Below are 71,531 nucleotides of genomic sequence, written 5' to 3'. Positions count from 1 at the left end.
CTCTCTTGATTTTGTGCTGCATACTGGTTCCTTTTGGCGTGTCAGCACTCCTGAAGCCAACGTGCTGCAGCACACGCACACGGTGCAGGAAGCACACAAGCTGGAGAACATGACCGCATGGATGGCCACCAGCTCTGCAGGCAGCACCCATCCTCTGCCTGCACCCTTCTCATCCTCAGGCAGCCATGCCAGGCCCTTGGGTCATGACTACAGGGTTGAACCTAAAACACCTTGTCCCAAGACGCTTGATGTTTGTTCTCATTTGGTTCTTCACCCTTCTGGAGGAGGAAGCAGGTGTGTCCCTTTTTTTCCTGGAATCAGGTCAGTTCATAGGGTATGGGGGTTAGACCCAGAGCTGTATTCAGAAGTCCTTGCCAGCTTTCCCTGGATGATTTCCAGATCCATCTGTCCTGTTGGTCTGATCATACAGAGTCCAGAAGCCCCAGGCAGGTGATGATGGCAGCCACAGAAAGGCTGGACAGCCACAGGGAACTTACAATGCCATTACATTGTTCTTGTTTTCCCAGAAATTCCCTGTAGCAGCTACACTGCCCTTTTCTTTCAAGGTCATATGCCTGGATTGCCCAGGCAGAGAGCTGTCAGTTTTTATCTGGAGTCTGATCTGAAGGGACAGGATGGAACATGTCTTTCTGAGGGTTTTGTGTTTTCTTGGGCAAAATGCTGCTAGTGCAACACACATTAATTTGGAGGTTTCCAATACTATGCAAGCAGCTTTTCTAATGCTGCTTGTCTTCCATTGCTGTCTCCATCCCAGGGTGTTTAGACCTGGCTTACTATTATGTCCCAGCTCCAGAGCATCTGGTAGTGGGTGACTCGAGGCACAAGCTCACCAGTCCTGTGCTCTTGATGGCTCCCTGGGGAGAGGGGGCTGCAGAGCAGCTGGCTCTGCGGACTCCTCTCTGCTGATGGCCTGTGCAAGTGAGGAAAATAAGTAGAGAGCTATGAATTCTCTTCTCCCCTGTTGGGGATGAAGCATGGTTTACCTGACAATGAGTGGCTTGTTTCCTGGCTCAGCACCCCAAGGAGAAACCTTCTGTCTAAAATTAGCCTTCTGCATATGCATGTATACATATGCACATGTGCACATATGCACACACTGGGCTGGGTGCCAGCCTACCAAACCTGTGTGGGACGACAGGCATGGGCACAAACTGGTACAGCCACTGCCCGAGAGGGGCCAATGGAAAGAGTGTCTGTCAGCTCGGAGAACATGTCTCGGCCACACATTCCCTCTCCCTCTTTGCCCCTCTTTGTCACTTTTTGTGCTAAGAGAGGCTAGAAACAAGCCACAGCGGCTTGTGGGACAGCAGTAGAAAAGCTGCGTGCAGCATGGTCATGCCTCAGATGCTGTGGATGTACAGGGAAGGGAGCAAGGGTATTCTAGACCCAGGGCAGACCTTGAGGACAACCTCGAGAAGTGGTGTAGATGCACCCAACAGGTCCACAGCAGTGTCTCTGCTGTAAGCCTCACACTTTCTTATTTTGTCCCAAAATAGTGTGGTTTGCCTCTGCAGGTCACTGATGACTAATATTTTTTAAAGATCTGGTGAAAGAGATATTTGTTTGCCCCAGCTTTGAAAAAGTTTAAGCTGGAAGTTGGGCTAGGGTAGCAGTCTGGTGAGCCTGTGAAGACTTTCCTTGGTTGAGGCAGAAACATATTCTGGCACAGAAAATTTAGGCCATCTGTAAAAGCATATTTCAGACAGAAATCCATACTGACCATTGAAGATGCAGTTTAGCCTAGAGGCTTAATTCACAGAAGGCTTCATTTAGCGCCATTGGTTTTTATTTCAGTTGTGTGCTATTTTATTAAGAATTTACTGTTGGAATCTTAAAAAAATATTTCAGTTTCTGTGGAATGTTACTACCAGAAAAAATATTCTTAATGCTTCTTTTCCCTCCTCCTTCTCCTCTTAGACTGGAACCAGCACTCCAGCTTCAACATGCAAAACTGTGGTGTGAGGGTTTGCCTCAGAGTGATTGCTAAGGCCACATGGGTGACAGCACATACCCAGATTCCCCTGCTTGGCTCTTTGCTGCCTCTGACTGTTCTTGGAAGTAGAGCCCCATTTTCACATTTTCTTGGAATAATCGCATATTAAGAACATCTCTTCTGAGAGTCTTCTGCAGCTGCTTCATATCACTTCTTCTGGAGTTTTTCTGTATGATCTGAAAAAGGCGTCCTCCAGATCGAACTTACCTGCCTATGTTGAAGCCATAACCTTGTTTCCCAACATGAGGGGGTACTCAGGCCTCCTAGCAATCCTTGGTAAAGCCAGTATCTCTCAGGCAGTTTGCATCAAGTAAGCTTGAAAGAAATATGGGAAGGAGGGAAAAAATGAGAAAAAAAGCTGGTTGGTGTTAAGAAAAAAAAAACTCATTGTTTTTCTTCCTTTTCTTTTTTTTTTTTTTCTCCCTGCCAATTTCATTTTTCTAAATAAAGTTGCTAAGCTCAAACATTAACCCATCAGGCATCTCTCTGCTGGTTTTCAACATAGGTGCTCACAGGCACTGTTTCATCCCAGTTAGAATCTCTATGTGTAACAATCTCCTTTTCTACTTCTACCAATCATCTAGCCTTTTCATTTGTCATCGGGTGATGGTGTGTTGACAATCCAAGTTAATAACTTATCTTCCTAAACTTATCTTATCTTCTACCTAAGTACTACTGAATGCCAGAGGGACTATCTGTCACAAGATTAGAAAGGGCAGGATAATAGGAGTCATAATTACAGATCTAATTTTGCATATATATAATAAAAGAAAGTCAGATGTGGTAAAAGCAGATCTCCAAGGAAGTCATACTGGCAAAGTGGCCTCTATTCTTTTTGGAAACTCACATACTGTCAGGACATATTTTAGCACATGTCCTACACTGGCATTTTCTCTTATAGAAAGAATGAAGAAGAGTTGTGATTAAGGGCATACATACAGAAATGTTTCCAACAAATATTTATCTGACATGAGGTGCAAATGGTTGTGCAACACACCACATAATTGTGACTCCATACACAGAATACAGATAAAATAAGAATTAGGGTCTGAGAACAGGGTTAAGTCCAGCGTTAGTTAATGAATATGCGGAGGTTGAGAACATCAAGATTTTTCAGAGACACGAAGGAAGTGTGAACAGAATTGCACTGAGAAATCAGAAATGAATACAGAGATAGAGAAATGCTACCTGCTTGTAATATTAATTATAAAATAATAAATTGAGATTAATTTCACAAAAATGCTACCTACAATTTATGAGAAAAAATAGTCCCAGATACAACTATTAATTCTGCAAGGTAGTATGGCAGATCTAGATGTAGACATGAAATTAAGCAGGTAATACTGCTTAAAAATTATCTGGTGCAGTAATAAGTACACACTAGTGGCTTGTAAATCAAGGAAAGAAAGATCTTATTGAAAATTCTTTGAGTGATGGGATAAATCTTATTTAATTAAAATCAATTTTTAAAAGTTCTGCTGAATGCAAATGGGCCAAAAATTTATTCTTACTGTCTGCATTAGGACAGGAGCAGCAACAGAAGAAGAAAGCAGTGCAATCATTTTGGGGTTTAGGTTTGAGTTAAGAGGGAAGATTAAACTTCAAATATGAATGGTTACTTCAGAGACAACAAAAGGGAACACTTCATATATCTAAAAGTCAAAGTCCTCAAGTATGAATAAAATGAAAACCACCAAGTGAAAGCTTACCATGAAATAACAGGATGAAATTACAGTTGCAGGGGCTTTGCATGAACACTAGTAAAATCTTCGTACCGTGCATCGAGCAGAGCCGCACCGTAAGCTTGTTCTTAGGAATTGCCTTGGGATGTCGCCTGGCACACGGCCGCACCAGGGTGATGCTGCAGGGCAGACGTACAGCCGCTGCACCACACGTGCAGGAGCCTGGGGGGGAGGTGGAAGGGGCTCTGTTGGTTGTCTCATTTGGCCTCTTGCTTAAAGTAGGGCTGCCTCTAAATCCAGCACAGTTTTCTCAGGACTTTGCTTGGTCACATCATGACAATCTCCAGGCATGGAGATTTCGCGACATCTCTGGGCAACTTGTCCTTTCCTTAAACCACTAGCATAGTGAGATTTTATTCCCTTATATCCAACTGGAATTTCCCTTGCTGCAACTTGTGACTGCTGCCTCTGGTCCCTTGGCTGTGAGCTTGGTCTGATGCATCTCTTTCATGTCTAACTATCCACAAGATCCACTCTCCAAGATTTATGCACCCTTAGAAAGAAAATTTTTCTTATGGGATACTGAATGTTTCACATGTAAATATTAATGTAAAATGACTTGCTAGAAAGCTGAATGCCAAGGAGGCAGAGCAGCTGAAGGCAGTATGGTCATGAGGTGCTTTCTACCAGTTCTCAAAATACACTCATGCACATGCCCTTGCTTGGGATGTAGGTTTGCAGGTCACAAGTAGCAACTCTTTAAAAAATCACATCAGCAATATTTTGTGACTCTGAAATAGGCACCAGGGAGCTTGTGGTAATTACCACAGACATGCATGCCAGTTTCTGTTTCTCGTGCTTGGCACCAGCAAAATATTACAGTGCCACTGCACATCAGGTTCGGAGCATCAGCAGGCTGAATGAACACTGACCCATGCCAGCGGAGCGGTTGAACTTCCCAGACTGCTGGGGTCATGAAAGGCAGCTTACTCAATGAAAATATGGCCATCAGATATCCAACATCTTCAAGAAGGCAGCTTGATGTTGTTTCTCCCAGGGATCCTTTTAGCTGGAATTACACTTATATGTGTGCAAGGGAGGCCTGTTTTTAGAATCCCCAATCCCTCTCCTTTTCCAGATGCCAGCCCACAAATGGTAGCTCTGAAGGAGGGAGGTAAAATCATTGCACCAAGTGGGAGACCTTTTCTAGAAACGTCCTAAGATCTTCACCTACTTCAACGTTGCTGCAGATTTAGGTACTTAATGAGGATACGATTTGGCTGAAACTCCCTTATTCTGATACCCTGCCTTGGATGAACAGATTTTTTTGTCAGAATGCTTGTTTAATTTTTTCATGTCATGTATTCATTTTTAAGGGTAGGATCTGCTATGAGCATCTGTTGAAGTACGCAGATAACACCTTATATATACAATCTGAGAGCTAAACCCTCCCATCAGATACAAATCCAGAAGACTTCCACTGCTTTCCGCTATTGACTATCTCTATGATCTTCTTCCCCACTTGACTCTGAAAGGTGCAGGCACATTTGCAAAATCTATTGTAACACATGAAACTGGAAATTCTGAGTGTTGCTTTCTGTGTGTACATTCGGGATTGAAACAGTTTGACAAGTAGAAGTGTGTAATTTCTCCATTGCATCTTCTATTTCTCGTTTTCAGCTCATGTTAGGAATTTAGTTAAGACTTCTGTTTCAAGCAATATCACTGCATGACAAAAAAAAAAAAAAAACGACTGAAATTGAACTTTTAGAACAATGGGATATTTATCAGTTATTTAGAAATTCCTTTAAAATACTTAAAATGTTGTGTGATCTTCAAAACTGAATGCTAATATTTTTGTAGGTGTAGTGAATAGCATGAGGTCATTTCTGCAGCTTTCAGAGTTTCGTTTAAGTTTTTAAAATATCCTTAAACACTGGCAATGTAAAGTTTAAGAGCATTGTGAAGTTTCAGAACATGAAAGCCATTCATGAGTTACCACTAGGCTTGAAGACTTGCTGTTTAGATGTCAATAGAATGGAAATACTTTTCTTCTGTCTTAACTTGCTATTGTTTACTTAATAAAACATGTTGCTGCTAAAACTTTTCCATCACATACACATGCACGGATGGAGAGGGATTCCAGGGTCTTAAAACAGAACTTTCAAATCAAATCTAATCTTTTCTTTGCCCTGTTCTTTGTACGGTAATTTCTGTGCAGCATTGAGTGGTAACAGCTTTCCAAGTTTACAAAGGAGTGTTATCTTTTGAATTTCGTTGAGGCATAGATGAGGCTTAGCTATCTCTCTTTTTGATGTCAAAAGACTGCCAAAACATTATGCCAGGCAGGAAAAAAAGTCACAGTTTTGGCAGATACTAAATAAACATCCATAAGCCACAGATAATACCACGTTATTGGCATTATGCATGTTGTACTGCCTACACCTCTCTAATTAGGAAATAAAGTCTGATAAGTATTTGAGAGCAGTCATGGCTATAAAACAGGAAAAGAGTCTGACTGTGGAGCTAGAATAAAAACCATAACACTGGAGTGAAAACTCTAGGAAACAGGGCAGTGCAGCAGCCTCCAGAGAGGGATAACAGAGGAGAGCCTAAAGAAAGAGGTCACACAACCACATCACAGCCACTGTGAATGACACTGATTGCAGCAATGCAACGCTGCTTGTGGGGGACAAGTGGGGTGGTTTGTGCTATGACTGTGGTTCTATTTAACTCCGTATTATCTTGCTTAATAAGAGAAGCCAATTGCTTTGGGTGGTCCTTCAGTGGTGCTTCCCCTTCCCTCCACATTCTGTTGTTTCCTTCATGAATAAACAAAGCACTCTATTTTCATTGCAGCTGTAAGGGACAAGTACATTCTCTATACCTAAGCAAGCTCTGGAAATCACTTAGCTGCCAGGCATTTGCTTCATGTACTATAATGCTCCAAGGAACTAGTGCTTTCATGCAATCCCACAGCGAAGAACTGATACTAAAATGTACCATGTGACTGCTTCTTGTTTTCTTTTAAACCTGATAACATGACTTTTAAACCAGACAATATGACTGATAATAAGTGGGTCACGGCCTACTGTTTGCTGCTACTTAATGTCTCTCGAGTTGAGCACGGTCTTCATCAGTCTGGAAATTTCTAAATTATCTTCTAAGAAAACACATGACCTAGGGCTTTGGAGTAGATTGTTTCTCAGCCTCTTCTAGGATAAGGTATTAGCCAAATGACTTTTCAAATATTAGCCAAATGACTTTTCAAATGTTAGATGGAACACTTCTTAACACCTAGGACAGTCTGCATTTTTAAATGAAAATCAGATAGTGAAGGGAAAAGGTCTATTCTGCCATCCTGACCTGAGTAAGTCTGGATACATCCACAAGTACATCCATAAGTACATTCAAGCTGCAGCAATGAATAATCTTTTGGATTCACTTTTTCCATACAGTCCTATCATCAGCAATCAGAGTATTTGCATCCCCTCCAGCCTGACTCCCCTTCTCTTCCTCCCCTCTCCCTTCCCAGCTCCTCCTCACCAGCTCCGGGGACCTAGAAATACAAAAGAAAGCCTAAGCTTTAATCTTAGAAACTAACAAATAAACAGAACAGCAAGGACAAAGAAGATGTTTCTTGTCCTTCTCCTTGGGAAGACAGCCTTGAGTTTGTGAGCCATGACAAATCAATGTAAGCAGTTGCAGGAATCAAAAGCTAATTTCTGACTGTTGCTAAAGATCACAGGATGTTTGTGTCCACCCTAAAAACCGGATTTCTGCAGCCTGGCAATAAATAAATTAAAAACAAACAAAAAAAAAAAAACAAAAAAAAAAAAAACAAGCAAACAAATAAATAAATAAAAGCTGTACATCCTTGATCTTGGGGGAGAGCCCAGATTAGATAAATGGTGCTGGGGCTTCCAGGCTGCTCTGTGTCATGACAGGAGCTCTTGTGGAGGACCAAAATGACACAAAACGATGAAGAGATGTGGAATTAAGGGCTAATCCCAGATTCAAATCAGAATACAAATTGAATCCATTTGAATCTGCACAAGCTACAAAAGTGCCTGCCCAAGGTTATCTGTCTGACACACAGCTTTTAATGTAATTAAAATGATAACTGTATTAGCTGTCCTTCTAAAATGGATATAAGGGTGATTCCCAATTACATTATGCTGTTTTGGTTTGCAGGCAAAACGGCCAGAACGCAGACCACAAAAGGCCCAGCAGCTGCTTGCACGGGGCAATTTGGGCTACTTCTGGGCTTGCTGCTCTCAGCAGTCCCCATCTCAGATCTCACAGACCCTGACTTGTGTATGTGTGTATGTGGAAAGCGTGGGTACCTCATCGCTGGGGAATCTCCCGAAGGAGAAGGCTGGCAATGGCTTAGCTAACACCAGTCTGCAAGGTGGAGTCAGGCCACCCTGTGCATCACTAGCTCAGCTGGGTCTGGGGAGCCTGTCTCCAGGCAGGTATTGAAACAGGAACAGTCAAATCACTGTCTTCTGTCCATCTGACAAGGACAGGCCCCGAAGACACGGGCAGTATTCACAGCATGTGACCCACATCATTTTTTTCTGCAGAGCAGCAGCTCTGTGCTCAGGCAGGGAGTTTCTCCTGGACTAGAATCACAGCGTGCAACACAGGGGGAAGGAGCAGCGGGGGTCAGGCCTGGTGTATTTTGGGACAGCTTCATAAATAGCTCAGATGGCAAAAGAGAAGAAAGAGCTTAGTGAAAATCTCTGAAGTTGTTGTCATGAAGATTAGCATAAGCCAGTCGCTGCTGTCCTTCCAGAAGTGTCTTCTTCCTTTCTCAGCTTTACAGATACAGCAGCAGAGCTCTGCATAGACTTCCCTAGTACCATGCCCTGAAAGGCACCGTTTCCATGGCAGGCATGAAAACCATTAGGGTCCCCATACTTTGACCACCTATGAAATGCTGGCAGCATTGGTAACAGGACAGAGATAACCTGCTTTGGACAGATTTCATACAGGCTGGTAGGATTCAGAGGTGTTTTGCCACAGGCAGTCTTCCTGGATCAATGTGGGGCTGGTGGAATTTTTTCTTCCTCAATGAACTCACTTGTTCCCTTTTCTGGTGTCCTTGAAAGCCCCTGAAGAGAAGGCAGGATGTACTGGCAATGCATTTCTCTTTGTCTGTGCTTGCCACAGGATCTTCACTTGCTCTATTCAACTCTGCATGTTTTAACACCTTTTTTTTACCCTTGCTTTTGGAAAACTATCAGGACTTTCTTGTGCCATATTGAGTTCTCTTTTTAGCCAGGCAGCATGTGTAGTCTTGACTTTGCTTTCTTACAAAGATTTTCTCATTTATCACTTTGGGTTTTTCCTTCTCTTTTTTTCTGTCTCTGCACTCCACCCCCCATCTCCCCACCACCCTCCCTTGCCCTCCCTCCCCCCTTTTTTTTTTCTTTTTCTTTTTCTTTTCTGCCTTAATTTTCAAATATCATTCAGAGGTGAAACTGCTGCTAGCATTGGGAAAAAGCAAGCAAAGCCTTCACATCTAGTTGTGCTTTCTGCAACAGTGTTCAGGTGATGACACTTTTTCTGGAAACAGTGCCTGGCTGGACTGTGTTCATAACATCAGATTGGTTGGTATCAACCCGTTTTGCTACCCAGTCCTGCTCTCCACACTTCTTCCAGAATGCGTGTTTTTTGCCTTGCCTGCTCTGCAACTGGATTTTCCCTTGCAAAAACAAAATTCAGTTGAGCACAAGTTGGTTTTCAAGTATGGTGGGCTTGTGTGTTGGTGCACCATCTGTGCATTTTTTTTTTCAATGTGTCTCCTGTACTTTGCGGTCCCATTCTCAGGCCAATCTGCTGGCTCACAGGAAGGTGCTCTTCAGCTCATCTTGAACAAACCTCATTCACGTTATTTATAGTCCATGCGTCAAAGGGCTGCAGAATAAGTAACCAGTATCTCCTCCCGCACTCACTGTACCTGCCCAGACTCAGGTGCTGTACATATTGCTTTCTGGTTTTGTACAGCTGTAATTCCTTCAGTGGTATCTCTATGTCAGCTTGGAGTTACCCTAAGTGGATCAGCTCTACCTCCCACTCTTTTGTAGCACAACTGCTGCTTCTCCATTTTAGCTGCTTACTTCAATGGAAAGACCTTTGTAACTAACTTCCTCGATTTCTAATGAGATTCTTGGCCTGCTAATTTTTCACGTGTGCTGAGATGCCACAACTCCCTATGAAAATCGCATTACCTTGAAGATAAGCAACTTTTCTAAAAAAATCAGCAAAATTGTCTTTCAACAGAACTTTCAACTAGCGCTCAAGCGTGTACTCTCTTGTCTAATTTTAGTCAAAGATGTTGGCATGTGTGTAGATCCAACAGATTTCTGAGACCAGTTATGTATATTTTTCATAGTGGATTGTCTGCTTAATTCTGAAGAATATCAGAAACTGGAAGCTCAAGCTGTTATGTTACTGTTTCCTCTTTCTGTAGCTCTACTATTATTTTCCCTTTTTTATATCATTTTCTTTCAAAACTGTGCTTTCTTACCCATTGCACAGTATATGCTTTTTCTGTAAATGAGGTGAGATGGTCTGTAGTCGCCCTGACACTCCAGCCCTGTTTTACCTGACTACTTCACAATGCAGTATGTGTTTATGTCCACAAAAGAACTGTCCCTGTGGGACACAACACTGCCTTTGTCCCTAAATGGAGAACTAAAGCTCAGATAACAAAATGATGACCGTAACTGAGAGCTGGAATTTCCATGCCAGAGAAAACCCCAACAACATGAAGAAAATTCCTTTTCAGAAGAAATCCAGATTATTTTTTTTTCGGAAGTGATACTTGAAAAATAATAGTTTTTAAACTGGTAATTTTTTTTTTTTTTTTTTTCCAGGAATACAAAGTTCCTGACTGTCAGGGCTCCCACATCCCCTGTCAATGATCCAGGCGCCCAGCCTTGGTGTTGAGCCGACAGAGCCAGAGCTTCAACAGCCTCTGGGTTTCCAGATTTTTCATTCAGAGCTGAAGCCCTGGACATTACACAGGAGATGTTGAACCAGATGATCTTGGAGGTCTTTTCCATCCTTTATGTTTCTATGATTCTATTTTTTTTTTCCAAATATTCATTATTCTTACAGGTCAATGGAAAACTAAGGTCAAAAGAGTCTAAGGTAGATTTCCAGATTTCCCAAAGAATAAATTTGGTAGTACAAAATTAGATGTGTACATAGGTCTAATTACGTATTTGGAAAAGTAATTGTCAGGTGCATTACTAAAATTAACAGAAGGTTAATGACTATAATGCAGCACAAAAGATATTTTCCTATATTCAGTGTCACATTTCTGTCACCAAAACAAAGTTTGTTGCATTGTTAAACTCTCTTCTTGAACAGCAAACATGGAAAAAAAAATGTTTTTTGTTTTTTGTTTTTTTACTGTAAAAAGATTCTAAACAATCAGTCAGATGAACTATTGAGGCAATATGCAAACTCTCTGTCTCCTTTCCTTAAACAAAATTTTTAAATACAGTAGGAAGAACAGGACTTATTTAAATACCATCTCCACTCTACTTTCATTACCTGACTAAAGATGACAGTTTATCCTTACATTTCCTGACAGAGACAATTACCTGCTGAGGTGTAAAGTTCTTTCTCCCCAGCTCATCCGGTGAGTTGTATTTTCAGGGATACATATGGGACTAAATTTTCTCTGACTTTTCACAATCCATCTAAAAGTGGAGATATATTTAAAATAAATAAACAAACAAACAAACCTGTATTCAAGCCATGTGAATAACTGTTCTTCTGGTTTATGGTAGTTCTTCCAGCAGCTGGGAAAAAAATCAGCCTAGGTCAACAACAAATATATTTTTTCAGTATCTTCAACAAACTGAAAGATTGCAGAAAATATTTCTGTTGTATTTTAAACTCAGGAGGGCTAATGTGTTGCTAATATTTCACACAATATTGCATTTCGGTTGCAAATATTTTTCAGAATTAAACAAAACATTGGATGGAATTTCCCACTGAAGTATCAGTGAGCAGAAAAATAAAGCCCTTCTGCAGGCAAAACAAATGTAATTATCCTTTTTTTTTTTTTTTTTTCCATACTCAATTCCTTCTTCCTTGGATTCTGATATAAACAAGTTAGCTTCTTTGAACTGAATTTTAAATGTTGCAGACACTGTGAATTTTCTACCAGAAAAGTTTTGGCCATGATATTTCACCCAGTTCTCTTTGGCTATTGACAGAGTGCTTTGGCTATTGCCAAGTGCTTTTAAAAATCTGTCCAGGCATGTCAGACTGGAAGCTGTGAGGAGCAGAGCACATCTGAATAGGCACTTATTTGTGTGCCTCATTGGAAGCAGAGATTTGAAAATTTGGCCACAGAGATACTCATTACTTGGAAACCAGGAGGCAACCGGCAAGTACACAAAACTATTGATATGAGCTGTCATGCCATTCGAGCCAGATGGCCTTCATGTGAAGATTTATAGTTTTTCACACATCTCCAATGTTCTTAGCACTGTATAATAAATGGAAAAAGAAGACATGGTCCCTGCCCCTGTTTTTCCTGGAAGTCTGTATTTGAAACAGCATGTCATATTCAGGGATGTCCACCTGACTATGCTGCCTGTTACCTGAGAACACTAGTAAATTTTTTATTCTATTCTTGTTTCTAAATTTATTACAGGAACATAACTTCCAAGGGTACACTATATTTTTGAACTGAACTTCTATTTAAAGACCTTCTTTTCTAAATCTGATCTTCCCTTGCATCCTGGCTGAGAGTGCAGTGTACTCAAAAATGCCATAGCATGGTAGCTTTATGTTGTGTACTTCAGGCTAATGGATGCTGCTGTCACAATGCTATTTTTGAGAGTGATTTTCCTCCTGCTGCTTATCTTTTCACTGAGCCATCTGGCAGATTTAGGATGCTAACCAATGGAGCTGTATTGTGCCATGTATTAATATGGATCTCATGAATCACTCAACAGGTCAGATTTAGAAAAACAAGACTTTTGCAGCAGACTTCCACTAAAAATGCGAAGTCTGGCTAATTAACAGATCCCCTCTCTGCCAAAATGTGCAAAAGGAGCGCAGGATTTAAGTCTCATTACAATAAAGTAGAGGGATGGGAATGATAAGGATTTGTGGCTATTTAAGGAAGAGAGTGTTGCAATGCTGCTGGGTCAAAAGTGTTACTGCCTTTTACTTCAAAGGTCCTCAGAGCAGAAGAACCCACAATGCAAACCTGTGTGCCAAAGGTGCCAATAAACAGCCAAACTTCCTAGCTGGTAAAGATACTGAGTACAGGCAAACACTCTCTTTGCCTTGCCTGTGCTATGGACTCTTTCTTCAAATCGTCTGTCCCAGGACAGCTGCACAAGATGGTGCTGAGTCGCTGGGCCATGTTTAGCTGCTGGGCTGTGAACTAAAAGCAACCACAGAGGCTGGGAAAGAAAGGGGAAGTGTCCTGCGGGTAAATACTGATGAACAGACGCAACCAAGGGGAGCTGTTCATCCACGAGAGGTGCAATGAAGTCATGGCCGGAGTGTTTCTGAGAGATGAAATCACCCATGTGCTCTTTCAAGGAATAAAGACCACTGCAAAAGTACCCAAGTGACCACAGGGAAATATTTTGAAACATCTGTCTTGATTACTGTTCCCATTGAGAAGCTGGCCCAAAAGCCCCTGTATTTGATGTGGGGGAGAGGGGGGAAGGGAGGGGGCGGAGGGGAGGGATGACACAAATCCTGTTTTCTGCCTCTGCCCACCCCTTTTCCTCTGGAAAACATCAAATATCAAAAGCATCCAAATCTAGGAGGAGAAGGGCTCAAAGATGAATAGGATCATGTTACATCTCTCCCAACCCCTCTTCCACAAAATGCGGGATAGTCAGTAGGGTTGCTATTTCTTGTCCCTGCTGGGATTGTGCAATGGGGCCAGCATTTCCCCTGCCATGGCATGGGCATGGCAGCAAAGCAGCAGTGCCTGCAGCCCCTGGCCTAAGTGAGGGAAGGAAATTCCTTACCCACCCTGCACATGATCAGATCATACCCTGAGGCATGAGTCTGAGTGCTCATAATTCGTGTCACCCTAAGGACTATGGATCGTGAAATGACGCAGACAAAACTTTAGTATCAGCTGCCTCAGCAGACTTTGGTCGTTGACCATGAGAATGGGAATGACTCATTCTCTTAATCTGTTTCACATTTGCAACTGTTGTTGACTGAATAATATAACTCTTGCTTTCTTCTCCTCTCCCTCCAGCAGACTGCCAGAACGAGAGATTTTTATAGTGCTTGAATAGCTTAAGCCAGGCCTTTCTACCCCTTTTCAAAGTTTTCATTTCCCTGTTCTCCTTCATTGTAGTTTGTTCTTCTGCTTCTGCCTCTAAGTCTCCTCAGGTGTAGCTCGTGTTTTGTAGTATAAGTCTGTATGTATACATATACATATACATATACATATACATATACATACAGACTTAAATGGTCTAGTGCTCTTTGCCTGTGGTCAGTGTTGCTGTCGGGCCACGTCCCAGCCTTCCAGGAGAATGGCAATTCTCCACTGAGTTCCTATGTGGCTCAAACATCAAAGTACCTTGTTGTCCACTTCTTCCTTTTCAGTGGGAGGTGACACTAAATGTGAGTTCCTCCTTGGCTCTCACATTGTCTCTAGGAAAGCATCCAAGCTACCATGCTAGGAGTATGGAAATGAATATGATTGTCAACGTATTAAGGAACTGAGTGCAAAAAGAAATTGATGGGCTCTTTTCCCTCCAAGATCATATGGGTGCAGGATGACTCTTCCTCTCCTGTGCAAAAAAAAATATTTTCCTGTGTAGATGCATTAGTCAAAGTCTTTTTGGAGGTGCCCAGAATGCCAGACTCATTTCCAGAAACACAAGAGAGTGGGAACACCCTTGGAGGGCGAAGAAGCCATTCAGAAATCATATTGTCTGGCAGGAAGTGCACACTCTGTAAAGTCCTTCAGTATAATAAAACCAGGTAATGAAAGTGCCACACTGGACTGTCTCTTTTTGTTGTTGAGCAACTGCCGAATGAGCAGCGTAATAAACCAGCTTTCTACTGTGGGGTTTTGTGCCTTCTACACAGCTTAATTCTCATTAATTATCAACCTAAGCTCCTTGGTTACAGAGGAGCCAGTACCTGGCAGCAGAAGCTCAGGGAGGCTCGACAGCCATAAAAGTCCCAAGGTTGTGTCTGGCAGTGCTGAGGCCTCACCTTGGTGAGTCCCTGTGCCCAGGGCAGGCAGCGTATGGAGAAGTTCTTCCTGCTTCCTTGCAAATGGCCACACAGGCTGCCTGTCCTGCCTGGGTCTCTCCTGCCTGCCTTGGTCCCAGAGCCCCCTCAGACCCAGCATTGGGCTTACCTGACCGCTGCTATGGCTGGCCATTTCTGACCACTTCTGCGGCCCAGGGACACGGCAGGCTCCTTCCACACTGCCCTCAGGCCGCACCCTTCCCTGCCCAGAGGCCTCAACTCCCTCATTCCCTGCCTCTTGGTGGTCAGTGGTGGGTGTTATCAGGTGAGATCAGTACCTCCTCGTGGGTTATAAATGGTGGATCCTGCCTTACAAACCCATGTGCTGGTACCTGCTGAAACTAAGTAGGTGAAGACAGAAATCAAGTGAGAGCAAGGAGAAAGAGCTAACATACAAACCAAGGATGGTGTCGTTGTATTTGGGTAGCTGAGTGCACAGCTTACCATGTGCTTTTGTTGCCCACATCTATGTGCAATGGAGGACATATTAAACTGCTGTACTATTCACTCCTAATCCTGCTCTTTCATTAAGTGCCACATGATTTGCTTCTTCAGCGTGCAAATGAGACTGAATCAAAAGGAAATAACTTTGTGGAGGCTGGTTTGCTTATCAGAAAAATTGGCTTGCTCTAACTCTAAACGAACTTGTGATTTATTGTGTTTATCTAGCAGATAGTAAGTTTAAGCCACTTAGAGCACTTGGCCAAGAAATTCCCCAGCATATTGTACTTTCCTGCAAGTGGAGAAAGCGTGCGCAAACATGAATGAACACAGTTTAGAGCCTTCTTCCTGATCCCGTGCATTCCTGCACAGGATCTTTTTGTTTTACGTGTAGTTGAACTGAATAAACGGGCTGTCTTGAATTATATTTTGGATGTGTGTAATGTATCCAACCAGCTTTGGTGTTCATGGCTGTCACTTGTGTAACTGAGCAGCATGTTTCTTAGGCATTGCCAGGTTCAGAGGCATCTCACAAGGACAATCTGTTCTTACAAACACAAATGAAATGTGGCGGGAAAAGGTAGCAGGGGGGAAGGGAAATCAGTGCTTGTTGGGCGTATTCTCTGTATTTTATTAGCATTTCAGTTCTGGGGGCAAAATAAGGGAAATCCATTCTGGTTTTAATTGTCTTACACCTCTCTTCAAAACACTCTATGATAGTAATGAAGGGCAGAAATTATTCTACTGTTTTGTCATTGTTGGATTATTCCCTGCCTTAAGACTCAGGGGAATGGAGTAGCTCACAGCCTGTACCACTCTTTTCCCAATAATGTCTCTGCCTCATAGTGGCAATGAGTAATATCCTCTTTCTTTGCACACACTATGCCAGAGTGTCCCTCTCCCACATCTGCAAAGCATTGTTTGGCTCCAGGAGTAAAGGTGGCAGCTTTTCAAGCATTAGAAACCACAGCCCAAGCACATCAAAATATGTGAGTGGTTTGAGTTTCAAACATCAAGATCTTAAGTAGTTTCCCCTGTTCAAGCCCGGGACCTACAGCTTGGCAGAAATGTGCAAAAAGGCTGTACTTCAAGCAAATCACAGATCTGCAGCATCAAAACTAGTACCACACAACAAGGAACCCTTTCCCCTCTGGGCCACGTCCCCAGTCCTGTCCTCTTTCCCCATGCTTCAACGACCTTCTCTCTGATTTTACAGGATTTCTGCTTCTGTTATTCCCAAACCACCCCAGATCTTAAGAGGTAACGCAACTGGTTCCTCCTTCTCTTCCCTGTCCCACCATTCAGAAAGCTATAGCTGCAGGTTGCAGCTGTCACCTTTCAGGGTGTTTTATCATATTAAACTGCATCTCTTCCTCCTGGTGCATCTGAAGGGTCAAATGCAGTGGTCTGGCTTTCCCCTCCCAAGAAAATGCCAAGAACACAAGTAGAGCTGAGCCCTGAGCAAGGGAGAGCAAGTCTTTCCATTTGTCATCGTTTCCTCCCCACCCCTCAGCCCCCCAAACAGGCCATGGTGTCAGAGTCAGAGCTGGCACAATAGAGCATCATCTGCCTTCTATGAACTCAAACTTATTTCTGGCAATACTTACGGATTATTTTCCACGGAAAGTGTGAGGAACTTGAAGAGATGGATAGACAAGAAAAGAGAAATTGTGTATATCTATTTCTTTAGGGCTAAGATCCATACAACACTTTAAAAATGTTTATAATCTCTCACTAGTCTTGGTTCTTTAATGCATCTGCTCATCTCCTTAGGCAGGATTCCAATACCCAAATACAGAGCAGATATACTTGCATATCTTGGGAAGAAAAGCTTTAAGAAGACAAAGATGTTGATTCTGATTTGCTTGTTTTCACCTCCTCAGTGTGCGTGCCTGTCACTTTGTTCCCTAATGCGATCTTTTTGGAGGGGCTTAGACCTAACTTGCAGATGACTGTATTTGTATTACTCAACAGCTTAATATTTTCATCTATGTAGCTGGTTCTTAAAAATGAGATGAACACAAGTGCAGAAGCCGTGAAAGAACCACAGGAAATTTGTACCACATTTGCTTGAAGCATTTGCAAAACCACTATGAAGAGGGTCTAAACCAAACACTGTAAGTCTCATTGTGTTCCACAGCAATCGACAGAACCCACAGTGAGGATTAAGTCCTTTTTTTCATACCACTGAAGAGCCAGAACTCTGATTTCACAGGTAATAACCATAATAGAGTGTCTTCTTCACTAATGCAGCTTATTAGAAAAGTGATGGGCAGTTGGCATGGCAAGGAGTGATATGTTTGGTGCTCTATGTGACAACAGGGTAAGGACATTCCTGAACTTGTCTCATTTTGGTGAGTGCTCTGAGTGATTTTATAGGAAAATGAACCTAACTGCCAAGCAGAGTTGTTTTGCTGCAAAAAGTTTCTGCAACACATGGGATAAGAAGCTACAGTACACTTTCCAAAGCTTTGTAACGCTACAAAAGTGGAAGATTAAAAGTCAGAAATTGAAATGGCATAAATGCATACTCCAATGGAATAAGGAGGTGGTATTGTTTAGCTTATTACTCACTTCTGGTTTTGTGCTTTTGCTAAACAATAGTGTAATTGCTTCCTTAAAGGCCTTTGCAAATTGCCTGTACCATTGAAGAGCAGGGGATGGAAAGCATTAAGAAAAGAACCCTGAGAGGAACTTCAAGGTGTTATTCCAAGCTCTCTGGCTGTCTCAGTGTAATCTATTGCAAACAAAGCACTGCTGCAAGACATGATGACTCTTCAAACTGTCCTGTGAAAGGAGCCAATGTAAATGAACACAGTGGGCCAAACTCAAAGGTATGCTTGAAATAACCAAGTTTACCCTGTCTCTTTCACATGTGGCTGTATAAAACTGAGTATCAAACTCCTTTGATTACTAGCAAGTAACTTGAAGCTCCTACATATCACCTGAATTCAGCCAAATCCATCTAACTGCATATAAGGTTCTTTCATAACACTCCTGCTACCTGTGTTAACATGTCAAGTATTGTTCTTTGAATGGCAGGCACCAGCCACAGTGTTTTTCTTTTTCTTTCTTTCTTTCCTTCTTCTTCCTTCCTTCCTTCCTTCCTTCTTCCTTCCTTCCTTCCTTCCTTCCTTCCTCCTTCCTCCTTCCTTCCTTCCTTCCTTCCTTCCTTCCTTCCTTCCTTCCTTCCTTCCTTCTTCTTCTTTCTTTTTCTTTCTTTCTTTCTTCTTTCTTTCTTTCTTTCTTTCTTTCTTTCTTTCTTTCTTTCTTTCTTTCTTTCTTTCTTTCTTTCTTTCTTTCTTTTCTTTCTTTCTTTCTTTCTTTCTTTCTTTCTTTCTTTCTTTCTTTCTTTCTTTCTTTCTTTCTTTCTTTCTTTCTTTCTTTCTTTCTTTCTTTCTTTCTCCTTCCTTCCTTCCTTCCTTCCTTCCTTCCTTCCTTCCTTCCTTCCTTCCTTCCTTCCTTCCTTCCTTCCTTCCTTCATCCTTCTTCCTTCCTTCCTTCCTTCCTTCCTTCCTTCCTTCCTTCCTTCCTTCCTCTCTCTCTCTCTCTCTCTCTCTCTCTCTCTCTCTCTCTCTCTCTCTCTATTCTCTCTCTTTCTCTCTCTCTTTCTCTCTTTCTCTCTTTCGTTTCCTGCCAGGGCTGCTCAAAGCTAACCTCAGCAGGTGAAAGCATTCTTCTCTCTTTGAGATCATAGTAACACACTTCTGCTGACAGTGAGGCAAACACAGTTTGCTTGCAGGGTGTTTTCTTTTCTACCATGATGAGAAAATGCCAACACTACCAACATGTTGAAGTACACTCAGATGGGGCACAAAATTGCTTGCGTTTGCTTTGCTTTTGTATGTGCATTATTGTTTTGCCAGCAGTGCTACAAGTAACAAGGTACTTGTGGCAGTTCCTGTTTACCCCATTTTCAAGTAAGCCCTGATGTTCCTGTAAGACAGTTTTTTTAATGAGGTGGTTCTGGTCTGCCTTTGAGAAGTGTGGGAAAAGCATGCGGTAGGAGGCATTTGTGACCTTCAGCTCCATGAGGAGCAGATCTCAGAGACCACTGACGGCATGAGGCTTCTTGGCACCACAGCCAGGCTCAGCTCTGCCATGAGCCATGCCTACTTGTGGGCCACGCTGCCAATATATATTGTTATTGTGTAGGTAACCCAATGATTCTGCAGGCAGAGTACAGAACAGGAAGAATCCTTTCTGCTTTGATCCCAGATTTCTTGTGGCCCAAAGAAAAAGTGTTTCCCTTAGTTTTTTAATAGCCTTCTGAATCATAGAATCATAGAATTATTAAGGTTGGAAAAGACCTCCAAGATCATCTGGTCCAACCATCCACCTAGCACTAATGTCACCCACTAAACCATGCCCTAAACGCCAGGCCCAACCTTTCCTTAAGCACCCCCAGGGACGGTGACTCCACCATTTACTCCCTGCAAGAACTGCAAGGACTAAACAAACCTGGTTTTCATTGACGTTCAACTGCTTATGTCTACCATGCAGAGATGTTTTTTGAGATAGGTAGAGCCAGCTATGTGAGCTGATGGCATCTTCAATGGGGATAAGCAAGTACATCTGCTATTCCTACATGTTGCATGCCAGCATAGGCCCATTCTATAATACCTTGTTGTTCCAGAAACCCCTAAAACTATCAAGGCAAATATTCCAACTAAAGCAGCCCTCTCACTGCAGGTACATCCTCAGCAAGCCCAGAATTCCCTTCAGGTTAGGGTACTTGCCTAAGCATTTCCAGGGTATCAGTATCAGGTTTCCTTCAGCAAGATGATTAATTATATGAGATGAAAGCAGGGGAAACACTGAAGCGGGAAAGCAAGTGAAGGCATGCAAAGGTGCAGATCACAGCAAATTCACAGTAGGTGCATATGCAGAGCCTAATGGGCAAAGCAAGACTATGTATAATGTAGAGCTATAACTAGGAAAAAAATAAAAACAGCAACAACATCAACAACAAAAATGCCACAAGAGCATGCACATTATGACCAATCAGATTCCCACACAAGACTAATTTCTCTGTCCTTAAATCTTTTACAAACTGGTACCAATAAGCAATGGTGTATATGTGCTGAACATTAATATTTTTATTTAATCCAAGTCCAAAGTCAACAGTTAGCCAAACAATGAGCAAGTCAAACAGTCTGCATAGGAGGCCTCTGAGATTTAGACTGCAAGAACCGCTACCCAGTGTGAACTCCATGGTCCAGAGCCCCCCTTGTCAAGGTGCCAGACACTACTGACAGCTGTCCTCAGGGGAAACGTAGGGAAGAATTGCTCATCATGTCTGTATCTTACCCAGTCGTCTGAAGGTAAAGGCAGCCTTTTCCCCAAGCGGGGTGCCTGGCCAGTGCTAGCACCGGCTACCAATAAACCCACTGCGGGTGCACAAAATTTAAAACATGAGACCTTTGCTGTTCAGTATAGGAGAGCACAGCAAAAACATCCCAGAGATGTCATGACAAAATGCAGATTAATATGTAGAGTTTTAGTCAACTCCTGGTCCACGCTGGATTGTAATACAATTTACAACACAGGCAGATGTGGGAACAAATGCAGAGATGTGCATCTGCACAAACACATAGTGAATGATATTACCTGCATGGCAAATGCTGCTAATTTAAGACAAGACCTAGTAAATGAGTGAACAAAGGAATCAGAGAAAACAGGCGAAAGATTAAAGTAGTAGTGATAGAGAAATTATTCTTGCAAAAGTTAGCACGTGTGTGTATGGGTATTTGGCAACACTTTGTGTTTTAATTGTATTCAAATTTGTCAAATAAGTTAATAAAAAAAAGGTAGTAATGCCTCTTATCTTCTAAGTAGACATTTGCAGTTGACAATCTTCTGTAAGCTTTGCAGCAAGAGCAGTCTTTAAAGAAAGGTCTGAGATCATAGAGAAAAGCCTTAAATGACACCTTTGGAAAGCTGTGGATTCAAAAAACAAAGAAAGTGAAGAAAACTTGAAGATTTCTTTTGGGCAACAGGACAAATGGATGCTGGAAGCTGATGTCGCTACAGAAGTGGGAAGACACACATACTAATAGAGGAACTGCCTGAGCTCTTGCACTATGAGTGGTATTAAAGGTAACCTCAGAAAATTTGATCTTGGGAAGCCATGTGAGAGTCACAAAGAGGTTTATTTGCTCAGAAAGACAAATCTGTAATCGTAGAATGGTTTGGATTGGAAGAGATCTTAAAGATCACCCAGTTCCAACCCCCTCTGGGACACTCCCACCAGACCAGGTTGCCCAAAGCCCCATCCAGCCTGGCCTTGAGCACTTCCAGGGATGGGGCATCCACAGCTTCTCTGGGCAGGCTGTTCCAGTGACTCACCACCCTCTGAGTAAAGAATTTCCTCCTAACATCTAATCTAAACCTACCCTGTTTTAGCCACTCCCCCTTGCCCTATCCCCACACTCCCTGACCAAGAGTCCCTGCCCAGCTTTCCTGTAGGCCCCCTTTAGGTGCTGGAAGGCCTCATTGGAGCCTTCTCCAGGCTGAACAGCCCCAGCTCTCTCAGCCTGTCCTCATAGGAGAGGTGCTCGAAGATGATCTCAGAAACACTTCTTCAAGTGTCTGATGTGGTTTTTAGATCCCCAGCATAATGCTGTAGTGGGCAAGTGTGAAGATGAAGATCTGAAAGTTTTAGAAATATGAACATAAGAAGAGAGCTGAATGTTGATGATGGTATGTAGGAGTGAACGTCAGCACTTTCACACTGCTTAGAAGTTAAAGTGAGTGGAAGGAACATCGTGAATCTATCAACAGTTAAAGAGGAGGAACAGAAAAATTAAGAGGCAAGTAAAAGGACTGAGCTTTGACAGTACTAGGTCATATCTTCAAAGCATGTTTACTGGTGAAATTTCACTGATGTCAGCACAGCTCATGTCATTTTACAGAAGCTGAGGATCTTAAACTACCTAATTTAGGTTAGAAAGTGGAGACTGTGAGGACAGAGAAAAGCTGTAACTGCTTGCCAGCGCAAGCTGTGGCCTCCCCAACATGTGAGGTCTTAGTGCAAGCTAGACAAACTAGGGCCAGGAGTGACAGATATAGATGTAGCTCAGCCTGCCATGGGGCAGAAGGCTGGACAGAAATTCCTTTTCATGTAGTTTGAAGAAACTGGGTACGAATGGGCTGAGGAGATGGCTGCTCAGTTAAGCACCAGATGCCTCGAGCCCTGCTCTTTCCAAGCACAGCATGGATACTTTAGGCCAAAGCTATTGCAAGGCTAAAGCCAGTGACCTGAACAAGTTCTCCTGTCCTTTTGATATTGCCCTGTGGAACTCTATTCTCCTGCCTGCATTTTGCCCCACAGTGAATAAAAGCTGATAGCAAAATCCTTTACTCTCACTGGAGACTAAAATCTTTCAGCAAACAAAGAGACAATCTAGATGAATTAGACTGCCAACAACTCAAAACAATTTCTTGTGGCTGGGAAGTTACATTTGAGACTGACTGGAAAAGCAAATGTGACAGAGAGTAGAACAATAGCCACATTCAAATGCAAGTCCACCAGTTGCATCCCCTGATGCAAGTAGGTTTGTGAAGGGCTTCTTTCAAAGGTACTTTGCACACACACACATCATTTGGAGGTGGCATTAGCATTCACGTGGAACGGATTTTTTTTAATACAAGGAATTTGTATTGCTTCAGATAAATCCAATTCTTTTTACAAAGCAATAGAAAGCAAGCTGCTTTTCTGAGAGAACATCTGTTTAGCCTGAATGGTACTGCTGGTTCCAAGTAAATTGTGAGGACTAGAGGGGGAATAAAAAAGCTTAATATTTTATATACATGCACAAGTTCAGACACATGCAGTTCAGAATAGGTATTTGGATTGCTAACATAACTTCGTCCCAATTCTAACAATAAAATATTTGTACCAAGTTGTCAAAGTATAAAATACACACCCTGCAGAAAAATTCTGTTACCAAGGGCAGTGAAGGCGGATGTTGAGGAAGTAACTTGGAGAAAAAAGGAAGACAGCCAGTTTTCTGCATTGATTTATTCTGTTTGACTGCCTTTATTTTGAGGGATCCTGACCATACAGGCCTGGTTTTACTGCGTATTTCCTTCATCATAAAAACACATACAAAGAGCCACAAAGGTTTGAGCCATGAAGGTCATAACAGGGTCGAACACTCCACAGAGATGCGGGGGTTTTCCGATCCAGGATTTTGCTCTCTTCAATTTCACACAGAACAGATAGGCTTGGGTTCCAGGCCTGACTTTATTCACTTTCAGGGGAGTCTTTGGTTGAGTGGTTTTCTTGTAGTGCCTTCTTCCAGGATATCCCCAAAAGAAATTTGTGCAAGGTAGGGTGCATCAGAAATAAAAGAAAACAGAAAACCTTATCAAATATTTGTATACAAAAGATTTAGTTCAAACTGAAATTTATCAGTGTGTACAGTTCAGATCTTCATTACCAAAATTGTTTTTGTCTGACAAGTTTCCCAGCTTTATTCTGACCAGTCCAAGTCTGGGCAAAAGAAGAGAACACAACTACATGTATGAGTAGATGGGGCTCCTACACGACAGCCACATGTAATTTCCCAGTTGAGTGTCTAAGTGAACAGTTAAACTCTATATACATGGTGGAAAATAGGAAATTAAGTAACAGGCTGGGAGGGTTTGGTGGAGGAACAGGGTAGCCCTGTGCTCCGTATGGCTCTGGGGTATTGGCAATTTCCCAGAGAGCTCGGGCGGGCAGAGACATTCCCTTTGTGTAACGAGTCCAATAGCTGGACCAGAGAGGCCAGTGCATGCTGCCCCTTTCTCCCTGTTTTTACTTGGTGTATACTTTGGGCCCCGGTTCTCTTGCCTGTGACTGTGCCAACAGCCCACACCCCTGCTGGGCATATAGTGTGTAAACCTGGTGGTGGGCATGTCATAGCCAGGGATCGTGCCTGCTGCTTGGAGAGCTGCTCTCACTCACTTGCGCCAGCAAAGAGTCCTTCACACACCCTCAGCCCCATTCATCCTGGCAATTCCCTCCTCAGCCAGGGACACATACATGATTTCCTCAAGTTGCAGGAGGACAAAAATGCTTTCAAAAATTCTGGCTGAGGTGTCAAGTAGGTAAGAGGACCATTCCTTATGGCTGATAGTCCTGATCTCTCCAAACAGCAATGGGAAGAGAGAACAGCACAACCTAGCCTACAAGGGTGGTGCCTGAGGGTATTTTCCATCTCAGACACTCTTCCACATCTGCTCAGCATTCATTGCTGTACCAGAGTGAGCTTACAAGGGCAGTGAAGAAGAAGGTTTGTTTGGGTTTGCTCACTTTGCTTGGGCAGTGCAGCACAGTAGTAACATCTCCCTTCCCTGCAAGTCTCCACCAATGCTGACCTCAAGTCCCCACCACATGCTTCTCACAACAAGCACAAATTAACCAGTGTGGAAGGAATGTTAAATATCAGGAGGTCTTGTAGGATAGCAGTTCATGCACAAAGTAAGAAAAACCATGAAAAAAATGAAAAAAAAAAGAGATTCCCTGCCTTCAGTAGAGCGTTACTCAGCCATAAGTTATGCACTTCTGAGCTTCTTCCTGCACCTCTGCCAAGACTCTGAGAGAGGAAAAATCAGGACAGATACGTGAAAAAAGTAAATAATAATATTACAAAAAGGAAAAAGACTAGCATGTCTTAGATCAACCTGAACCCCCCACTCTGATGTATATCTGTCTGACGTTTCACCAGTGACTGCAACAGAAACTGTGTGCTTAAACTGTATTTCAAAAATTGCTAGTCCCAGAGCATCTCCATGTTCTCCCCTCCTCTTGTCCTGTTGTGTAACTGTATGTCAGGCCAGGAACCAGAGCTGACATCACATCGCAGAGGACTGCCCTGTGTCTTGCATAACCTTAACAGGACAGCCACTTAGAAAGTGTTTATGTGCCATTAGAGAGGATGCTCTTCTAGCCACTCCACTGCACTAGGGGAGCTGAGTTGCTGTAGACCAGGCATGAGTATTAATTGCATTTGCATTGCTTACATCCACCACAGGCTATTGCAGTGGGCCCTGACACTTCAGGTCCTGGTCCCATCCGTCCAGGAGCAAAGCTCTAGCTGTGGTAAGCAATTGCAAATGATTGCAGCACGGTTGTGTTTCCCCACTGGAGATGTTGTGTTACCTCCAAATGGTTTGTGATTTTTGATCTTTTTGTGAAAAGATGCACAGTGGGCTGCAGGTAGTTTCAGGGTACTTGTCCAACGTTGTAAGGCTTAGGTCTCTGAATAACAACCTCCGTGGTGTGCTGATTGGGTCCAAAACCTCAAACATGCTTGTTCTTGCTGGCTGTTATCTATGTTGCAACAGGTGGTAGCAGACTACAGAAATGCAAGTGTGAGAGAACTAGACAGGAAGTAAAATGTATGTAAATCTGCTTGAAAAACATGTATTTTTTTCTCCCCATACCCAGTGTCATGCTCAGATCCACTTTCCTACCCTGTAATAGGCAGAGGCCACAAAAACCCTGAGCCTAGCACATGCTGCTTTCCCCAGCTTGCTGCTGGGTTTAGTCCTGAAGCCAAATTAAGAGCTGCCAGCCTGTATCTTCCCTTATCACTACCTTTCCCCTTGAAAGGAAAAAAGGGAAAGGATTCAGGATGTGGACATAGAAATAAAATACAGCAGAGGACTATGGTACTTTTACAATGCAGAAGGTGACACACAGCTTCCTCTAGCTCTGCTTTCAGGCTGACTCCTCCCTTCCTCTGTATTCTTCAAGGAAGATAGGACATTAATCAGGACCAAAAAAAAAAAAAAAAAGGGTAATAGAAGTAGCAGGGAGAATCCCTTGTTGCCCCACTGGCTGAAATAAGATTCATGTCTCTGCATCCTGCACTACAGCGTAGTATCCTTACACAGACAGAGATGAATTCATGCTAAACAATATCAAGATAAAAATGACTGTTTTTTTTCTTCTAAGTGTTGCATTATGTCCCTTTTTGTTTAGCAGAGTGGTGGTGTTATTTTTAAGGTATTAAACAAGATGTAACACTTCTTTGTCTCATTCCCTTCCTGTATTATATTTAAACAATTTCAAAGATGACAGCTACTAACATCCATTAAACGAAGATTTATTTTGGTAAATTTGTTCCTGCCATAATTATGCTGACAAGCCCTCAAAGGAAAGCTTGTTCCTAAAAATTTTGAGATACTTTGTACTATTAGGCTGGTTGAGAGAAATACTGCTTTGCTGCAGAAACCTTTCATACACTGCAAACTATGGTCATTCTGCTTCCATGTGACCCCAGAAATTCTCTCTTTCTTAACAGAGGAAGTTGGGGCAAAGAAAAATATTGAACCATATATTCTCCAGGATGTCCCTGCATTTACTCTTTTTTGGCCAGAATGCTTCTTTGGCAGCAGCAACAAAAATGCTTTTAAAATAGGTGAATTACCACACCACAAGAATCAGTTCACAGAAGAGCGATTTGCCCCACGGATCTTGATGATTTTGTAACCATCTGGGTCACTATAAAAGGTCATGCTACCAAAAAAGCCAAAGAAACCCAGAATAGCTTTGCCGTAAAGAGTTCCACCTTTAGCTGGTTACCCACAATGGTGTAAAGGATTTATGAGGGCATTAAATACCTAAACAAAGTACTCCAGGCTCCGTAATTTTCAAATAACAGCTGATTTTAATTTTTTCTTTGGCATCTATACACACATCCTATTGCAAGCTTGATTCATTTCTTTTCGCACTGGAAAAAATGTTAAAGCTGGAATGGGAAGTCAAGAATGTGGGAATTCATACATTGCGTGCATATGTGGTTTAGTGGTGTGTGCCATTTGTACACATCACTTACTGGGGAAGTTAAATCACTTTTGGATACAAATTTCAGCAACTGCTTCCAAAACTCCATAGCCTTCAAAACTTTGAAGTAACGTTCCCCACAACCTGTTATTGAAACAGCTCTTGCCAGCTCAAAGCAAGCACCATTTTCTGAAGCAGAGATTTTTCTTCTGCTGCTGTGCAGGCTGCAAAGTGACGCTCTTTACTTGCAGTTACAGACCAGCTCCCTCAAACTGGAACTGACTGTCTTCTTTCTGCTAGGAACACAGTGGCTCTTGTATATGGAAAATTTTTTGCCTATTTTTTTTTTTTTTTTAGTTCCCAGACTTCCTTCATCATCAGTAATGAAAATGAATGCAGTGCTCTTCCATGTGCAAACAGGACTTCATTCATTTATTTATGCAGTTATTAAGGAAGCCTCAGAGCTGTGGACATGCACACCAGGCTCTGACGATCTCAGTGAACTACTGTTCCTTTGTGGTGGGTGCCTAACGCAGTAGTGACACTGAATTTACATGACAAAGGAATTAAAAAATATCTTTACCACTGGCTTCCAGATGACTGGAGAGCAGGTTTCAATAAAAGGCAACATGACTCATGCACTAGTTTGCAAAATTGCCTTCCTTCGCTGGGAGGAACAGCTTTCTGTTGGCTCCTTATAGTCCTTTTCCTGCACTAGAGGACAGAACCTGGGCACCGCTATGTGCTGGGGGGCTGTGCCACCCTTCTGAATCTGCTCTGTCAGACGTGGGTCCACCACGCTTGTCCTGCATTTATGCTGCATAAATACACATGCAGTGCCCCAGGGATGCAGCACACAGCGCATCATCAGTATCGGCACAGCCTTGGTGTGGTGGGACCCCCTCGCTGGGGCAAGCTTGGGGGTGCTGAGTGCTCGGAGCAGGTTCTCCGGAGCTTGCTGAGCTTGCTGGTCCCCACAAAACACTTCTCCAGAGATGTTCCCACCAGCAACTCAGTGTGGCTCAATTAGTTTAAAATGTTATCTGCTTTCCCTCTGTTGCTATCAGTCTGGCTGTGTCCAGCCTCTCTGCCCAGGACTCCACAGCTCTTGCCAAACATGCAGGCTCTTTAGTGCGTTTCCCCTCGTTGCCATTATAAAAAATCCAGCTGATGCAAAGATTGCCTCTCCAGGGGAACTCATCTTTGCTCAGCAATCTTTGTCACTGTAACCTTCCCAATGGAGTTTAATTATGTGCTTGTGATTAAGCAATTATGCATTATCAGGAGCAGAGTAAATCAAGCCTTTTATCTCCACTAACAGGATATTTCCTGTGAGCCTTTCTGCCAAAAGAACCTGGGGAAGGGGGGGGGTGGGGGGGGGAGATGGGATGATTTTACATGTTATGTAAGCATGTTTATTTAGGGAGCCAGCAATGCTGCGCGCTGCATGCAGCCACGTCTGCTCCAGCTCCCGCCCAGCGTGGGACAGGGGACAGACCCCACGCTCCGTCCTGCCGTGCTTTTTCCTGCTCACCAGCAGCCACGCTGGTTTCAGAGGTGCCACAGGCTCGAGGAGAAGGCTCCTGGAGCCGCCTGGGAGTGCGGCCCGCTCTGAGGGCGCTGGGTGTGCAGCGGGGGGACCTCGGCGCTGCCGCACGCTTTGCGCTGCAGATGAAAGAGGAAGGAGGCCACCCGTACTCTGCCTCACTCTGTATTCAATTAGCTCGCTCACTGATGGGCTAGTGCTGCCGAGTGGATTTTCCCGCTGATTGATCTCTTAATGTAAATGAGCTCTGGTTTTAAACTCAAACCATACACGCTTCTTTCCCCCCGTGGAGCTGCTCTTCTCTCATACTCCGTGCAGAGGGTGCTTGCCCTCTTGCTAGGATGTGCCACACTGTCACACTCGAGGGCCTGCATTATCATTACTTGTATAAACAAACCTGAGATGGCCATTTGCCTCAAAATGTCCGTGTTTATTTATTCTTTTCCTCGTTTCTCCTCCTACAGTTGAGAAGATTCTGGAAGCTTGTCCCATACAGTTCTTTCCTCTTTTTCCTCCAGGCTTTTTGTGTAGGAATAATTAACTTTCATTCCGTAATAATATGTGTGAATGTTTTCCAAATATGTCCACATAAGCATGATCAGTCAATAGTAGTGATGTTTCAAAGAAATTGAGATTCCTTCAAGTATTATAAAATTTAAATAAATAAATAAAATTTAATTTTTATTTAAATAAAAAATAAAATAAAAAATAAAATTTAAAATTTAAATAAATAAATAAAATGTAAATTTTAAAAAGAGGCTGTCATTTTCTGAATACAATTTATACCTTTATTCTGGAACATACATCTTCTCTGTGACTGTATCTCTTCTTTGTCATTGACATGTCCCCTGTTGTCTTTCCAGACCTTGACCAGAACCTCTCCTTCTGTATTTGCACGAATAATTACTTAGTGCTTAATGACTCACTTCTCCAGAGCCAAAATGTCATCTGAACAGAGCCTTTGGGGTCTGGTCTGTTCTGTAAAAAAAAAGCAGTAAGTGTATTATAAGCCATTACTGGTGGCTAAGAGCTACTTGGAAACAATGCTTAGATACTTCTATACAATTCATTAGTGACAGCTATATCTAAGAAAATGAATCTGATGATAGGAATTCAGGCAGAATAAGCTTTGATGGAATTACACCCACCTCCCAAAGCAGACTGTACTTCACAACCCAAAATCTCTCCCCCAGAGTTTAATTTCTCTGTGCTTAGAGAAACAGAAGTGACTAGATAATGTGGTAGGAAGACACTGGTTCTGAATAGTCTTATACTTGACTTCAAAAAAAAAAAAAAAACAACAAAAAAAAGCAGTAAAAGACAAATGCAGCTTTTAGCAGCTTTTTAAACTTATAATTATAATAAAACTGAAAATTTCATTAGCCAAGTATGGTATTCCAGAACGCTATTTAACATCTAATCATATTCAAATAGGAACTTCATAATAAATATTTATGAAGACAGTGGCTCGTGACTTTTGAGATTATTTCTATTAAAAGTAACATAATAACTGTGTCTCTTTCAGTTTCTGCATGAAATCTGGCAAGAAAACCCCTCAGGTATGGTTGAAGATATTGCACTATCTTTCTGTCAAGTGTAAGTCCAGTCACATTTGGATACACAGTTTTTAAAGTAATAGTCAGGATCATTTAGATTAAAATTGTCCTTTGGTGAACTGCAAACTATTTATGTTAATTTGTACCTTGTTTTCTTTCACATAGCCAATGAGGATGATGGGAAATTGTGAAATAGTCCCAAATCAGGGAAAGGTAGGACAGTTTCTGGAATGATTTTTTGTAAATCTAATTTGTAGCTAGCAACAGACTGGAACTGATTTGCAGTGACTTCTGTAGTTTATTACAGACATTGGTGGTCACAGGCAGCATTGTGTCTTGTGCTCAGAGCTGCCTGCATCTCCCATGAAGCCTTTTCTATCATGCCTGGGGTACTGGTTCTTCAAGACATGACTTAGGAGCTTCTGCAAGTTTTGGGGGCAATGGGTCAGTCATCTGATTTTTATTTAGGACATCAATGTTGTGCCTGAATTTTTTCTTAAAGAACACTCAGAATTAAAGAAAGAAAAAATCCATTCTTTAGTATGATCCTAAGATACCTTGTGATAGAAATTATTGGGTTTCATTTAGAAATATCCTGCTGGTACTTTTGAGGCATCTGTAGAGATTTGGGATAGATGTGTGTCAACCAAAACTGGAAGGGGCACGGAGGACTGCTTGGTGCCAGTCAGCCTGGTGGGGCAGGACAATGGACATATTGATGCAGAGGACATCAGAGATACCAGCTCCTGTCCAGAGCCCTCCTCCACCCATTGCCTGTTCCCTGGAGATGAATATGAGCTTAATGGAAATGCATTTATCATGAGGAGATGGGGAGAGAAAGCCAGCTGGGAGCTAGGAAAAGGGAAATGTCCCCTGACCATGTAGTGGGGCAGTACCAGGGTCAGGCACTCTTTTGTCCCAGAGCTGACCCAACCCTCACTCATGATGTCCACCCCAGCCCTGCCACTGCTGCACTTCAGTACCCCCTCCTACTTTCCCTGGCCCTTAAGAACTGAGCTCATGGCTCCTCTGCAGCAGCTGGAAGGTGTCCCAGGACCTCGCGGACATCCCTGCTCCTCCTCAGTGACACCCGCCGCAGGGAGAAAAGTCATCAGAGTTGAAGAGTCAGCATCCACTGCGCTGAGCTGTTTGATTTCTTTTACAGCAGTGCTCATTCCCATGGCTTCAGTTTGCTCCCGCGGCCCGAAATAGCTGTGAGGCCACGCACTTAGTGTACATGGCAAAATGGCACCTTATCCTCAAGTACCCAGACTGAGATGCGTTTCTGAAGAATAAGGATGCTTGAGAACATGGCCGCAAGCTGTGACAGGCTGCCTGTGCTCTGCAGCCAGAGGTTAAGCCAGTTTTGTGCTTCCAATTGAGGATTTTTACCGAATTTTGAGGTAGAACAAGAAGCTTTTGTGCAGGAAACCCATGATGACATTCGTTAATGTCCAATGTGTGACCAAGAAGTCCTCTGGAAGCTGTCATCTTCTCCCTACAAAGGCTTTTGCCAACTGGTTAATTTTCATTATTCCAGATTTCAGAGCCTGTGGTCTGTTATCTGTTTGCTTGTTGGACTGTGGATGAAAAATCTGGGCTGTTTACAAACTGCTGGACATGCATGCAATGCCTCATCTAAACACAGAAACCACAGTACATCAATTCGCTCAAGGCCATTCACTTGCCCTTTGGAGGCATTTATTGCATCTTCTCATTTTTCTCTGTTTCCTTCCTCTTATAATTTGGATTCAAATATTTGCTTTGATACAAATATTTAAAGACACTTAGTTCTGCTGAAGTCTGGGAGCAGCAAAATCAACAAATGAGGGAAAAGCCTGAAGTGAATGGAAGAACAAAAACTCACATAAAACAGCCAAGAGATAATCACAACTGACTGTTTTTTTCTGCAGAGAGCAATGTTTCACCTTACAAAAAACAAAAGACAGTTGCAAATTTCCTTGCTGCTTTCAAGATAAGAAGAAAATTACAAATACTTCACTGAATAATAATAATGGAATTAGACACTTATCAAGGGCATATCTTCAGAAATTATCAAGAAAACACATTTAGAGGGACAGGAGTTCAAGAAAGCTTTTTGCAAAATAAAACGGCAATGTTATTAATTATAAGTTGTGCTATCAGTAAGATGTTGACCAGAAATAGTTGGACAATTCAGTGTGTTTATTATCCACTCTACCATGACTCATATACCACATTATCTTCTAGCAACAAATGATGAACACACCAGATTTTCTCAGGATCAATTATGTGTGTATTCCAGTGGAGAGGTTAGGGCAACATCTAGGAGAAGAGTGGTTGAGGGGTCAGATAAAAGACATACAGGAGCTTGTTTTTCCTTTCTTTTCTTTCTTTCTTCTTTCTCTTTCTTTCTTTCTTTCTTCCTTTCTCTTTCTCTTTCTTTTTCTTTCTTTCTTTCTTTCTTTCTTTCTTTCTTTCTTTCTTTCTTTCTTTCTTTCTTTCTTTCTTTCTTTCTTTCTTTCTTTCTTTCTTTCTTTCTTTCTTTCTTTCTTTCTTTCTTTCTTTTTCTTTCTTTCTTTCTTTCTTTCTTTCTTTCTTTCTTTCTTTCTTTCTTTCTTTCTTTCTTTCTTTCTTTCTTTCTTTTTCTTTCTTTCTTTCTTTCTTTCTTTCTTTCTTTCTTTCTTTCTTTCTTTCTTTCTTTCTTTCTTTTTCTTTCTTTCTCTTTCTTTCTTTCTTTCTTTCTTTCTTTCTTTCTTTCTTTCTTTCTTTCTTTTTCTTTCTTTCTCTTTCTTTCTTTCTTTCTTTCTTTCTTTCTTTCTTTTTCTTTCTTTCTTTTTCTTTCTTTCTCTTTCTTTCTTTCTTTCTTTCTTTCTTTCTTTCTTTCTTTCTTTCTTTCTTTCTTTCTCTCTTTTTCTTTCTTTCTCTTTCTTTCCTTCCTTCCTTCCTTCCTTCCTTCCTTCCTTCCTTCCTTCCTTCCTTCCTTCCTTCCTTCCTTCCTTCCTTCCTTCCTTCCTTCCTTCCTTCTTCCCTTCTTTCTTTCCTTCTTTCTTTCCTTCTTTCCTTCTTTCCTTCTTTCCTTCTTTCCTTCTTTCCTTCTGTCTTTGTCTTTCTGTCTTTCTGTCTTTCTGTCTGTCTTTCTGTCTGTCTTTCTGTCTTTCTGTCTTTCTGTTTGTCTTTCTTTCCCTAGTCTTATTCTGACCAAATTTCTATTTCTTTCTGATTGTTTCTTTTAAAGACTTTAGGGACATGCCACATGTTCAGTAGTTGAGAGATCAGAGGAAAGGATATCTGATTTTTGTGACAAAACTGTTTGTTCTGTGTTCAGAGCACCTTCAGGGGAGGCCAACCACTGTGATGGGCAAGTTTTATGTGAGATTTAACTTACATTTTTCCTGGCTGGGAGTAAATATGCCAAAATGGGATCTCTTATGTTTGAGAGTGGATCAATAAAATAATTTTATGGCTTTCAAAGGGATGATGCATCTGCTCCCATCTGGGCAACAATGTCCTGGCAACTTTAATATTTCATCAGAAGGGAGTGTGTATCTTCTGATGCTCTTGTGGGGTATGTCCAGTTTCCTGAGGACCTGTCACTATCACAAGGAAATCCTGGTGGAGGACAAAGTCTCCAAAATCTGCATCTCTTCTGTCCTGCAGGTGATAGAACTGGTGTAAGGGGAAGCCTGGGATGTCTTTTCCCCCTTTTTGGGATTGACTGGGGAGCAAGGTAATGGCAAGGACCAAAGTGCATCTTGCATTGACTTTTTGCTGTAGCCAGGATTGGGCTAAGACGGTCTTTGGGAAAAACAGTGCATGATGGTGCAGATAAGTCAGTGCTCTCTCATTTGAGAACACAAATTACAAGAAATTTAAAAAGAAGTAAGAGATGCTTTGGCTCAGATATACCAAATCATTTCATGTAGCTTGAAGAGATCAAACAAAATATTTTGCTATTTTGGCACCAATTATTTTGGCACTTCTAATTCCATTAAGAAGTTTGATTATCTGACTTCTTGTCCAGATACATGAAGAAAAATGAATGCTTTAGTATTGAAATTGTCATGTGTAGGTGTTGTGGTTTAACCCGGCCGGCAGCTAAACACCACACAGCCGTTCGCTCACCCTCCCCCCTCCCTCTCTGGGATAGGGGAGAGAAATGAGAAACTGAAGCCTGTGGATTGTGATAGAGACAGTTTATTAGGACAGAAAATATAATAATAATAATAATAGGTATAAAACAAGTGATGCACAATGCAATTGCTCACCACCCACTGACCGATGCCCAGCCTATCCCCGAGCAGCCGGCCCCCCACCCCGGCCAGCCACCCCTATATATTGTTTAGCATGACGCCATATGGTATGGAATACCCCTTTGGCCAGTTTGGGTCAGCTGTCCTGGGTCTGTCCCCTCCCAGCTCCTGCTGCACCCCTAGCCTGCCCGCTGGCAGGACAGAGCGAGAAGCTGAAAAGTCCTTGGCTTGGTGTAAGCACTGCTCTGCAACAGTTAAAATGTCAGTGTGTTATCAACATTGTTCTCATCCTAAATCCAAAACATAGCACCCTACCAGCTACTAGGAGGAAAATTAACTCTATCCTAGCTAAAACCAGGACAGTAGGAAGATATGATTTTGATCATCCCTACTGAATACAGTACTTGATGGAAAAAAATAAGGTGACATTTTTGTGCTGCCCCAAGAGATTGCAATTGCTTTGCTGTAACAGTTCTCCAAAGCAATGAGCTCTGGACTTTGTGCTTGTTGAGCAGTCCAGAGTTTTTATGCACAAACTTTTTCCCATCTTTCCCATGCCAAAAATACATGCTGGGATCCTCCTATCTGCGTCACACTCCTGTCTGCAGCTGGGGTCATGCTAGCTGGGGTCCCATCAGCCTTGTACATGGCAGAGAAATGTGGGCACAGCCAGATCCTTGGTGCTCACCTGAGAAAATTCAAAGCAAAGTTTAATAGCTGGATGGCAATAAGCTGTATTTAAGCCAGTGACCTACAAAGTGAAAGGCCCCATAAACCATTACTAATTTCCTGAATCATCTAGCCCTCTCATTATGAATATTCCCACGTGGCTTTAACAGCTTTTTGATTTTTGAGCAACACTGCAAAAAAAAAAATAATAATAAAAAAAAATTATTGCAGCTTTGTAGCACCAGCAGAAGCTCTCAGGGTCAAAAGCCCTTAACCAAACAGCCAAAGAACAAACGAACTGGATAATTTATACAGGATTTCTCTTTCAGTGTTTTTCTGACTCACAAAAGCTCCACTTAAGTTTGTTTTCTGTGTTGTACCTTGATTATCCAAACTTCCTGGGTACTAGATGTATGTTCCTTCTTGTTTGGAAGTGATAGCTTTTACTGAGCTCTCTCTACCACATTTATAGATCATTACCTAGCCAGATAAATGTGAATCCCTTTGCTCCAGTCACTGGCATGCAAAGCCTCTCCTTCAGAAAGAATAACTCAATTGTTAAGAAAAATGACAAGGATGCACAGCTTCATCACACACTTGCGATTTACTGTTATCTTGTCACAGAACTGTGTGGGAAAAGCAATCTCATGCCCTAGAGTTCAAATCTACAGCAGCACATTCAGGATGTCTGAGCTCTTGAGAGCATTTGCTGGTATAGTGAATTAAATTTAGAGCTGTGTAAATCCAGCTTTGGATTTAGATTTGTGAGATTCACCTTTGACCTGGCTCTGGATGGAGATTTGGATGCCTGTCTGGTGCAAATATGTGGTCAGTCTGCATTTTATGCTACCTTTCAGCACACCAAAGAATAGCATTTCTACAAGCCTGAAGAACACGTTACCTACTCACTACTCTTTTTTTGGTGTGACATCTGCTTACAGTTATAGTCCCTCTTTTCTGTAAAATTGGGTATCTGGGGTATCACAGAATCACAGAATTGTCTAGGTTGGAAGAGACCTCCAAGATCACCCAGTCCAACCTCTGACCTAACTAACAAGTCCTTCACTAAACCATATTGCTAAGCTCAACATATAAACATCTCTTAAATACCTCCAGGGATGGTGACTCAACCACTTCCCTGGGCAGCCCATTCCAATGCCTAACAACCCTTTCAGTAAAGAAGTTCTTCCTAATATCCAACCTAAACCTCCCCTGGTGCAGCTTTAGCCCATTCCCCCTCGTCCTGTCACCAGGCACATAGGAGAACAGACCAACCCCCACCTCGCTACAGCCTCCTTTAAGGTACCTGTAGAGCGCGATGAGGTCGCCCCTGAGCCTCCTCTTCTCCAGGCTGAACAAGCCCAGCTCCCTCAGCCGCTCCTCGTAAGACTTGTTCTCCAGACCCCTCACCAGCTTCATTGCCCTTCTCTGGACTCTCTCCAGCACCTCCATGTCCTCCTTGTAGTGAGGGGCCAAGGTAAGAATAAGGTAAGGTAAGAATAAGGTAAGGTAAGAATAAGGCAAGGTAAGAGGGGTAAGAATAATTTTAATTGAATGTCCTTGATGCAAGCAGCAAACTAGGATAATAACATCAAATATCGATATGTTCTACATAAAGATCTGAGTAAGCAGGTTAATGTACAGACTTAATGTAAACCTACTGACAGTCCGCAGTTCAGACAGCAAGAAAGATGTGAGTCATCAGGGAAGTTTGGGTTTGCATTGTCATATCTGTTGGGTTTTCCATTTGTTTCTTGAAAACAGGCAGGTTCATTGAAGAGAGAGATTCTGGCTATCCAGAAAGGCAGTGGAGAACAGTGTCTCAGCAAAGACCCTCCCAGGACATTTTAACAATTAAGAACCAGATGCCGCCTTGAGACAAGGGATGCCCTCATAGGCCAGACGAAACCAGCAGAACCGCTCTGTGGCCTCCATGTGGTCGGCACCCTCCAGCTCATCCTTCCGCCTGGTAATTAGCACCCAGACATGGGCACCTATGTCAAAAGCTGCATCTCTTTCCTAATCTCGTTTCAAAACACGCCACCACCTCAGCTGTCCAGACTTCCTGTGCTAATGGTTGCTGTGACGTGCATTCTCTCTTTGATCCCTTTTTGGGGACACCCTTCCATCTGCAGCAGTGATTATCCCGATCAGAACTTCCTGCTGAGGAAGTCCGTCTGCTAAAAGGAAGAGGCAGACAAATGGAAAGCCAGCCAAAGTCCTCACTGTGTTCAATGCAAACAGAGTAACACTACGCATGTTCAAAAAATCAAATTAAATAAAAAAGATTAAATGAAAGAAGACAAAGTGAAATAAAAGAAATAAGATATCCCAGAAGCTATTTCTGGCCTTCTAAGAAAGACAAGAAAGTAATAATGTAATTCCTCAGATTATATCTGCATCACAGACTGTGAGCAATAAATTCATCTGTTGAATCTCAGAGGAATGAAGATGAACTAGCAGTCTCTGATCTTGAAATGAGGATAAGCCCCTCAGAGCAAAACCTGAAAAGGGCACCCACTGCATGCAAATTTCTCAGACTCTGGGAAGCAAGAAGCACCTCCTGGAGGAGACCGGTGCCCGTCCCCCAGCTTTGTGCCCACCCTCCAGCTGCAGGATGTGTGTTCAGTGTGGCATCGGTGCTCCACGAGCCCAGGCATGTTGCTGCTGCCACCACTGTGGCCATCTTTTTTGGATTCATCTGTCATCGGCTTGTTCTTTGTCCCAGTTCTGAGCATGGCGGGTCCTGGTGGTGGCTTTGTGGTTGCATGGAGCATGAGCAGGCACTCGCAGCAGTGAAGGGGGCAGACCATTTTCCGTGCCTTCATCTGCTCAGACCCCACAGCCCCGACACGTGGACCTCTCACCCCTCAACACAAGGTCTTTTATTGACTGCTGCTTAGCCTGCACAATGCTACAATCTTGTTATTGCAATATTCTCTGCCTCATTATTTTAATACACTGTAATTATTAGGCTCTGGGTCAGGTTACAGTTAAACAAAAAGCACTGCAGCAATTGCCGGCAGATGCCCTATGCAGATCTTGCATGGAGGATCCACAGTGCTGCTTTCCCATGCACCATGACCCTGCAGGGTGCAATCTGCATATCTTGGAGGAACACAGCACAGGAAGGTGGTCATTAAGGGCCTGGTGATACACATAGATGTTTTGGCAGCTTTGCCACAGACAGAGAGTTCTGTGGATTCGCTGTAGCTGAAGATCTGGACCTGGTTCAGCCAGAAGGCAAGACAACGAAAAGGGAAAAACAAAAAGTGTGTGAGAAGAGCAGTTCAGTGAAATAATATTCTTCTCCACCTATGGCACACAAGGGACAACACCAAATTTGGGATCATGTTCCCTTCTCCCATTTCTCCCTTTCCCAAAATTGATGTGAGAGTGTGTCCCTCCGACCTGGGCAGGGAGGCAGAGTTGGAAAGGATATGGAAAACATTCTCTGGGCTGCACCAAATGAAAAACTGGAAGAAACATAAACATGTATCTTATTTCCCAGGCATTAGATGCTCACAGGGGCACCCCTACAGCTGTTGGTGGAAAGATAGCTTCTGGTGTGCTGAAAGCTACAGATGTTTGCATGAGCTCCCTATCTCTACCAAAAGCCCTTCTCCAGGGCTCTTGAGCCTGATTCTTCCATGTAACTGCTCCCTTCCCTAGGGATTTTCTGCCCTTCTTGTTCATGTAAACACTCTGGTGAGAGAGGAGAGAAAGGCTTCCAGAAGGTGGTAACCGCAACTCCTTCCTCTGTGGACTTACGGCTTCCCTCTGTCTTTCTCTTCCACCAGCCACACATTTCCATAAGGATTTGTATGGCCAGGGCTCTCTTCATGTCCAAGCCTAGTGTTGTAAAAGAAAGCAGACTAGGAAATCTCCTACTCAGAGCTCACTGGGAAGAGAAATCCATGCTGGGCAAGTTCAGAGCAGAGAATGATGTAGTTCACATAAAAATTGTGGAACTGAGTAAGAGTCAGGAATGGGCTTTGAATATCTCAATCACCAGCTAAAATGCCAAGAGCAATATGAAATAAAGCAACAACTGTGAAAATGAGAGGAAGCAAAGTACATTTTCCTTTCTTCCTGATAGACTCAGTTTTGGACTCTTCAGTGACAGTCTATTAATTTTCTGTGTGTTTTGGCATCAGAAGCCATATGAACACACACAGACATATATTCTGCTGAATCTTAAAACTTAGTTTTAATGTTAAAAAGTCAAGGGCTTTCACATCAACAGATCTTTGTACACACTGTAAAAATATAAATATTTTAAAACACCCTTTAAGCTGAGGCTATTACCATCCCCATCTGGATTCCCCACAGTGAGGCAGAAACACGAACACTCGTCGTCACACATCTGGCTGCGCCGAATCATCTTGCCAGAGGGGGCTTCTGGGGAGCAGGACGTATTCAGGCAGGACAGGGCCAACACAGCAGCTCTGCTGGGTGTTGGATTGTCACCCAGTGACCCACCCTTTACCAAGGTCCACGTGTTTTGTTTTTCTGGCATGGTACAACTGACCCTTAAACAAGCTCCCCAAAAGCTCTCTTTTTACGCACCGTGGTCTGAATCAAGGACATGACCGTACTTGAGATGGGCTTGTAGCTTCTTCAAAGATCCTTTTATTCAGCTTTGCTTCAGCTCAGGAATCCCACGGGCTTTCCCTCTGCCTTCCTCTCCGTGTTTGTCTCTTGGTTCGCTGAGAGGGCATAAGTCCTTACGTCTGTGCTCTTTTGTTCCTTCATTTGCTCTGCTGATCTGCACACCATCCTTCTTTGTTTGCTGAGGCAATTTCTTGCGCTTCCCTCAAAGCCTGCCTGCTGAGCTGATGCCACCGCCCGTGGAGCTCAGCCACCTCACCCCTGCGTTTGCGCCACGTGGCACAAAGAACAGCCAGCCCGACGCCTGAGACAGACACTTTCTGTCACTGTGGCTCTTGGGAGGCTGTGAGAGCTGCTCTTCCCACTGCCCAAGGCATCCACCCCGGGCACAGCTCGCCCAGCCTCAGCTAGCAGCCTTGCATAACGTCCCCGGAGTGTCATCAGGGCTGGGCTGTACCTGAGCTGAGCGGAGGAGACAGCGAGCCTGGCTGCGCCGTCAGGAGCAGGAGGTGAGAGCTCGCCTTGCAACGAGGTGCCCTTGCTCTGGACACGGTGTGCGGAAGGTAATGCAACCAAGAGTCACGCTGCAGATACACCCAAAGGCCTCGCTCAGTTATGGGCTAACCCCTGTCACGGCTCCCTAGCGGCCTGCAGACAGCAGTGAAGAGGCCTGCAGTCTGATGCTTCTTCCCGGCCGCACTGCCACTTGTCTGCAAGGGCTGACTGCGTTTAGATCCTATCATCAGGCCTTGATATGAAATAAGATTACTTCCCAAACTCACAGGGCAACCTGGGGAGGATCCTTTGTGCATAAGGGTCAATATGAAGAAGCAGCAGAGATCGGAGCTTTTTTGGGGAAACAAAAGGTTTCTTGTATTATACTCCTCAAGTCTGAACAGACATGCATGCATTCCAAAGCGACACAAAAAGAGAAATTCACAGAGTGCATAACTAGATGTCCCACCTTTTATTTTATTTCATTTTAATTTGTTTCATTTGGTGCAGGCAGAGTAGCTATCCACAAGGCAGTCCCTGTGTCTGACAGGCAGCGCGGGACTGGATGTCACAGAGGGCAGAGGTGGGCACCCCCAAGAAGCACATCCCTCCTCCCGGGGCTGGTGGGACCCTCTGCCCACACTGCCCGGCTGCCTTCTTGGGGGCTGGCATCACTCTGGAGGAGTGGCACCATCACAGAGGGCATTCAGAGGGAGGCCCAGCCTCCCCCTTGTGCAATTACTGCGGGTGGTTTGCACAGAAGTATGCTTTTCTTTCTACAAGCAAAGACATGAAAACAACCATCAAAGTAGAAATATAGTCCAGAGTAAATACAAGTAATTTCCAGTTGGAGCAGTGCTGTGTTTATCTATCTTTCATACATGTGGAACAGGTGAGTTTACGGCTTTGCTTTATCAGCTAAAAAACTCTGTTCAAAAAGTTGCTTCCAACCTCCTGAGTCTCATAAAGATATGTTTCATGCCTATTTTCCATCCTTTTTTTACTACCTGCTTTATACAAGGCCATTGTACAGCCATAATCAGTCATATTTCTTATTGCCTATTTCCCTATATAAATTCCCACATACAAAAAGCCTTAATATGAACCACAATATATGCTTATTTACTACAAAATTAATCTTTGAAATATGTAGCTGTGACTTCCAGCTACTGCAAAACGTGTCACCAGCTCTGCCAGTTCTTACGTCCGCCTGTTCAACCCATGAAGCTGGGGATGTTTCAGGATCTGTCAGACCTGCTCAATAAACTATGCTGATCTTTTCATCTTCTCGATTTCCTGAGTCATCTCAGCTCTGGACCTCAGCTGCCATATGGAGTCCTGCTTTGTGAAACAATCTAAAACACACTTTCAGCTCGTAAATGTGTTTGTGTTTATAACTACAAAGGATACTTCCTGGCTGTTCAGTAGGGCTTTTTTTTTTTTTTTTTTTTAATGTATATGTATATGAATTAAAATGTCAAGTTACTTGGTATGTTATTGTGCTTATACCAGCTTGATTGTCATGCAATTTCTTATGAATAATAAAGAAACTGCTGCTTTAAACAGAATGCAGATCCTGATTCTCAACTAGAAATTGCTTTTACTCTCTTGTTTTCTAGACAGCATTTTGCTGAATATATTTTCCTGATGCTTTGAAGAGAAATTCTAAAATCTTAACAATGTGTGCTACCGTATCACACTGAGTTAAAAAAAAAAAAAAAAAAAAGCACCTGAAAAGTGATGTGTCTCAATCTCAGCATCATTTTCATACAGGAATTTTATTTTTTCTTAGACTCCACCTTTTTTTGCATCTTTCAGCAACACTGAAATGCTGTTTTTCATTAGTTAACTATAGCTGCTTGCACACTGGTGCTTCAGAGTGGGGCGGGAAACCACATATGCGGTGCTTGCAAATCTCAGTGACTTTGTGGCTTGGACTTCAGTGAATAATTGAAAATTGCACATACTCAAGGCTGACATATTGTATCTCTTCCAAAAATATTTCAGGACTTTTTATGTTGCAGCTCTGAGAGACTCAGTTAATTTTCTCTATTCTGATATACATGTCAGAGTTTATGAAAAACGGAGAAAGGCAAAGTCAGTGGGTCTGAGCTAGTCTGTACTATACACAGGACAATACAGGCCCTTAAAATCTTGACCTGTGATGATGGAAGGAGGCTGCGGGCTCTTCCTGCTGCCCCCAGCCCAGCTTTCACCATAGCTTGCTCTGGCTGAGGCCACAGAGCAGCACAGTGCAGGACCAGGTGCTGATGCCACCCAGTCAGGAGCTTCCAACAAGCCTTGGATTCTGTCTGCATGGTGGTAGAGATGTGCCAAGGACTTCCAGCCCTAAAAACAGACCTGGAATGGAAAATACCAACCCACAGCCAGGCAGCATGGAGTGCTGTGGGACTGGGAAGCCACATGAAGACACCCCTGGGCACCAGAAGTGCCTTCCGTGCCCGGTCTTGCTGCCCCAGGCTAGGGATGATGCTTGTGCTGGAGCCAGGGTGGCAGAGACATGCCACGTCACTTCAGCAGCGGTTTTTACAGCTCCTGAGGAGCGCCCGTTTCTTTCCAAGGTGGCTGCACCAAGTAGCTCCAATACCTTGCTTTTCATCCTCCAAGATGGTGCCAGAACTTTGCTTTTCTCTGTCCCCGGCAAGCAACAGGATGGGTTGCTGCTGCTGCTGGCTAGGAGGGTCTCCAGAAGGCCCAAGGGGCCATGCTGTGGGCAGGGGCTGTTGTGGGGAGGTAGCAGGGGGTCCCCCACTGCCCAGGACCAGGCCTGGGCTCCTGGTTGGGATCCAGGCGGGCGCTGCCGGGGGGGCCCTCTCTGAGCCCATCCTGCTGTAGCTCCTGCAGCCCTCGGCAGCTGCGAGCACCACGGCACATCACAGCAGCGCCACGCTTCTGCCACGCAGATGTGGCCACGCGCCACCTTGGACCTACAGGGAGCGGAGGGACATCAAACGAGCATATGCCTCAGCAGCCGCCCCTCCAGCAGCCAGCTGTCCCGCGCGCTCAGAGCCATATGCACATCCAGCCCCCCGGGCCCTTCTGCAGGGAGCTGCCTTGCAGCAGGGACAGGCTGGGCACCAAAATGCAGCCCTCTTGGCCAGTGAGTTATTAGGATGGCGACAGGGGATGCTGCGGGACAAATCCCAGGGGGTCTCACTGGCACCTCAGAGTCAGCGTGGAGGGAGGGAGCTGGCGTTCAAAGCTGAGGGGAGGTTTGCAGCTAGAGGTTAAATCAACATGGGCTCTTCAGCCCGGAAAGGAAGCAGCGCAGAGTCAGTGTGGCAGAGGCCATTGAAATCACAGAGAAGCAGAAAAGGCCTCACTTAATTCATTGTTACACAGCACAAGTAATAGGTGGCACAAGGGAAAACCAAACCTCCTGGACTGAATTCCCTTTCACCCAGCACAGAATCAAACTGTGAAACTCATTGTCAGAAGATAAACTGCCAGAAAGTGTAAACAGACTCGGAAAGTGTTAGACAAAGGAGGGATCTAGCAAACACCGTGCAATCGTCATCCTGGGAGGCCTTTAAACTCTCACTATTAGGAGGTTATGCTGGTAAATTTACTCCATTTTGCTACATTTGTAAGCATCCAGTACTGTCAGAGCACCGGACTCAATAGATCTGTGAGCTGATTCAGGACAGCTGTTATGCTGGCATGTTCACAGAACAGTTGCAAGATTATTTAATATTTGTTATGTATTATTTTGCATTTCAAAATCAAAATCATGTTTTTCACAAATGTATATAAAGGAACTAATTTGCTACCATAAAAAATAAGTCATGATCATGTGTTTGAAATCACTGTGAAACTAATGAGGAAAAAGTTTCTCCTCATTATATCAGGATGAGGAGAGAAAATAACTAACATAAAAATGCAAAGGAGTCTAATTCCCAAGAAGAGAGCAAATCACAGCACATTTTTCTTTCCTGATGAAAATGCAATGTTATTGAAATGCAGTTAGGATAACAGTCCCAAATGTGTTGTGGAGTAGGAAAAAAACAGTTTGACACCAGATTATTTCTTGCTCCTAAACTGCAGTTCCCTAAGGCCTGAAACCCATGGAGATAGGAAGCAGATACAAGGACGGACTGGTCAGTGGGTGACAGGCGATGTCCTTTCCAGGGTTTGTCACACGGAAGGAATGCAAATCATCCTTGACGGTTTTGTGAGGCACAGAGATTTGAACAGAGGGAAAAGATCTGCAATTTTGGTAAAATTGTGGTGAAAGCCCCACACATTCAGACGACACTTCAGCTAATTCCTGTGAGCTGGGACTGGTAGTTACTGGAGCTTAGCTGGTGGTGTTTTTAGCCTCAGTTTGTACTTCTGTTAGTTTTCTTCTTTTTTGCTCTTCAGTAGAGCAATGCACCGCTGTGGAGCACAATAAGCACCACAAATCTGTGCTTGTATGGCTCCAATCAGGCAGGCATTTGGCAGAAAAATGTTCCTGTGAAAACGCACTCAGTTACACGGTACTGTATGAAGCTTTCTGTTTCTGGGAAAATACGGATGGTCTGAGGTGACATGAAGAGAAGCATGGTGTCTTGTGAGACTTAAGGGTCTGAGGACTGAAGTCTCTGTATCTCCTCTCTGTGCTGCTGATTGCAGCATCCCCACCAGCCCACAGCGTGACATGGCTGCAGCCTTCTCAGCCCACCTCTGGCTGAGCCACCTGACCAAAAATAGGGTTGGGGGTAAGTTTAACACCATCTTCAATTTTTGCCCTGTACTTGGTTGGAAGTCCCACGGCAGCTGTTGGTGCCACGGAGAGCTGTGGGCTCATATCCTACAAAGGAAAGGAGCAGGATTTTGAAGAGGGGAAATGGGCACTGTGCCCCAGCCAGGCCCTCTCCTGCCACCACCCAGCCTGTAAGGACTCATCACCATCAGAAGCATCCTTTGAACTACACCCGTCAGGGCAACCTCCACGGCCAGGTTTGCTGATGTAAGGAAAGACAGGCCCCCTGTGATCTGCAGCAGCAATGGAGCAGTGTCCCAGGCAGGGGCAGCTTCTCCAAGAGGCATCCCAGCCTTACAGCAACTGAAGGAAGTGTCTATGAATGTAACTGCTGGCTTTCTTAAAACCATTGGGCAGCCCCCATTAACCCATACTCTAAGGAGCAAAACATATTGGGTTGGTTTTTTTGTTTGTTTGTTTTGTTGTTTTCTTTTCTTTTCTTTTTTTTTTTTTTTTGACTTGTGCCTGGCCTTGACCTTGCTGTGAAGCACTTCCATACGTCACCCATACCGACTTCTCTGTATCGGAGGCAGGGCTGGAGCACACAGCTCATCTATACTGAAACTGCTCAGAAACTATTTTGCCTGGAAAAAAGATCCAGCACAAGCAATTTTTCTTTGTCAGATTTCTGAGCAGAATATCTGACACTTGAATGTTTTCTCTGAGAACCAAAACCTTCTTGGCTTTGTGATGTCCATTTAAAAAGAAATTAAGCAGATGCCTTGGGGAAATCAGACACTTCCTGTGAACAACAGCTTTCATGAAATGTGCCTTTGTATTGAAACACGTTTAGCTCTACCATTAATTGACCAAGAGTCCTACAGTCCTGTATTTTTGAGTGAACTCAGAGGTGGCTTACAGGTCGAAACAGTATGAGCAGCATGTGACATGAAGGAGCAGCGGTGAACTGATCTCAAACGTCGCTACAAGACAGCGAGCCCAAACTAAGCTGCAGCCATAATGCTTGGGAGCTATGCCTGTTTCTCAGTCTTAGGTCATCTCCTACAAAGCAAAGGGTGGCACTTTTTATGTAAAAAGTGGTAAATCCCCGGTCCTAGTTCATTAGCTAAGGAAAAAGCCTGTTCTTCAGGACAACGCAATCTACCTACAAGTCCCTTACCCTCCTTGACCATAACGAGTGAAGTGACCCCTTTGGCTGGAACAGTACCTTCCTGTAATTCACCTCTCTGACAAACGACATTTGCAAAGGAATTTGGAAGGAAGAATAGAAGGGGCAGTCTTCTGTGTGTTACTCACAAAATAAATCCATCTGTACAGACAGCTCGCCAAAATAGGTCGCCACTCTTTTCAGACTTGTAAAGAATCACAGTTTGAGCATATTGTATCATCTCCATAGAGATCCTGGAGCTTGGCTTGCCCACAGTGGGAAAGTGTTGAGTTTTTGAGTTCAGCTCTCCACCTTCCCTTCCCTACTGAGGCTGAGATACCCTACTGAGTAATTTTAAGCTCCTTTTGCTTGGAGAAAGAAAAAGCAACAGTGATCTCCCACACTGCACCCACTCATTGTGCCCAAAAGAGCATTTGAATTTAAAGCTCTTTGGTCCCTTGCTTCCCATCCATTTAGCCACAAGCAATAAAATAATTTTAAATATTTTATATAAATTATTGTTGTACCGAGATGTGAAAAAGCATTTTCAGCTGAAGTTTGCAAAATATGCAGTGTAAGGTCTTGCTAGAATATATCCTCTGGAGAAATGACATATATGTTTTGTAAAAGATGGCTCCAGATACAAAGAAGTACTGTCATAATGGGAAGAAAAACTTGCAAGTTGTAAGAGCTATGAAGGCTCTACCTCCTTTGACATGGAGAAAGCTCCCTTCTCTTTAAATATAAGATCAATTCATTTGAAATAAAGCATTCAATAGAAAACTGTGAATTTCACAAGGCACTGTCAAAGATGCATAGACTCTGCCATGGGGATCTCAAGGGAACATTGGTTGGTTTAGCTTATTCTCCTCAGGGCTGGGTTTTAGTCTGTTGTTAATTGTGAGCATTCTCTTCCACAGAGAAATGCAAGTCAGTTTTGAGGCATGAAGACTTTGAGTGCAGCAAAGGATCAGAGAGGCAGAAAAGAACCTCAGCTGCAGCTGAATAAACTGATTAGGATTGGCAAAACACTGCTGTGGGTATACCTGGGCATGCCTCTGCATGCAGATACAGATTGATCTGGTTGGACAGCAACTGACCAGATACTTTTGTTCAACCAGGACAAACTCATTAGTTAATCTCTCTCTCTCTCTCTCTTTTTTTTTTTTTTTTTAGCAGGAATCTGTGCTGTCTTATACCACAATCACAAATGACAGCCACCTATGGAAAGAAAATTGTCACTCGTCACTTGCAGATGTGTACCTACAGTTTGCCTCTGTTTTACACAGGCATGCATGGTCGCCAAAGTTGCACAATGGTGGATTTCCAGTTTCAAAATGTATTCACTGTTGTTTTTCTGTGTGCTTTTTTTCTCCACAGATAATGCTTATTTAAAGGTCCCACCTCCCCTCTGCTTTCCTCTTTGCAGGTTCCCTTGCCCTGGTGTGATGGGACTTCCCTCTCTCTCCCACTACCTGCCTGCACTGCCATCTCCTTTCATACATAAGGGTGGCAGAAATACACAGTTATGACTATGTTGCTGTTTCCAGGGGAAAATGCTGATAAAGGACTCTTCACAGAATCACAGAATCACACTTGTACCAAACTCTATGTTCTTTAAGGCACTCTTGTGCTTCTCAGCAGCTGCACACTTTGAGATCACTTGTTATTTGTGGGGTTAATAAGGAAGCAGTTTTTTATCTCTTTCTACAGACACAGAGTTTGAGCAGTCTTGGTAAGTCTCACAACATCTATGAAGTACTGCCTTAGCCCAAAGAGGATAGCTGGGTAGAAGCACCACCTTGCCGAAGATGAGCAGAATGCCTGGGGTTGGGTAAAATCTTCTTAGTTGGAATTTAGTTTTCAGGTCTCTCCTCTTCTGTTTTGATTGAGTCTTATGGATCCTAGCTCAAAATTGCAGAAAATCACAGATAGTCTGAGTAGCAAGAACTTTAGTCCATTAAAAATTTCTAGGCTTTCAAGGACATCAGGAAAGGAGGAATGGAGATTTGTAGTGTAAGAATGGGAAAGGAAAGTGATTCAAATGCTGAGTGGTTTTGTTTGTTTGTTTGCTTGGTTTTTTTAGGTTGTTTATTATTTATTTATTTATTTATCTATTTATTTATTTTGGTTGGTGGTGAACAGCTTCACTGTACATTAGCTCTACTGTGGGCATTGCTGTCAGCACTTCATGTTCTTAAACCCAGACGAAATGAAAGAAACGTCAGCAGAATGCATTTACCTTCTTCTTTTTTTCCTTTTATTATATTTTCTCTTCTCTCTGTGCTTTCCTCTTACATGCTGAACCACTTTTCTGTTGTTATCCTTCCCACCAAATGGAAAGATTTAAGTATGTGAGTTTTGGGGACAGTTTCCCAGCAAGGCACCAAACCAGGCTAGTGAACTTCTCTGGAGTATCCCTGAGCCAACCACACACTGGCTTTGGCTCTCTGGAGCCTGCAGCCATAAACAAATTCTTGCAGAGAACCTTTGTTACATTGCATTTGATTTATGTTTCCAGTTAGAGTAGATTTTTTAGCTCATTTCCCAGCTCTGCTTTATTGCTGTTTACATGCCATCTCCTTTTCTCAGTTGCATTTAATAAGCAGGTTGCTTTTTAAGGATATCTTTTTGTTTCGTGGAGTCAGGCTCAGATTCCAAGATGCAGGACAAAATGGATATTTATAAGGCTCCCCACCCCCTTAACTTTTAGGGAGTGAAGATACCTCAGCCCCACTCATCAGCCTGCATTTAAGGAACAGACATCTCTGTTAACAGCTCTGAAGAAATCTCTTTGTGCTGCACATTTCTATTGTTTTTCCAAAAGGTCTCATGCACTCCATTCACCCCTGAGTTCCCATAAAATGTCTTATGGTATATTTCACAATAACCAAGTAATAATCTGTATCATGATTGTGACTTTTGATAATGAACAGAATTCTTCACATATATACACACTATTAGCTTCGGCAGCAATATAATTATCATCTGACTTGTTGAGTCAAAGAACTGGTCTTTCAAGAATACTCTACAGCTAGAGCAGCAGGCAAGCCTCACCCTTCTCACGGCCAAGCCAAGCATTCCTGGAGGAATTTTCCAGGCTGTCCTCCACACAGATAGGTAGCAGGCGACAGGCCTTAATGAAGCACCTACACTAGGAGATGTGGAGTAGCTGCTTCCTACCTTTACAGCCGCACATTTTCTACGCTTTTTGTGGACCACGGTTCTGTAAACTGACTATGACGTAAGATATGACCAGGGGTAAATGTAGTGTTATAGGTTTATGTTGGGGTGCTTTAGGCTGCAGATAACACAAGATTACTGTCTTGAACTGCTATGTAAAAGATTCCTGCGCAGCAGATGCTAACGAACCATTCTCCAGATCCACCATAAACAGCACAGGAAGCAAGTACAAGGCTTAAACTGCAGCGAGGGAGATCTAGGCTGAGACCAGTATCTTCCCTGCCCTGCCCATAAGGAGAGAGACGCAGCGCTGCATCGCTTGGGAAGGCCAGGAGGTCCCACCTGTAAGAACTTCCAAGAACTGGTTAGGCAAGCAGCTGTCAGGGATGTTGCAAGTGCAGCACTCTGACTGCTGGGTTTGGGGGATGAGACAAATGACCTCTGGGACCCGCTCAGTTCCCCTGTGCGTCTGCGTGTGTGCAGTTCTGCCATTTAAAGAGCTGCTTCACCCTGGAGTGGAAAGGGATTTACTTATTAAATGAATCTCGGTATATGAACAAAGCAAACAGTTTTGGCATGGCAATCACTTTTGATTTTATTAGATAGTTTCAAATGCTACAGGAGCAGAAGAGATCTGACTTGCAGTGGTATGCAGAAAGAAGATACGCTAATAATAATAATAATTCTGTATTCGGTCGGCTTCAAGAAGCATAAACGTGTGTATTTGTTTATCTGTATGTCTTCCTTCATCCATGTCTACGGAGAAAAAGGACCACTGGAGTTGTACAAGGATCCCTAAATAGCCAGCACACTTGGTACTTCCATGCAACCATGTCACCTCTTCATCAGCCATCCTTACACAATCACCTCCTTGTCTTTCTGCCAGTTTATGCTGTTCTGTAGCTTTCCTGCGAGGGAAGTTCACTGCAGGGAAAGCTCTTTCTGCTCTACTTGGGCTCTCTCTAGCTGTCCTGCCTTTTGCTTAGGCTGGTGAGATGAAGCTGCCTTTCTGTGCAAAGGGATTGGTCCAGTTTGGGGAGGGATAAAGATTCAGTACATTTGTTATAACCAAATCTGCATCTAGGCTGCTGTAACAAGTAGTCTACTGGTTGACATGGTAACAGGTAACAACGAGTAGATAACGTATACTCTTTTTATTCTCGTTTAAAATACATGAGATTTTCATAGGAGATCATGGAGAACGAGTGGTGGGTGATTCAAGGGAAGGAAAATCGGAAGTGAAATGTTGGGATGCTCCAGTTTCTTTGAGGATTTCAGCTGTAGCTTGCCTATTTATTTGTTGTCTATAAGACTAGAGAAATTCACCACTACCTGTTTCATGACCTACGTTTACATTCATGACCTCCACCTCCTCCCTTGTTTGAGTCTGTATCCTCCATGCACTACTGAAATGGAGCCTCCAATTGTTCCTGCAAAACCACCACAGCTGGAAATCTCACAGATGTGTTTTGCTCACTCTGGCTACTCGTTAGCAGCTTCAGGCTGCAGCTCACTTTATCCTTCAGGTATGATCACAGTTCACTGAGGTGCAGAATATGAGGGAAGACAAATAATGAAAATCATATGTCACTTCCCTGTGATCTGGATTGGCTAATCTCACTTCAGGCTGTGAGCAGTATCAGTTCACCTCAGTTCAATAGAAACTGGTTCCTCTGAGAAAGAAGCTGTACGTGAAATAACCTGATCCATCTGGAAAGACTCGAGTTAAGAAAAAAAAAAAAAAGAAAAAGAAAAAGAAAGAAAAATGTTGTCCTTCCCTGAGTCAGCAACCTTCTAATACAAACCGACAATGTCCTAAAACATAGAGTGCCTGCTGTAATTCTGGTAATTCCTCCTGGTATTACAAGAGGAAATGAATTTATTTCCTGATATCTCATGCTATTAGACTGAGGCGTAAATTATTTTTGGGCAGGGGCTTGCACACAGTATACACTCTTCTAGAAATTCCTCTGTTGGCATGAAGTTGTTTAATGCTGTTGTTTATGTGCTGTAGTCTTTTCAGACTCGCAAGGGCAAATCAATAATTTTAACAGAATTCTGGCACCTTCATAGTCCTGAGCAATAACTACACTATAGTTCAACAGGTCTCTTCTTTAGCCACTTACATATGAAGTACAAAATTTTGCATACAGCTTATTTGAAGTATTTGGATATACTTTTCTCTTGGATGGAGTTTATTATCTGTCTGTGAACTAAAAGTTGTATTCTGAAAGCTGTGTTTAATGAATATTCATCAAACAAAAAACAAGGGTGAAGATAAGTAACACTATAAAAAGAGATAAACATGGAGTCAAGCATGAGCCAAACATACCAAGAATGCACATGGCTTCACCTTTGTCACCTTGGTATTCCCCTTTTCTAGTGCTGAATGGAGTTTGGTTTGCCGTCTGTCTGGGGCCTGTTTTGGGGTGAGGGTGCGATCCTCTCCCCCTTCTCTGGAAAACCACATGGCACTTCTCTCTGCCAAGTCACAGGATCTAAGCTCCAACTGTGGCACAAATATGGGGCACTACTAAGCAAAGTGTGCACATATGCCAACTCCACAGGCTTGTAAGACAAAGCCAGAACTCACAATCTGGAAAACAGAAACCCTTTGCATTGGAGAGATTCTAAATGCACCAGAGACGTGCAATGGTCATCTCTGACCTGAAAGGTTTTGCCTAAACTTGAAGTATCTGGGTCACCTGGTGGTTTGAAATGCATTTTTTGAAACACAATTTCTTCAGACTCCTGATGGAACAGATATTCCAGGAGCATGACACACGTTGGGAGTACCAAAAATTGTTGTAAAAGGGAAGAAAAGTGTGAGCAATGGTGGCCTTGAGAAACATCGTATGTTGGTTTTGGCATCAGTAAGATTTAAGTGTCAATGAAAAAAAAAAAGAATAATGGTAGGGTAAGAGAAGAAGGCAAAAGCAAAAAAAATGAATAAAATGAGAGCGAGTGTATGGAAAAAACTGACCTACACTGGCGTCATCTGTCAGCCACAGTAACAATTATTCTGGTATAACTTTTCCAAATAAACGTATGCTTTTGATTACAATTGCACCCAGGACTGAAAACTTTGTGGATTATTTCAAAGCCCTTAAAGCACAGCTATACATACATAATATGAAAGTAGATATAAATTGTTTTCATCGTACTTTTGCAAAAGGCAGCTTCATAAAGGTCCAGTCCTAAAAAAAAAAAAAGAAAAAAGTGGTTTTTTTTCTCCTTCTCCCTCAAGGTCTAGTAAAAATTATCTCTCTGAATGCAAGCTCAGCTTCTAAAGCTGCATCAGTATTCATGGCTGGGAATGAAAAAGTGAATTACAGCTGAGTGCATTCAGTATGCCAGCTGGTGAATAAAGAAAAACAGCTGCTGGTGACCGCCAACTGTGAAGCTCATGTGGACAATGTTATGTTCAGAACATAAAATGAACAAGTTGCATGCTGGCATGGAGTCTGTTGCAACAAAAGTGCCCAGTGCCTTGTAAAACTTTACAAATGGAGTCCAACTGTAGAGACTCACTGTCTTTTAAAAGCAAGGCAGACAGAAATATTGCAGCCATTGCTATGTAACTGCTACAGCTAGCATGGGCCCTGTCTTGCAATGTGCACTGGAACTGAATGGGAACTATGCACGTCAACTGTAGGCTTTAAATATGATTCCCGCTAATCTGGTGAACAGTGTTAGCAGAACTAGCAAGTCGTTAAACCACCTTGCAATATCCATGTCTTAGCCTGAACAAGGGAAGCAGTAACTCATACAGACACTTTATAGAGCTTTCTTGTTTCAGAGCACTTTACACCAGGACTGGGATCCATAGTTTGGAGTGATAACATGAGTCTGTATCAAGGAGAGGCAATATTCTGTTCTCCACCATGAGAACATGGACTAGGAATCAAAAGGCTTGGAAAGCTATCTTCAAATTATTTACTGGCCAGCTCTGCCCCTCAGGCAATTTCCACCTCACAATTACAAGAAAGGGGGGTTGGCTCCCACCACACTTTGTATGTGCTCATTACAAGGGGTCCCGATGTCCACAGCTGTACCAGGGACACCCTGTGAGTTCATATCTCCTATGTTCTGCATGTGAAAGTGTGACTACATCTATCCAGCACGATGGCAGCATGCAGGCAGATGGGGTCACTTGACAAGTGTGTGTTCTAATGGGTGACTGTGGCAGAAGCATCCCTTGGGTCATGGTCCCTCCTGACAGAGAAAGGTACCTTTTCTAGGTACAGTATCACCTCCCAGCTTCTTTTATTCCTGTTATCTGCAGTTGTGAGAGCAGCACAGCACTCAGCATACATTAGCCCCAAGTACTCTCATGTGAACAGGAAGTTGTGAGCCTGGCATGCTGAGCAGAAGGCTTAATGTTCTTCAAAGGACAGCAGTTCATTGAAATGTTAAATCTCTTGTACAGGGAAGCACCTCACCTCCTCCTCAATTACTAATGATGAACATTTCTGCGTGGTATTTCTTTTGCTTCTCATTCTGGTTGTGAAACCCCTTGTCAAAGTTTTCCCTGCAGGCCACCACAGGCTGAAGGTTTTGGAGCGGTTAGTTATTTCTCTCCCCTCCCATTTCCAGAATACAGTCTCTTACCACCTCAGAAGGTCTCTTAGCAGCCATTTGTTAAACTGCTTCAGATATTTTCCACTTGTAATGCAGCGGTCACCTGCCAGACAGAAATATGGATGTTGTGTGCAAAGGCCAAGCCATTTCTCTCCACATGCACAAGATGCATTTCCAGTAGACGCCTCTTCCTGGGATAGTTGTTGCACTTGGAAAGCTCCTTCCACCTGGGACATTTTCCCTCATTAAAAAGGTGTTCCTGATCTTAAGTACCAGAGAAGTCTTCCAAAACAGCCCTCTCAGAGGCTTGTGTGGCCCTCATGACTGGCCCATCTGACATTTCCAACATTTCTGCTGGACATGCCCCAGTGGGAAGAGCTCAGGACTGTTTTACAGAATAATGAATGACAATGCAGAGAGGCTAAAGGTGGGATTGAGCTCACCTCACTTCACCTACCCCCCAGACCAGGCATCTAATCAAACCTAGTCATCTAGGCTCTCTCTGCAGTCAATGAAGAAAGACAGGTACCTCCAGAGCATGATTCATTCCTCCTTTCTTGGACAACTATCCTAAAATAGGATGAATCGTACTCTGGAGATGCCTGTCTGTCTGCCTGAATGATAGGGGAGGCCTAAATAACTAGTTTAGCTGAGATACCTATCTTCAAGATGGCTTTGGCTAAGTGCCATTCTCCTGCTCTGGGTGACTCGCCAAGGTCAAGTGGAGAGTGTAGGGAAGAGTCATGATGAGACCCCTTCTCCCTCTTCCAAGGCATCTGCCCAGCTGGAGGGTCCTTATTCTCCACGGAAACATTCTTTAAAGCAGGAAAATGTTAAAAACTTTCTCACTGTGCCTCTGACATCATGTCCTAACACCATCACTGTCCCATCCAAATTCTTTTGAAACACAAGAACTACCATTAAAGCACAGATGTAGAGTTTTTCCACTGTCTTTTTGTTCTTTCTTTAAAACAGAGCAAGAGCAACAACACAAAAAAACCACAAGCAGGAAAATGCAGGAAGAAAAGGCTTAAGGCTAAAACATGGTTTCTATCTAATTTGAATTCAAATAAGTTTTTCATTATTTTTAAATTTAATTATAGCTTTCAAATGTATAAAATTGCATGTGAAAATAGTACACAGAGCTTAAATATACCCTGGAACACCAGACAGAATCACAGACACTGCTAATTTTCAGGCATGCCGTTGTCTTGATTAACATAACATCATGATACCTTCCTTTGTGTGCTCAGCCTTCATTCCTGACTGACTAAGCAGATGGAGAAATGCCTTCTATACACCTTACAGAAGAACACATATACAGTCCTATCTGAGGTTCAGTGAGCAGTCTTGACCTTAGGAAGGGACTCTGGGACTCTATAAAGACTCTTATAAAGTACCCTAGAGAATGTAACTGGAGACAGTAATTTTCCAGAAGTACTGTTTAACTAACTATAATCATTTGTACATCATATATATAATTTCCTAGAAAATGCTGTTGGAGATTTTCAGAACTCACTATATCTCAGCATTAAAATACAGTTCAAATATCTCAAAGGCCTTTTGGTAATATCCATTGTTGGTCCAGTTGAACCCTCTTGGCTTTTTCCAATTATGTCATCAACAATTTTATTCATAGGAATAAGAGTACAGGACACGATCCAAATACGCTGACTGTTTTGCTTCCTTTTTTTCAGTGCTTTCAGAGATGTCTATTTTCTCTCTCTCTTTTTTTTTTTTTTTTTTTTTTTTTGTTCCCCAGAAAATGCAGTAAGAGTAAGGGCATTAGTGAAATGTAGCATTATTTTTTTTTCTTTGCAGCTCCTGGAAGGAACTTCATGCAAAAAATAAAAGGTAGTTCTTCAACCCACAGGCTTTCAAAGGTCTTTTGAGAGTAGCAAAAATGTTAGAACCTCTTCAAAAAGTCTTTAAGTATATTACCTTTGAAGTATTGGGCAACTTAATTCAACAGGTCATTAACAGCTCTCACAAAAACATACCAGTAATAACAAGCGGTTATGGAGCTGAATGTGGAAGTTCACATCTTTCTCAAGGTCCGTGCTTTAACTAGTTTGTTTGTTACATAAATCAGGCCTAATGGGCTCTGAGATGTACCCAACATTTAACTTGCAGCCCAAGAGATGAGAATTGTATACCTGCTTTTCTTTTCTTTTCTTCCCTTTTTAGTACTGAGAGTTCAGATTCCTTTTCTGGGCTCCCCTAGAACACAGTTGTCAAGAATTTATTGACAGATTGTGAATTAATTCAAACTTCAAATCAGTGTCATCCTAGACTCTGAGAAGCTGGGGGGGCGGAAGGGGAGGGAGAAGGGATGGATTGTTCTTCTCTTACCTCGGCATTGAGTTATTTTTTCTTTTCAGAGATATTTCAGTCACTGTGTGTGTAGGCTCATGTATTACATACACTGTCTCCACTGACAGCTTTCAAGCATAGCTCCTGCCTATCTCTTAGTCCTCAGACCTCAGGATTTCTCACACAATTCCTGCATGGATGTGTACAGCTCTGGTCTTGGAGACTAAAATATGCCTCAGTGATCAGAAGGCACTTCCTTCAGTGACTATGCATTTTTCATTTAATTCTCAAAGAAAAACAAATATATTCCTTGTAAATTTATAGGAGTGCACTGGAAAATTTAGGGAGTACAGTGTGTTATTACCATGAGGACAAGAAAATACTTGTTTGCAGAAGTGCAGAGACGAGTCAAGGTCCTGCTGAGGGATCTTTCAGGCCAGCTCCCTTTGGGATGGCTCCCAACCTTGTGGGGCAGGCTGCAGCTCACCAAGGACATGGCTGTGGAGGTCCATGAGTCAGGCCCTTATTCAATGACTGCTAGCTGGTGGTTCCACCACCACCACCACTGCTGGTTCTCATTGCTGCTGAGCAAGGCTGGCCACCAGCTGCCAAAATGTTAAGCAACTATCCAAGTTCCCTCCAACCACTCGGGGCTTTCAGAGGCCCTGCGAGGCCAAATCTCTGAGAAACTGGAGCAAAGAAAGGTGGAAAACGCAAGGATCACCAACAAACCTCTAGCCTGACCGAGAGCTTGTTTCTAGATCTCATAACATCTGCTGCAATATTTTCCATTTCGCGTGCTCAGGAGTTTGGTTTAGTCTTTGGAAAAGCAGCTCCAACCTACAGCCTCCGTGCTCCGTCCCCCATTAGTAAAGTTCACAACAACTTGGCTTCATTCCCACTTGGAAAATGTCCTCTGCACTAACAAGCTACTGGCCAAATTTCTCCCTGGGCAGCTTGAAACCTGCCAGACCAAAATGAGATCTGTAAAACTGGGTTGACAGCACATGGTCTATATGGACTTTCCAGGCCATTTGCCAGGCCCTAGTGGCCTAGTTTTAGAAAGACAAATTGAAATGATAATCAGCTAGCTAAGCTCTCCTCAAACTATTCTAGAATGACAGAACTCTGTGCTTGCCAGGCCTAACCTCTCGTACTGAAATAATCGCCAATGGCTTTAAAAATACATGGCAGCAGGGGTCAGAGTATGTTAGTAGAGGTGAATCTGAAATACCCTTAAGAGGCTTCACCTCCTGTGTGATGTTTGCTACCTCCAGCTCAGCGGTAAGGGGTGGCAGCAGGTTCTGGGATTTCCATGCATACACCCTGGAGATTATCTGCAGGATATCTAACAGAATGGAAAAAAGCTCCCAGGATTCATCAGCAGTGCAAGTGCACACCTGGGATACAGCACGAGATAAAATCCCAGTACCTGCTCTCCCTCAGAGTCCTTCTGCCTGTGGGCCTGGAGCCCACTCCTTCTCCCCAGGTCCTCTTAGTAGTGCCCACCTCAGCCAGCCCCATGTCTTCCTCCCATGTCCCATCAGCTGTCTGAGGGTCACTACAGCACGGTTTTCATAAGCCAGGATGTTTCAAGGGTTGCGTATTATCCACAGCTGGTTTTATACACATGCATGCCCCATCCCTGGAAGTGCTCAAAGCCAGACTGGATGGGGCTTTTCACAACCTGGTCCGGAGAGAGGTATCCCTGCTTATGGCAGGGGGTTGGAACTGGGTGATCCCAGTCCCTTCCAAGCCATTCTATGATTCTATGAAATCCATGCGAGACTCAAGTCTACAAGAAATGTTAGACACCCATCCTAAATACCATTTTAGGGGTGACAGACTATTTGGATTTAAGTGATTAGCATGTGCTCTTGAGGGTGAGGAAGATATTGCCATTGCTCAGCCTAGATCAATATTATTTTTGTCTTTTGAATGAATTTATGCATAGGAATTACTAGGGCCAAATTTTTTTTTTTTTGAAGTGGTGGCACTCTTCTTTTAATATGCTATAATTTTTGTAAGAGCATCTTGGTATAAGGGGAAAATGCAAGTATTTTATGTTCTCAAGTATTAGCGAATATTGAACAGAGAAGTACATGAGATCTGGTGTTTGCAAAAGCAAACTATGATTATGAGATATACAAATGATTCCTGAACCCAGTTCTCTGAAGATTTAATGCACTTATTTATAGCTGACTGATTTGGGACTAAAATATTGGAACACATTCACATATTCTTGTTTCTTCTGCCTCAGCTTATGGTTGTTTTATCTTTTTTTTTTTTTTTTTTTTTTTTTGCCAGGAACCAAAGGAAAGAGAACCTTTTATAACCACAGCACTTGTCTTCTTTCCAAGGCAAGAAAAAATAAATAAACGTTTACTAAGCATGGGCAGTACAACCCACAAATCAAGGGGAGGATCTTTTCTATCCAGCAGTCTTTCATCTTGGAAAACTAAACAATAATATTGACTCTCTTCTACACAAAACTCCACTACACTATAGAAATATTTCGGTAGAAAGGGGGAAAAGCAATAGTAAAACAAACAGCCACGGGATCTGAAGGGAGAGAACAAGACTTTGATTCTTCAGCATTCAGTGCAGCAGCCCAGCTTGGAACAGAAAGGCTTGGGAGTGGAGGAGTAAAATAATACATAGTCCCTGGACAGCTTCCTTACCTTAACCACAGTTCCCCAAGTTCATAGTTTTATATTCTTGAACTCTTGCCTTGTTCCCTGCTGCATAAAACACATGTATGCCGTTAGTGGTTTTTCTGCAATTAGAAAACAGTTCTAGATGTTGACTTTGATGCTAATCTGTGATATTTGGGCGCATGCAGCTGCGTATCTTGAAAAATCCATGGCATGGAAATAATAATGTTTTTTTAATATACTGGTCTCTATATTGCTTAGTTTGGTGAAGAATCTTGCATAATTTTTTTCCTGTATGTCTAGGTTTACATTTTGGATAGATTATGCTTCCCTGCTTTTTGACAAAGCTTTTCAGTGTATCAGAAGATGAGGCTGTTTCTCAAGAGTACACTTTGTGCTATGTATAAAACAACATTAGTGACAGGGTGTGCTTTTTTCAGTTGGAACTGACATTTGATACATTAGCCAAATGGGGACCTCAGCCAGATCATAATTGGATATGTATTTTCAACATCCTCAGCCCTTCAGCCAATTGGCTGGAACTCCAGGAGACTTATTAGTAGAAATGCAGCTTTATCTTTTTTGCTAATCTGACTAAAGTGAAACCATCAAAGAAGGAGCCAAAATGAGGGAAAGAGAGAGAGATAGAAATACCAGACCTTAGGCAGCATGCTGCAGTTCAAGAAAATTATGGCTCATTAGGCTTTGCAGGCAATGGCAACGTGCAGAAAAGGTACCACAAAATGGCTTGAAGATGAAGAATATTTTCAAGCTGTACATATCTGTCATAACCAAACACTTCATGACCTGAAGGAAGATTCCAATAGTGAATATTGGCCCAAATCTAGAGACATTTATTCTGTTTTTGTTTGCTGCTAAAGCAGGTTGAAAAAAGCCTGCCAGTAAATGCATTTGCAAAATCACACCAAGTTTTTTTCAGACACATCATTTTGTCAAATGTTTGTCATTGTGCAGCTGGAAGAACAATTTATATATGATGTCACACAGGGAAGAAGCTGATGAATTTAGCTTTAGTCCACAGATTTTGTTAGCTATGTTCAAGATGAACTAGGTTCAAATTCCTTCCTTCTTGCATGGTTCATCCTGTTGATGTGTTTTAGTGCATATTAGTGAGTAAGAGTGACCATGACATTAGAGACAGCAGGAACTGGGCAAATGGCTCTTGTAAAAGGGATGGAACATGAGAAGTTTTGCATCAAGATGTGAATCTTGTGCAATTTACAAGGCCAGCATTTCTGAAAAAAAAAAAAAAATCTTCCAAAAGAGATCTAAGCAAAGACTCCTGCTGAAGTACAACAGCACACAGATACACCCACAGAGAGCTCTTTACAAAGTAAGAGCTTGCATGTTCATTTAGCAAACTTGCAAGCTGAAAGACACTTCAGTAAACTGTGCTTTAGCATGCCTACTTCCAGCTGCTATAGGCTGATGTCTTTGCCATATGCGAATTGATAAGTCCAGCCCTGGCTTGACATATGAACTTAAGCAATGAAGTAGCAATCCACCACTGCTCATTGCTGGGCAATAGTAAGAATACTAAACAGAAGGATCACTACCTAATTTTTTTTTCCATGAACAATTCAACTACCATAATATAGAAACACTTAGAAAAGGTTTATCTGGAATTCTTTGTTTTAAGCAAAGCAAAAATTATCAAACCCAGATCAGACAGTGGTCTAAATGGTTTAGCATTTTGTACCTGATCGTGATCAGTATCAGATGTTATCTAGAAGCATTAACAGTTGACTAGACTCCTAGGTTTTCTTCTTAAGTGGTTAATATAAAAGTCAGGGAGATGTGTCTGAGCACTTCGTTAATTTTAAAGCCGGCAATACATCCCTCTTATAGCCCACAGCAAAAGGGAGGTAATTTAAACTAGTTTAGCAAAACACTCAAAAGAATCAGAGTCAAGCAAGTTGTGTTTCACCTCCTATCTACCACTGATGAAGTTCAGACACACAATGGCTGTCACGGGTAAGGTAAGGTGAATTGTGGTCATTTTCTCCTGTCTGTTATCTTACTCTGGTCTGAGCCCCATGTTGGGTAACTGCCTGAAGGTCTTCCACAGCCCCACAAGCAATGCTGTGCCTGGTTCCCTCCAAGCCATGGCTCTGAAGTGAGACATGGCAGGCCCCAGGGTTTTGCCCCTCAGGGAAAATGCTTCTGGCAATGACTGTTTGCTCTGGTCTTTGAGATGTTCCTCATCCAATTCTTGATGTATAAAGGGCAGGCTGAAGGGGGTGTTTTTATGTCAGAGAAAACTCACAACTAACAACAAAATCCTCTGCAATCCCCCTTCTCTCTTCCCAGGTACTGTCTTCCTTCTCTTCCTCTCTGCAGCTGCTTACACTACTGCCAGTGGATCCAATGGATAAACTCTCCCCATGGTCACAGCTTTCTGTTTTGCCCCACTGCATCCCCCAAAAGCCCCCAGTGTGACCACTGGGGCTATGTGGCTTGCCAAGCAAACCATCCCCTTCCCAGGTGCTCACTTTTCACTACTCACGGGGGACAAAACCCTGGAGTTTCAGCCACATCCATTGTCTAAACTAACAAGTTTATCTTCACAACTAGGGTGGGCTAAAACCAGGCAAGCAGCAATTTGATCACTTGTAGTCACTGGCTAATTTTAAATCTGTAACAGCATTACCCAGCCAGTGAGTATTTACAGTTTTCTTTAGTTTCTGAAGAGAAGGTAATAAGAAGGGGGTAGCTAAAGTCCAAAATAAATTGTTCTACAGAATTCACCATTTTGCTCATATTCAAAAGTAATTCAAACAAGCCCTTAGCTTTAAACATAGGGGACCTTTAAAAGACAGGGATTTAAGCAAGTACTGAATGGATTTTCCTACAAAGTGTGGTTATTCTGTTCCCTTCTGCAGTGCTGCTAATCTATCTTTACATGATGCTTCGTTTTCTAATAGATGCTAATATTAATTAAGCATGTCTACTGAATATCATTCTGTTAAATATTACGGGTAGCTGACCAAATATCATCTCTGGTTAAACGTCTATACAATAATATGCCATCAGGGAGTTTTGTTGTTTATATCACAGCCCAAAGAAATGAGCAGTAGCTAAAGACTCAGAAATCATAGATGCCAAATCTGTCTTCTTTCAGATTTTCCAGGCTAAAACTCAGTGATTCATGGAATGTCCAAGCTGGCTACTGTGAAATATCTTCTTTCATTGATGATTATTTTGCTAATACTCATCAAGAACAGATTTTTATTTTTTTCTGTTCCATGTAGATAATGTTTGTTTTGCTGATCAGTTACCTGGCCTTTTTATTCATCTCATCTAGTGAATATATTAAAAAGAGAAGTATCGGTGATGGATGGCAGTCAAAAACCACTTGCTTTTGATAAGAAGTCTCAGGTGGTGGATCAGTCATGCTGAAATACAAGAAAATTTCAAGATATGCAAAATTATTCATGATTACTTTTTTTTTTTTTTAACTGGGCTGTAGTTAATGCAAACCAACTATTAATAAAGAATCAAGGTCACTGTTCACAATAAGGAAGTAGGTTCTATAGTCAGAACAGCTCCAGAAAGCCAAGGAAATAAGGGCAGCAAAATGTCATCTCTAAAGGGAGTATAATGTCACAATGAATTATTTTACTTTAAGTCCACACTGTAAGTACCATAATGGTAGCCCACAAACACAGCTTGGAATAAAAAACTCCACATGTCTGCTTCATTCCAAGTTAAAAGTTGAAATTCTGGCATTAAAAGAAAAAAAAAAAAAAAAGTAAGAACTCAACTTCTGAGCCTCTGAAATGAGGTTATTACAAACAACCAGAGCACAAGGAGCCCAGGACACTTGCTCACAAGTGGGTTCATTGTGGATTTGCACCACACTGTAGCAGCACATACATCTCATTAACTGCAAGCTCATGAAATGCACACATGAATTTTGGTAATGGCCATTTGGAACTGCATGATGAATGACATACAGGACCACTGGGTTAAACCCAAATCAAACAAGTAAGCCATGGTGTATTTCTCTGTTTAGTTGATACTTCAACCAGACCCAAGATGGTATCTTCAAATAACTGGGGGAGTGCCAAGGGAATTATGCCTTCTTTTTTAAAATTGTCTACCTGCCTATCTTTGCTCTTTTGTGGATCCCATTGCTAGCAGAGCTGGAAACTTCCCAATATGATGAAGAGTTTGTACTCAGTGCAAAGCATATTTAACTATCTTTGGCTTGTCTTTAAAGCAAAGGTCTTTATTCACGTTGAACTTCTGTTGACTATAGCTGCACTTTGAAAAAATCTCTTTCAGTATAATGGATCTTTGTCCAAAGAGGAATGAGGGAAGCAAAATTAAAATCTCCAAGAACAAGCCCTGAGGATTTAATCCTTTGCTTTCAGCGTGGGTCTGGCCTGAGGAAAGGCTGCAAGCTGCCTAACTATGTAGACAGGCAGCAGTGGGACCCAGGTCCCCACCGCTAGCTGCTCGTGAGGCCTGGTGAAACACGTGGAGGAAAGCTAAAGCTTGCAGGGACGAATTGGAACACGTCAGCTCTTTTGCCTTGAAGCTGCTTGGCGTGTGAAACTCAAACAGCCTGGGTTTAGCCATTAAAATGATTGCATGCTAGATTGCAAAGCACTGTGAACTGACTGCACGCAAACAACAGGAAGGCAGAATCTGCAGGATCGTTACTACAAGCTGAGCCCTGGAGGCCAGGCTCCGCTAGTAGGAATGGGGCCTCAGCCATGCCAAGGGGTTGGGAAGTGTTAGGGCTTTTGCAGTCCACTCCATGCAATGGGGAACAAAAAAGGGCTACGGAGCAGGTGGCACTATGCAGTGAGATGGTCCCCAGAGTTTTGCCCATCACACTTGCCCGTCCAGGCAGCAGGGAGAAGATGGGCAGCCATGCAAGCTGCAGGGAAAGGGATGTTTTCTTCCCTTCTGATGTAAAGCCAGGGTAGCATCACTGATTTATGTGCTGTTAGTTCTGATCTGTAAGGGAGCTAAGAGCCCAGCCCAGACCCAGGGCCCCAGCAAAGCTATGTAGAACAAAAGGAGGGTGAAGGAGAAAGGCAGAGAAGTATGAAGATGTTTATCGCGTACATCCTGGGCCCACGATGTTCCCAGTTCCTCTTGCACTGAGGCAGGTGGGAATATGCCACTGGGGGCTAGGGAGCAGTGCCACTGTTGGAACCCTGTGGCCAGCCTCTGGCACAGCGCTCCAGCCTACTCTGCACGCAGGCTGCAAGCACCAGGCTGACCAGGATGGCTCCAGAGCCCTGCAGAAACAACATGCTGAGCACCCATGCTGTCAGATATTAGGATATGAATCCCCATCTAAGTATACCCAGGAGCAGACCCATCATCAGCTCCACTAAAGTTAGTCACGTGCTTAAAATTAAGCATATTCTTACTTGCTTTGCTGGTCTGCAGCCAGCTTACTCTGCTCCAAAGCCATAAGGAGGAGGAAAGGGTGGTGCTGGGACTGCTTCACATATGGGTGTCTGTCGTACATGGAAGTAGGCTCTCTGAGAAAACACTGCCCTATGCCTCAAAGGAAGTTCACCAGTTCTGGACCAAAGTCCTTCTGGGAGCTGTGCAGGCTCAGGCTGGAGGGCTGATCACCAAGCTTACGATCTAATTAAGAAGTAAAGAGAGGCTGTGAAAAAAACTCACATCCAATTCAAAGGTATCTGATGGGCATGACACTTCGTTCACTCCAGCCACTAGCTGCGTGGCTGACATCTTCATGAAGCAAGCATACTCCTGCCACAAGCTGTCCTGCTGCAGGATGGCACAGCTTGGGCCTGAAGGAAGTGGCAGACTGGCTGCAAAGGATTTACAGCACCCCATGGCACTCTTTACAGTGTCTTGTCCAGCTGGGCCAGGTTGCAGCAGGGAAGGCATCTCTTGTCTTGTCTTCCTTGCGTTACATGGTGCATGGTGTGCTGCAACAGGATTTGGGCTGTATTGAGATGAGAACATGGTTGTTTTCAACAGTGGTATAACAGCAATAGCTGCCTCCAGGAGCAGCCCCTCTGCATGTGAGGTTCATGCCAGAGACTCAGGAAATCACACATCTGGTTTGCTTTATCTCTGCACTCTGGGTTCGCTGAGGACTCAGCTGTGGGTTTACCCTCAAGCCCAGAGTGAAGGACAATTTATTCCCTGGGACAAGCTAGGGACTGAACTATAATACAGCTACTGTCTGAACCGTGTTTCCCTGGAGCCCCACGTCCAGCCTGGCCTCCTGCAGCGCAGCCCAGCCCTGGTTGCTGGTGAGGACACCGGTGTGCTGTGTGGGGTCACAGGGCCCTCCAATAGCTCCTACCCAGCATGTGTGAGCAGGAGAGTCCCCTAGAGCTGCAGAAGGGAGCGGAGACATGGAAGGCCCACGCAGTGGAGGCTAGGCAGCTATTTTATGTGTATCAGAGCTGTTACAGAAGGGACTCAGCCTCCAAAGCTTCATTTAACACTATTATCTGCTGGGATGGGCAGCCAGAGGAGCCCACTTGCCACATCTGGTCCCACAGAAGCAGGCTGGTGGTTGGCGTCAGAGGGCGGTGATGCGAGCCAGGCCTCGGTCTGGCTGGGTAAGCACTGACCCCAGCTCTCCATCTCCGCAACAGAAAATAGCTGCTCGATGAAACCTGAGAATCGAAGAGGGAAATGTTTTCATTAAAAATGAAGGGTTCATGGAAAGTAGCAAGGACTTGAAAACTCAAACTGTTCTCTTTAAAGACAGGAGAGAGGACAGTTAAAGAACACTGAATTTAATGTAACTTTGTTACAAATACACGCTCACATGCACTCCTCTTAGCCAGTTTATTCTGCCCTAATGAGCAAGCTAAAACACAGCCTAGCTTATGCTGCCAAAGGCGAAGCCAAAAGACTCCAATACAATAAAAATTCTCCATTGCCCTCAAGCCTTCATCCAAAATTGTATCCAAACCTGAACTGAATTATTTCTGAAAGGGTAATTACTTCTTGATTACTTTTTACCAACCTCTAGGCTTCCAGGCTCCAGGCAGAAGTTGAGTTGTCAGATGTCGAAAGGGAGGGAGAGAAAGAAAACGTTCTTACAGCAACTCCAGCCCAGCTGGAAGAAAGAAGCACAATAAAACTTTTCTCGTGGGCACTCCAGACCGCTTTCCAGCGGCTGTGTTACTTCTGATACACTTCTGATAAACCTCCAGACCGTGACAGGATTCTGACCTGCCCTTGTTTCACAGGACAGCGCTTGGCATTGCAAAGGCCAGAGCACAAGGAGGGCAGAACGTCCCAGCTGAGTCACTCTCCTGCCTACCGTGCCGGCAGGCAAGCAGGGGGTCTGGCCTTTCTTTCCCACCCCAAACACAAGACGGCATGGGCTGAGAAGCCACCCACCATGCTAAACACCATCCGGCACCAGCGAGAGGCCTGGTGCCAGCATGTGGGAAGGCAGGGAAGGGAATGCGAGGCGCTCCCTGCTGGGACCCGGCCCTCGTCCAGACAAGGTGGCACGTTTCTAACTCTCCTCTCCTCTGCACCGCACCCGTCACACCGAGCCCTTCGAAAGAGAGGGCTCGCATTCTTCCCCCTCTGTCTCTGTCTTGCCTGGGCATGACAGCAACCTCACACAGCCGCCCTGCCAAATTTCCACATCACGCTGTGCAGCGCATGACCCACCTGCACTCAGACATCCCCGCTGGGGCAGGCCAGCAGCTCACACAATTCGGCAATGATGGATGCCCAGCATATCAGCTCTGTTTCCTCCTCTCCAAGCCAGGGATGATGGCTGATCACTGTCCCCGTACAGAAGCCACTCCACATTCCTATATCTTCCTCATCACACTTTTTTTTTTTTTTAAACTTCTTTCTTTCTGGGCATGGGTAACCTCTATTGAATGTAGTATTGCTGGAATAAACATCTTTCTGCTTTCTGTGATGGCACGTGACACTTTCTCTTCTGCTGGCTTCTCGTTTTCTCTTTAACAAATCCTCACATCCAGATTTCTTGGCATGGAACTGGTGCTAGTGAAGGGTTGTCTCCAGTGATTCCAGTCTTCCTGGATTTCTTCTTGAGAGACTTTTGCTCAGTTAGAGTCTATCCATATGTATGTAAGCTTAGGACTGTTTTTCTCCTGTGTGCTTAATACAAAAAGCTCTTTTCAACATTAAATTTCATCATGACTGTTTATCACCCAGCCATTCACTGTTGGTGGACACCAAAAGCAATTTTCTCCCCAGCAAAGCTGATGGACTTATGCATGGCTTTTCCTTTGTGGAGTAAGTATTACCAGTGCTGTGCAGATGTCTTAGTTATAGCTGCTGTATTTGAGCAAAGAATGCTGCAAGGAACATGGAGCATAATTCATTCTCACAAAAAAAAAAAAAAAAAAAAAAAAAAAGCAGTCTGATCCTTAACATCTTTTATTCCTTTATGTGTTTTAAATGATGGCTTCCTTCCTTCATTTCTCTTTGATTCAGCAGATGCTATGTAGCATCGAGACTACTTTGGGTAATATTTCATACAAAGTCACCATACGCTGGTTGGGTTGGATTTATTTCCACAGGGTTCCTTCAACCACAAGGATACAATATATTTTATATTCCTCAAAGCCTAGTGGCAGGATGTGAAGTTTCTGTCTGTGGGTATGCTTGTGGATGTGAGTCCATTTCCAGGATGTGAAAGAAAAATCAGAAGAGGGAACATAGCACAGACTTGTATGTTATGTGGGACCAAAGGTTTCCATCACCCATTTTAGCCCTTTTATCTCAAGAAGGCCTTGGGGAGGAACCACAAAACAGTATTGTAACAAAACAAACAGGGAAACACAAATAGACCTGGCTGACGGAAAGCAAGGCTCCTGTGATGACTGAAGTAGGTGCTAACACCATGCAGGACAAGAAGGGAGTTGTTATGGGCTTTTGGACACAGTTCAAAGAGGTACCCATTATCAACCCACAGTAGTTTCAAATGCTCTGAATAACAAGCATATGGGCAAGCAACTATCAGAAAATCATAGGAAACATAAATGTGTAGCTTTGACCAGAAAATGACAATAATCCATGATTTCCAATTTGTGTAGTTGTTTTCCAGTGGTATTGAAGTATTTTGTGGTGTTGTCCTCACATATTTATTCAGTCCCTGATTTTCCTTCTCAGGATAAGCATTCCATTCAAATTCCCTCTAATTTTTCAAATAATGTAAGGACTATCTTGCAGCAACAGAATGATACATAGGTAATAAATTCATATTTATCCTGTTTACTGAGTTTACTGAGTATCTCAACTTCCTTTTTTTTTTTTTTTTTTTTTTTGAGTGCATTCTGCTTTTTTAATTTAAGGAAGGGCTGTAAGACTTTTCATGCCATGTAGCTGTTTCTCATACTCAAAATTCATTTCATTTACAAAGAGATTAACTCTTTCAAATGAACTAGTAGGTGAGTGTTCACACAACAGAAATACACTCAGAAAGAAAACATGTTGAAAAGCTTAAACTAATATTTTATTTTAATCAGGCCTTTTATTTTTTTACCTCAAAGGGTAATAAAAAGAATACACACAGTCAGCGAGGTTTCATTTCCTCAGAAGCTGCACAGTCTGAGTGTTATATCAGGTGCTGTAGGGGCTTCTGTGGGAAGCATGGTTTCTTTATTTATCCTTTATACCTTGTCAGGCAGTGAGTGAAATCTGAGTAACTTCTTAAGACACAACCTGTGAGTTTTTTCCCCCCCTTTTTTTTTTTCTTTTTTTTTTTTTTTCCCAAAGAGGGGCTGGGTGGGAGAAATTGATGGCTGTGGGGAGAAAGCCAGCAGAGGAGAAGAGGGTAAGGAGAAGGGTTGCAAAATCAACCCCTTTATCAATTCCAACCGGTACCCCAAAACTTGTGAAAACAGTGGCAAGTTCCACAGACAGGCTCTGATTTTGTCCATCTATATTTTGACAAGAAATGGGCAGAAACTGAAATGATTTTGATTTAGCAGCACCTCTTTGACCAGCTGTTTAACTCGGGTGGCTTGGATCGGGAAATTGCTTTATTAAAACCAACTGTGTTTGCTTGGGTGCCTGTTTCAGATAACTGGCTCTGGTTTAGGCTCATTTTCATCTCTAGCCACAGGCTGATTCTCCCTGTCCCTCACAGACTCCTTCTTGCAGCTCCCTCTGCACTAGCCTGTGGCCTCTGAAAGAGTGTTTCATTGCTAGAAAACAAGGGAATCGGGTTTATTTACGGGGAGTGACCTGGTTAAAGCAGAAGAGGGGGTAAAAAAACACATTTAATATAGTTTATCATTTTGAATAAGCACTGAAACAACTGCTAGCCATCCACTGCATACTTCACCCCTTGGATCAACAGAGGAGCCCTGCCAAACGTCAGATTATATATTCCACAGCTGAAGTGTTTGCATAACTTTTCAGTGGCTACCATTTAAAGAAAGAAAACCACTGATGGGCCTTTTCTTAATATATTCCCCTAAGCTGACATGTTCACGGTGTACTGCCAGCAATCATTTTGTACTTGGAAGGCGAAGTTCCTCATATCTCTGCTGTGGCCCCTGTGCCAGCTAGCAAGACGGGACTGGCCTTCCCCATTTTCACAATCTTGGCGTTTCACCGGAGGATCCTCGGCATGGTCACAGGAGGTGCCAGCGGCACCAAGCTCTCTGCACGCTCAGGGGGCCCAGCATGGCGGCCTGGGAGGGGGCGGACATGTTGAAGCGCCAGCCATGTGCTATCGATAATGATATCTAGAAAACACTCGTTTGGTCGTTTTGGTTGCTTGCCCAATGACTCAAAAGAAATTGTCTGGTATTTCTCTTTGGAGGAAAGGAAAACGTGACTACATCCAATTTCAACATTGGCTTTTGCAGCATTCCAATCACTGCCCAGATTTTGTCTTTACTAAATAATTATCCAAGAAGCAGATTTCCTTTTCTATGCAGAAGGTACTCAGATAAGCCTTCCCAGTCTGTGGCTATTGAACACATGCTTCCATATAGCAGCATGCAGTCTCTGTTCCCTTTGAACCCTGAGGTTTTCAGACTCCTCTGGGGTTTTATCTGACAGCCATCCCTATCTTGCTCAAATTATGGCTTGGCCAAATCCATGCAGCCCATGTACCTTCCCCTTGCAGTGGGCTGGTGCTTGGGCAGTCTGGGCCACTAGCCCACTGACCAAGAATGATCTGAGTTTTTCACATCAGGGAAAGGCATTTTCTATTTTTGCTGCAAGCAAAAACCAGGGAGTATTGTGTCTGAAATGACAGTCTGTATGCTAAATGAAAATTCACACCCAATCCCTGTAATTAGATAATGCATATCCATCAGTTAAAAAAAAAAAAAGGTCTGAGAAGATAATTATCATTCTGTTTAACTGTTTTTCATTGCTGTGTTAAAGGGCAGAGTGAGACCTTTGATGTTCTTCCATAGCTGAGACATACTAATACCATGTGTACTAGGATACATCTAAAGTTTTTGTAGAGATTTTTTTTTCTCTTCCCATCTCTCTTCTGTTCCATAAAAGAAAGCAGGGTCTGGTATTAGAGGGAACAAGCAGTTTCCCCTAGAGATTTTCTTAGAAAACGGCCCTGTTTCAGAATGCTAACCACCTCCTGTTTTCAGGGAAAACAAGGGGCTTGTGATGCAAGTTAGATGTAATTACCAATAAGGAGGCACTCAATGGAGAGAGGATGAAAGGTTTATGATGAGGAGAAATGAAGTGCTTTTTTAGCACCTGTTAAGCTTTTAGGAAGTTTCTCTACATGCTGCAGGGAATTGTTACATTCCACCTCAAAATCACCTATGAGATTTCTGGTAGTGGATGTAATCATTTGTGGCGATGCATTATAAAACACTCCAGACTCCTAAGAAATTAAATGTTGTCATATAAATGGGAGATATTATTCATGTCTGCAGATACTAACTTCGAACATCATGCTCGGAGCAAAAGGTTAGTCAAGATGACCCCCAGATTTCTCTTGTGATTGAAGTTTTTCTGCAATTTTCAGTGGTTCATAAACCCATTGTGTACCTGCTGGCAGTGTCAGTTAGTATATTCAGAGAAGCTATTGTGTATCGCTACATTTATCCTGTCCTGTCCGCTCAGACATCAACACATTTTTCACATTTTCTTCTATGGGTGTAGACTACAAGAGCACACTCTGTAGAAATGTGCTTTAACACCCAAGAAATCCATCACTCCATAGGCAAGATGCTGCTCTGCTGGTAGATGGCTCCTGACGACTTCTGGGTTCATCTACTCCTAACTTTGGCAATATCAATTCCCTTTGCCAATGACACCAAGCATGGTGGTATGGTTGACATGATGGAGGAAGGGCATACAATCCAGAGGGACCTGGACAGGCCTGAGAGGTGGGCCTGTGCGAACCTCAGGAGGTTCCACAGGGCCAAGTGCAAGGTGCTGCACCTAGATCAGGGCAATCCCCAAAATGAGTACAGACTGGGAGAAGAATTCACTGAGAGCAGCCCTGCAGAGAAGATTTGGGGGTTCTGGTGGATAAAAAGCTCAACATGAGCCAGCAGTGCATGTTTGCAGCCCAAAAGGTGAACTACATCCTGGGCTGCACCAACAGAGGAGCGGCCATCAAGCTGAGGGAGGTGATTGTCCCCCTCTGCTCTGACCTTGT

At 43.1% G+C, this 71,531-nt stretch overlaps 1 protein-coding gene and 2 long non-coding RNA genes across 5 annotated transcripts in view; 2 read left to right on the top strand and 1 right to left on the bottom strand.

Moving 5' to 3' along the window:
• Window positions 1–6,101, top strand: part of LOC308185271 — an 8,400-nt gene extending 2,299 nt beyond the window's left edge. Inside the window, exons 2-3 of the long non-coding RNA XR_013943245.1 lie at window positions 1–294; window positions 1,939–6,101. The exon at window positions 1–294 is cut by the window's left edge and continues 266 nt beyond it. This is a non-coding gene — a long non-coding RNA (uncharacterized lncRNA). The remainder of the gene's footprint in view (window positions 295–1,938) is intronic.
• An 11,956-nt stretch (window positions 6,102–18,057) lies between these two features.
• On the top strand, window positions 18,058–41,886 carry LOC308185748 (uncharacterized protein). Of its 3 annotated transcripts, XM_080574284.1 has the most exons (4): window positions 18,058–18,248; window positions 30,265–30,298; window positions 33,935–34,004; window positions 36,961–41,886. In XM_080574284.1, exons 1-4 carry the CDS (start codon window positions 18,075–18,077, stop codon window positions 36,971–36,973), a joined length of 291 nt encoding a protein of 96 aa, XP_080430410.1. In that variant the 5' UTR covers window positions 18,058–18,074; the 3' UTR covers window positions 36,974–41,886. The 3 variants fall into 3 exon arrangements, with proteins under 3 accessions (XP_080430410.1, XP_080430409.1, XP_080430408.1); XM_080574283.1 differs by lacking the exons at window positions 33,935–34,004; window positions 36,961–41,886 and adding an exon at window positions 31,461–33,518; XM_080574282.1 differs by lacking the exons at window positions 18,058–18,248; window positions 33,935–34,004; window positions 36,961–41,886 and adding an exon at window positions 31,461–33,522 and having other exon boundaries at window positions 30,128–30,298.
• A 22,825-nt stretch (window positions 41,887–64,711) lies between these two features.
• Window positions 64,712–71,531, bottom strand: part of LOC308185342 — an 8,095-nt gene continuing 1,275 nt past the window's right edge. The window contains exons 1-3 of the long non-coding RNA XR_013943312.1: window positions 66,572–71,531; window positions 65,910–66,002; window positions 64,712–65,553 (exon numbers count right to left, since the gene is read on the bottom strand). The exon at window positions 66,572–71,531 is cut by the window's right edge and continues 1,275 nt beyond it. This is a non-coding gene — a long non-coding RNA (uncharacterized lncRNA). The remainder of the gene's footprint in view (window positions 65,554–65,909; window positions 66,003–66,571) is intronic.

The sequence above is a fragment of the Anser brachyrhynchus genome (assembly GCF_964034855.1).
Source record: "Anser brachyrhynchus genome assembly, chromosome: Z".
Lineage (NCBI taxonomy): Eukaryota > Metazoa > Chordata > Aves > Anseriformes > Anatidae > Anser > Anser brachyrhynchus.
Note: the sequence above shows the minus strand (reverse complement) of the source record. Positions and strands in the feature narration are given on the sequence as shown.

Bases quoted from the DNA above. Each gene is read 5' to 3' on its own strand.
- LOC308185748 (XM_080574282.1), top strand. From the start codon at position 32,497: ATGACTCATATACCACATTATCTTCTAGCAACAAATGATGAACACACC.